This window comes from Nelusetta ayraudi, unplaced genomic scaffold, assembly GCF_046127955.1.
Source record: "Nelusetta ayraudi isolate G7.1 ecotype Tasmania unplaced genomic scaffold, CSIRO-AGI_Nayr_v1 ptg000002l, whole genome shotgun sequence".
Taxonomy (NCBI): Eukaryota; Metazoa; Chordata; class Actinopteri; order Tetraodontiformes; family Monacanthidae; genus Nelusetta; species Nelusetta ayraudi.
Window position 1 is genome coordinate 2305135 of NW_027466052.1, and position 68375 is coordinate 2373509.

A 68375-nucleotide genomic window follows, 5' to 3' on the forward strand; every position below is an offset into this window, starting at 1 on the left:
TTGTTAGGTCAAATCAAAACTTTGTGATTGTGACTGTTGAACATGCTAGGAGGTTCCCTCTTTCTTTCCGCTGATGACAAACGATATACAGCAAATGACCAGTTGTTTATTGTAGAAGTCTTTCAAATTACGATTCCATGCGGAGGAGAAATTTCACATCCGTCGGGATGTGACAATCAGAAGACCTTTTAACCTTTGACTGAGGGCCCAAAACCAGGAGTGCACGGATGCAGAATGAAATGGAATAGACAGAATTCTGTGTCACAGCTGATGAAACCAGCTTGTGAGAAACTATTAACACAAACGGATTCATTGTCACCCCCACCTCTCACGCCCCTCCCTCTCCTCCGTCATCCATTCCAGATTTGATGTTTCTGCACTGGATCTGGCTTTGCACTGGTACTGGGAGCACAGGAGTGACTGGTGTAATTCACTTTTCCGTATCACGTCCAACATCTTGCAGCAGCAACTACTGGAGCAGCCTGGACCGTTCAGTTAATCACCTCAAAACATTCTTTCAAAAAAATAGCAGAACTCGCACGAAGCTGTCGTTCCTTGAAAGACTCTCAGCAGAAGAACTGTTTGGCATTACTTCCCTGTCTGGTGCTGAATTCGGTGGAAACATGGGCAGTGTGAACAGGAACTAGACCATCTCAACTTCCAAGAAGATGACATGGCGGAAGTTAGGAGGAGTATAAAGTCAACTCCGGCTCAGCACTCCAGCACAGAGCAGCTCCACAGACTCCAGACAGGGCCGACCAACCAGAAAGCAGCACAGACACCATGAGGACCCTGTTCAGCATCGCACTCGTCGCTCTCATCTACTTCATGCATGTCCACTCTGACGGTCAGCCTCAATTCTCTGTGGTGTATTTTTGTGTCGCTCCTCATGTCAGATGTTAAGTTTGTGTCTCTCGATGTGTGTGTGTCCACAGATCACTTGGCGGTGCACTCTCTGCACCAGGTGTGCTGTCCCAGCTCCACCCAGCATCGCATCAGGGATGAACAGGTGACGAACGTGGCCCGCAGCAACTGCCGCCACAGAGCAATCATGTAAGTATCCCGACAAAAGGAACAGGCAAAAAAGAAGGATTGAAGGATGAAGGAAGAGAAATTCTGCCATTTTTTTCACTGTTGACGTTAGAAAACAACATGGAGACACAGCAGTGGTTCTGCACTGACAAAATCAGTGGTAAACTTTTAGCTTCTGGTCTCTGATGAACAGAGGTGGGAGGTAACAGAAGCACAAATACACTGCTACTGTACTGATGTAGATTTTTCTGGGATCTGTACTAAACTTGAGTATTTCTTTTTCTGACAGCTTGTCACTTCTACTCCCTACATTTGTACTTACACGTTTGTACTTTCAATTCCTTACATTGGAGAAAAAAATGCTGGTTACTTTTGTGTTTCAAATTGTTTCAAAGATACAAATTCTGTTCAAAGTAATTCACTCATTATTTTGGACTTGCTACTGGACTTCATTTACTTGAAGTGCAGCTATTTGAACTCTGTTGTTGTGAATTTCAATAGAAAAGTTCATGATTTATAGGGGAAGATAATTTTAGAGTACCACGGCTTTGGAGTCACTGTTTAGTATGTTTTCAGGAGAGAAAAAATACATGTAGAAAATATCATTGTTGTGATATTGTTATTAAAAGCGTAAACATGAAAGTAATAATAAATTTAATGTTTCATTAATTACATTTTTACTTTTTTAAATGAGTACATTTCAGAACCTGTACTTTCTTACTTTTCCTTGAGTAAAAGAGTTGAATCAGTACTTTTACTTTTACCACAGTATTTCCATCTACACAAGTATCCGTACTTTCACTAAAGTACAGAATGTGAATACTTTTGCCACCTGTGCTGACAAACCAGCAGTCATTCTGAAACAGCTGCACCAGTTTGAGATGTTTTAAAGCTGCGTCATCAGATTGGGATGCAGTCAGTCAATGTTAGCAGTTACACACAGTTTCCCTTCATGTTGTATCTGTTTCTCTCCTCCTACAGAGTCAAGACTGTTTGTAACAAGAACATCTGCCTGGATGCCAGCTGGCCCTGGGCCGTGAACCTGCTGAACAGGTTCAGGAGAGCCGCGGCCAACACCAACACAAAGTCACGATTTGGCAGCAAGAAGTGCAAGAAGCCCAAGTGTCCAAAAGGTCCTCACTGTTAGACCTCACCAACCTCCAACCAATGATTGGACACGATCCTGACACTGTCAGCCAAGGAAACAGAAAGGCAGCAGTTATAAAGCTGTGATTTAGATAGATGGAGATAGATGAATGCTTTATTAATCTCCAAGAGGAATTTGCATTGAAGAGTCTGTACACTGCTGTTTTAATTGAATGATAACTGTATGTTTTTCCAAATCATTTGTTTTCCTTGGTCAAATTAAAACTTTGTGATTGTGACAGCTGAACATGATGTCTTTCTTTGGCATAGCTTTTAAAAGTGAGTTTCACATATTGCAACAATAAGGTTAGACATAACTTAGGAGCTCGAATTCTCTCCAACACTGAAAAATGTGACAACACAGTCTGAAAGTGTTGTGCATGTTTGCAAAAGCCCAAGAACTGAAAGCCCTTCCTGCCTCGTGAATTTGTTAAAAATAGATAACACGCTTCGCTAATAAGCGTCACTTCACCGAATGGCAAACAAATGAACTAAGCAAAATAGTTGATCTGGTAAAGGGAAGAAACGTGCTGAAGAGGAGGAAGAAGAAGAAAAAAAAAAGCCTCATCTCCAGTTTGCTGCAAAAAGGAACTAAGAGACGCGTTGTTTATGCTCAGAGGTTCCTTCTTTCTGTCCACTGATGACAAACGATAAACAGCAAACGACCAGTTGTTAAATGTAGAAGTCTTTCACAGCCCTTCATAGATACACTTATTCAAAGTGAGGAAAGCCAAGCTAACAGACTTTTGTTAAATGTAAAGAAGTTTTATTGACATTATGCATTGTGTACAATAAAACTCAAGGGTCAGAATTGAAAGTTTGTCCTGAGCTGCTGCAGCTGACTGCAGCAGCCCAGTGGAAACCCACAGCAACACAGGGAAAACATGTGAACTCCACACAAAAAGATTCAGGGCAGGCGGCCGGGATTCCACCCCAGGACCTTCTTGCTGTGGAAGCGCAAAACATAGAATAGAAGCTGTTACATTTGCCTGTCAGTAATTAATGATATGTCATATGGTTCATAAAGGGAAAGAAAAAGACAACTGTTAAAAAAGAGAAAAATTAAGATTTGATTGGAAATTGAAAAATGTGAACAGCATTTTAAAGCCATTTCCCCCCACAAAAAGAGAAAACAACTGTGTGCTTATTTTTAAGGCTGAAAGTGCCAATATGCTGTATTGTTTCATCACTAGATGTCAAATTATTGTGCTGCATGCCCAGCAAAAAAAAAACGTCTCCCTGCAGGTCATCAACAGGTAGCAGGCAGCTATTGTTAGCATCGAGCACTGTCCGTTTATGCCTCCACTTATTGAGTTATTGACACAGTATGGGTTAAACGAGGTGACTGATGGGTGTGTGGAGGCAGGGGGGGAAAAGACACTGACTAAACAGGAAGTCACTAGATCTCATGACAGCGTTTATCTTTCCTAAGTCTAATAAGGTGAACGTCACATACGGCTCCTTTAAGGTTCGGGCCACATCACAGGATGTTATTAATAGCAGTCCTAAAGAAACACGAAATCTCGTTGTGAACCCATAACATGAGAAGGGCGTGAGAAATGCACTTCGGCGTGTCAAACTGTCTTGCTTATTGCATTCATGTATTAAATTTCCTGCAAACAAGTGTCAGGGAACAAGTGTCAGTGTGCAGGGGGGTCATTGTGGCCAAAAGTGTTTGCTAATCACAATCTCATTCCTACCCATAAATCACATTCATTATAGTTAAATGTCTAACAGTGTAACATTGAAAAGTTATTGAGGGATTATGCACCTTTTTCTTACTGTGCATTTTAAAAAACTACAATTATGCAATCCAAATGAAATTTGATTTCATCCTTTTATGATGGTACGTGTCACCCTCTCTTGGACACAAATGACATTGCATTCCTTGAAAGAAAAAAAATCTCCACAGCGCATTGAAGAAGGATAATAATTACGTTTTGAAGCATTTGATTTCCTGGGAATGTGTCACAAGTCTTGAATTGATAGTGGGGCTGTCATCTAAAACATGATAAAATTAATTTCTGCCCTGGACTCCAGAAATTCAGACTCTGGATTCATGGCATCATAACCGAGTCCTTCTGGCTCCTGGACATCGTCAGTAAGCTGTGGATGGAAGCGTGGCCTGAGCCTCATTGTCCAACCTGTTGTCTCCTTCCTTGGACACGGACGAGAGCAGCTCAGACCAGCTCTCCTCCAAGTGGCCCGCCGTCACTGCCGCCGCCCCTTCGTCCCGCTCCTCCCTCCACAGCCGCTCGTACTCCTGCTTGAGCTCCTGGTAGGAGCGGGAGAAGGTGTGGAAGATGGAGGTGGCGGGAAACGCCATGATCAAGATGCCGCTTAGGATGCTGGTCAGCGCCACCATCTGACCGGCAATGCTGCGCGGCACCATGTCGCCGTAGCCCACGGTGGTCATGGAGATGATGGCCCACCAGTAGGAGGCCGGGATGCTGGCGAACCCGTGGTGTGGCAGCGCGCCGGCCTGCGGCGCCGCTAGCTCGTTCTCGGCCAGGTGGACCAGTGGCGAGAAGAGGGTGACGGCCACGCAGACGAAGAGCAGCAGCAGGCCGAACTCCCTCATGCTGCGCTGCATGGTCAGCCCCAGCGTCTGCAGGCCTAGCGAGTGGCGGGCCAGACGCATCACGTACAGGATGCGCAGGGCGCGCAGCAGCCGCAGGATCAGGCTCAGCTTGTCCAGGTAACCGCGGCCGGCGCCCATGATGACTTCGTCCTGCGCCTCGTCCCGGACGTCCACCACCAGCCCCACGTAGTACGGCAGGATGGCGATGGCGTCGATGATATTGAGAGGTCCCCGGGCGAAGGCCAGTTTGCTCTGGGCGTTAGCGAAGCGCAGAAGGAACTCCAGAGTGAACCAGGCCACGCAGATGGACTCCACCACAAACATGCTGTGGCACTTCTTGGAGCACTCGCCCTTCAAAGGACAAAGGAAGTGTCAGAGCTACTGAGTCTTTGTTTTTGTCAGAGAATAATGTGGACATTAATGTTATTTGATGACATTGTTGGTGTTGGCCCCTAGATGGCAACAGCTTTCTAGCCAGCACAGGAAGTGGGAGGCCATGGGTCACAAGTGAGGTGGGTTCAAGTGAGGTGCCACAGGTTTGTTGTTAGTTAATGAGTGGAAATGGAGCACAGGGGTGAAAGACACGCAGGTTCTAACGTGACGGTCACGTGAAAGTACGTGTCATTTTTGGGAGTATTTGAGTTTTTCTCTTTCTATTTTGTAATTGATTCCACCACCGATTCGTCCCCATCAATGCCATCAAGTTGCTCTCTGTTATTGACAAGAAGCAACTTCAACAAATGGGACGGATCAAAGGCAAGTTTTGTCTGGATCTTTTTTGATTACTGCTAATGGACACGTGTTAAAACTGCATATAACCCTGAGCTGCAGGTGACTGATATTTTGTGTTGATAGTCACCACAGAGGGGGTTGCATGAACATGTGCTCCTGAAAATGCAGTGTGTGAAACTGTGTCTACTACTGGTCAGGTCTTAAATTGCAACGCTCATTAGCTGACTCTCCCTCTCCCGAGCTTCACCACTGAACTATGTTGACCCTCGGAAGAATGTCATCAGCAACAAGTGTGTTGAGGTCTCCATCCAACTATGAAGTTCCTGCAGATACAACTACACCTACTTTGTCTGCCCAGTTAGTAACAAGTTAGTATTACAATGTCATGCCATCTTTGGACTATCACTCCTGAACTTGGTTGTGATTAACTTTGGAATATCTTTCACCAGAATAGGAATAGTTAGGCATAGCAACTGTAGCCATGGGGGCAGGATTTAGTGGCAATTACATGAATTGTACCTACAGGGTTATATAATTTATGTCTAATATACACAAAAGATTCCACTGCATTCCAATGACATTGAAATATGATAAGGCTCCACCTTAGCGTTCCCCCTGCCCTGCAATATATGTTATATCTGTTTCTGTTGATGCAATTAAGCTGCCAGATTAGCAATCAATGGTTCCCTTCGGGCTGAATCGAAACATGCTGTGAATCAGTAAAACCGTTGAGCGTTGACTGTCAATGTATTCTGCTGTCATTGAAAAGCTTTCTTTGTGTACATGACGATTGAATGACGATTATGTATCTTGAAAGTAAAGTGAGGACCTGTGGGAGGCAAGCTCACACACAGTGAGGATGTTGAAGCCAGCTTCTCTTTAATCAGCCATGTGCATCGGTCTTACACAACACAAGGTCGAGGGAGAGAAGCTCCCCGAATACACAGAAGAGCCAGTTTTTATCCTTGGTTGCAGAAAAGAGAAGCTTGGTACCTCTAGCCTTGAGTAGGAGGTCGGTGAAGTCAGAGAGAGAGAGAAAGAGACTCGAGTCTCGAGGCCTGCTTGGCACCTCCTTGCACCAAGGTCGCCAAGGCCAGAAAATAAGCAAGGTATTTTTCCATCAGGACCTAAAAAGGGGTTGTTTTTTTTTGTTTTGTTTTTGTTGTCTTTGAGTGATTGAAGACAATGATGGATGAACCTCCTTATTAGGACAGGGATGAATGGTGAAAGGGGGTAAAAGGGGGTGGGGGTGTCATACGGAGGCACTAAATGAGCCTCATAGTGCAGAGAGTTATTAATTGGCCTGGGTCGCTAAAACTGGAAAAACAAAAAAACTTTTAATTAAAAAGTTTGATTTCAATGTATCTATTCCGTCATTTGTCTTTTTTCACAAATGTGACTGTAATAGGCCAGCACAGCCAATTTGTACAGCCGCCCTTGTCCTTTGATAAAATGACAGCAGAAGGACTGAAGGTGAGGCAGCTTTCATTAGGTCTTAAATCAATACTTTTAATCTAGAGTTGTGTTGCCTTGTTGCCAAAGGAAATACAAGCAGAGAATAACTGAGTGACTTGTAAAATACGCAGTTCGTCATGGCCAAAAATACAGAGGACAACTTGAGTTTCTGACTTGGAAATCATTTCAATTACTTCTTTGGTTCCAGCGTCTAACTAAACGTCTAACTAAACGAAACTAAATGTTTCCGTAAATGTGACATGCATTTCAGCGGTGGTGTCAAGTGAATTAAGACTCTTATTGTAATAATGGCTCTCTTGCGTGACAGTGGCAAATGAGTGAAATGCAGTAGGTGTATTTACAGGCACACTCTAATTAGATTATCAATTAGAAATCAACTCGCATTTGATTGCCAAGACCACCTTAGTTCACCGGCACGCCTGGCAGAGGTTCTGTCTCTGGGCGACTCACCTTGGTATCTTCATCTCTGAGGTCAGGCATGGTGCTGATGCACAGGCTGATGACGGTGACCAGCACCATGATGACGGAGAGACAGGCAAACAGCTTCCCTGCCCATCCAGACTGGGGGTTCTCCACTACCTCTCGCAGCATCCAGGTCAGCCGGCGGTAGCCCTTCTCGGCCTGAGCGCTGCCTTTCTTCAGCTTCATCTTCTTCTGCCTCCACTCCTCCTCTTTGCGCTCCCGCTCCGCCACCTCCTCCACGCGGGTGATCATGCGGCGACGGCAGCAGCGCTCCATGTGAGCCGGGTCCACACCCCAGTAGTCCAGCTCATCATGCAACGAGACGGCGCACAGCTCCCGGAGGAGGCGCAGTTTGCCCGCCGCCAGGAAGTTGAGGATGACCCTGAATGCTGTCGGGTTCCGGTCGAAGAAGTACTCCCGGCATGTCTCGTCATAGTCGTCGCAGAGGCGCGCAATCTCCTCGGGACTAGTGCAGAAGCGTAGGCGGCCCAGACGGCTCTGTGGGAACTGTTCTAAGGTGCTCCAGGGGAAAGTGTAGCGGTTCCCGCCCACATTGACGAGAACCTGCAGGGTGTGATCGACCACGTACGAGGACTTGGAGCCACGAAGCAGCTGGGCCCGCTGGAAATAGGCACCCTTGACGGTCTCAGTCTCTGGGATCTCGGTGAAGAAGCGGTCGAGGCTGCTGTCGTCACTACTGACAGAGTAGGTGCCGAAGTCGTGGTTGGCATTGCTGATGATGGGCATCGTCCTCCGGAGTTAAGAGCTGCTAGAGACTGGAGGATGGACTTGATGAAGCTGTGAAAATTTAAAAAAAGACATTTTTTTTAAATGTCCGAAGTAGGAGGTACACAATAGCGGGTCGTCAGGTTAACGACTGCTATGAGGCCCTATTGGCCTTTTAAAACCTTGTTGGTAATCAACACCTATTGTTGAAAATCAACACCTTGCCAATAGTACCATCAGCCTGAGCCCCTCCCACAGCTTTGGGTGGTTAAATAACTGGGACTCTTCAACCGTTTTTTAGAACTGAAGAAGCCCCTTGGATGAGAGGCGTTTTGTCTTCAAGATCCCAAAACAAGTCCAGTTGCCCTAACTCAACCATTCTTCCTAAAAAAAGACATTCTGACCTTTTTTCTTTGTTCCCTAGGAAATGAATAATCTTGATTCAGATCCTGCTGGTCTCGGAGCACAGTTCATCGGGTGTACCACAGGGATGTGTCGTGGGCCTTCAGGTCTATTCTATCATTTGTGCCAATGGAAACCAAATCACAAATCTGGTTTGTAGTGTTGTGCTAATGGGCAGACAAGCAACTGATGACAAGGTTATGCTTTCATTATAGTATATATCACAGGTTGGAAGTAGCTAAGTACAATTACCGTGCTTAAGTTGATTTTTCATGTATCTCTACTTTATTATTATAGTATTTTTGGATGACTTTTTACTTTAACGCCCTAGATTTGTTCATAAATATCTGTACTTTCTACTGCTTAAATAGGAAATACATGCTGTTTTCTTTTGTGTTTGAAATATACAAATTCTGTTAATCGCAATTCAATTATTGTATTATAGTTGTTGCTTGACATGCAGCTATTTGAACGACACTCTTGTGTCATTCAATAGGAAAGTGGATGATATTTTGGAGGGAGATTATTTTGAGTGCCTTGGCTTTGGGGTCACTGTTAAGTTAAAATAAACATGTTGAAAATAACATTGTTTATTGTTATTAAAAGTGTCAACATCCAATTATTGTCCACTGGTCATGAATATTAATGACTATAATTTGGTTGTGTTGCAGTTAAAAAATTAAAAAATCAAAATTATCACAACTTTTTAATTTTCTCCAAATTAAATGTATCGTTTCATTAGTGGCAAAAACAAACATCATTTTTACTTTTTACTGAAGTACATTTCATGGACTGTACTTGTTGAGCAGTCACACTGAAACATCTACAGCTGCTTCTCTCTGGATCAAACAGTCATGATGTGCTGACACCAAGATAATAGTTTCCCATGCGTGTATTTGTTTGCTGTGTCGGACACCTTTGCTTTGCCCTGTCTTTGAAAATTAGACCGTAATGAGTGGGATTCACGGTTGGGTTTTGAATAAAGAAACTATCACTTTTACAATTATCCTTGTGAGTCTGCATTGTTTTCATCTGTGTAGCGTTTGCTTCCCATGTTCAGATGTGTATATCAAATGTACTTGTTTGTCTCTACTCAAAATCAGATTCTGGCAGACAATCACTTTTTGGCACGACAGCGGCCCGCTGCTCTGTATGTGTTGCTGTGATCTGAGAGCCTTGATTCACCATCAGCAGCTTACATAACTAGTCGATTCGCAGGGAGAAAACTCTGTACAGCAGCATCCTTTCACTTACAGCACTGGAGTTCTTGTCGGTCTGATATAAAACAAACCAAAAAGTGCCTGATCAACGGTGGTTAATGAAACAGTGGCATGAGCGGCCTCTACTCGCTTGCCCCGAACGCCTTCCCAGCAGCCCCGTGTACATTTCTAAAGGTTTACTAACAACACGGGGACAGGAGTGACGCTGCTGCTGGTGGATGGATGGCAGCGACATGACCCGCACAGCAACTGTTCAATTCACAACAGCAACGAATATGAGTGTTACAAGTCTCTCACAGCAGTGTCAGGACTTATTTTTATTTTTATTTTATTTTTTATTATTATTATTATTATTATTATTATTATTATTATTATTATTATTATTATTATTATGTGTTGACTACTTTTAAATACACTTTGATGGTAAAAGTTTCTCTTCCTCTTTCCCCGCAGCGGCAGAGAAACCTGTTGCTGCTCAGTCTCATCCCTCCTGTGTGAGGTGTGATGTGCGAGGTGGCTTTTCTCACCTGTCCGGACTCACTCAGGTGCTCGACGGTCCGCGGCGCCGCTGGCGGCGTCTCTCTGTCAGGTGGCCGTCATTCCGAGACGTCAGAGGGACTGATGCACTTTTACCTCGGTGTGAATCCTCTGGCAAGTCTTTGCGAGCCGCCACGCAGCATCGCCGGCGGCTCCCTGACGGCGGCTTCCGGACTCGAAGCTCGGCGCTGTGCGGTGTCGCTGCAGCCTGCAGGAGCGGTCGGAGCCGCTGTCTCCTCCTGAAAGCTGCTGCCGCTGAGCTCTCTCTCTCTCTCTCTCTCTCACTCTCTTTCTCTTTCTCTCTCTTTCTCTTTCTCTGACACGCTACAGCAGGAGAGCCCTCCTCCCATTTCTCCTCCTCCTCTTCCTCTTCCTCCTCTTTTTCATCGTCCTTACTCCCCCTCCCACCTCCACCTACACAGTAAAATAAATAAATAAATAAATAAAGAGAGAGAGAAACAGCGATGCCCCGATGCGTTCAGGATGCCTTGGATAAAAAGAGCAGAAGGACCTCTAACTGTCCCACCGAATTCCCATTTTCATTCCCTAAATGGTGTGAGGCCAAGTTAGAGCTGTTGCTTCACTAGTAAATAATCCCCAGAAAACAGTGCAGACGGTTTTAGCCCTCTGTTTACAGCCTACTGGTGTTTTGTTGCACCTTCCAAAATGTTAGGAAGGAGACAAACAACAGACAGTGTCCTCTGGGAAATTAAAATTCTAGTTGAATCAAAAATACAAAAACATAAAATACAGAAAAAACAGAATCAGAGGTGAAAGTATAAGTAGAAATAGTACAAGTATCAATATACATATATAGATATAGAGGTGGCCCCTTTGTGACACCAGAGAGGGCTCATTTCTAGAAGTGTTTCAGCGCACCCAAGTAGACAGAACAAAATTTAAGGATGGGCTTTCCTCTTTTGCTGGGGAGTGTTAATGTTTGTTACCATGAAATCTGCAAATCTAATTTATGAAACCTTTCCAGTGCAGCGACAGCGACTCTTGGTTCTGCAAACTAGATGCAGCAGCTGTGATGACCGTGTCCCAGCTCTGGTAACATGACCTCAGTAAAATAAATGTTTGATTCCTGCAGAGCGGGATTTATTTCCTGTTTGGATTCTCTCTGAACACACACAATCTCACCCACGTCCTTGAGAGGCTGTTTCTTCTGTGTGAGACGCAGTTCACGGCGAGGGCATTTGAGGTTGTTGTTTTTTTCCATCAGAACTTGGTTGGATATGATCATTTTATCATTGTTGCTGCTGTTGTTTCCTTTAGAGATGGTTAAACTACAGCAATAATACTATTTACTGACTGTGAATCAAGGCACGGTGAGTTGCAAAAGACGAACAAGTTTGCACCAGTAACATATAACCTTTTTGTGCCCATCAGAAAAAGGGCAAACTCTCGCTCATCCATCTTGAAAAAGCTCCAGCCTGAAGTGTTGCAGCTGTCTGTGAGTAGGAAGACATACAAGCTGGTTGATGCGTAGAAGCGACGGCGTCAAATCCAGAATCTGGCTTCATCTTTTGGCCAACCACCACAGGAACCCTTGCCTCGGACCAAGAACCAGGAGCCAGAACCTGCTTCCTTGCTCACTGCGTAGAGCTGCTGCAGCAGCAGTTACAACAAAACCACCCAAGAATTTACGTTTTTAGTATTTCTGGTGGACAAACGGCACCTGAAAGCCACGTCTTCTTGTCTGCATCCGCCGTCAGACGGCTCAGGGTCACAGTCAAATAATTTCTGTTTGAATAGTCAGATGCGCTCGCCTGCACATTAGGCAGTTTATCGATGCCTGTGGTGACAGGTCGGTGCTTCCTCGCCTTCCCTCGGCCCCTCCCCCGGCCCAACAGGCCGACATTAATCCAGTTGCTCTGCGACATGATGAGAGTGGATGCTGAATTGTAATAAAGCGACCTCTTGACCTGCCAGGCTGACGACAATCAGGGATTACATGATAATCCCGCAGCAGGTGGGGGTGGGGGTTTCAGCAGGGGGGAGGCGGGGGGGGGGGGGTTGCAGAGGCCATGCTGGGATGTGCCAAGCTCACGGGCTTCAATCAAGACTGGAACCGAAGGGTTGACACCTAAATAAAGGATTAGCCACAGTGGTAATTGGAAGAGCCAGTCTGAGATGTAGATGCTAAGGAGTAGAACAGAGAGTTGCTCTGACAGTGTGTGGTGTCTGACATTTACCTGCATCATTTCCAAACCATTTTGTTTATCGGACATTTTTCCAAAGAGTCCCGAGCAACTGTTGTCCCTCAGCTGTGGGCCAGTTCTGGTGGAACAGTTCTGGTGGCAGCATCCACTACATAAGACCTCCAGCAGGGGGCCGTCGTTTGCAACCAGCCTCTTCTCCTTCTGTGTGTGTGGTTTTTTAGAGAAGCTTCTTTCACTTTTTCCTTCCACCCTTTTTTAAATCCATAATGTGAGCTGACTGGTTAAAGGGAAAAAAAACAATTGTAGGTGCATGTCTGTTGAAGACTGGCAAGATGAACGAGACGGGTTCCAGAGTTGGAAGCTGTGCTGATCCCCAGCGGCTGTGCTCGAAGGAAAACAAGTGGAGCTTGCAACGTTTCAGTTCTCAAAGGAAAGGAAAGTTGCTGATTTAATATATTGCGGATGTCTTTTACGTTACGAAAAAAAACTTGAATTTCAGCTCACGATATAATGCTTGTTGATTTAAAGTTAAAAGTTTATTGTTTTGAGTAAAAGCAAGGACATACTTTAAGGGATTTGTGTTTGCCGCCCTCTCTCCGTTTACAGATCAGTCCGTTCAACATTCAGCATGCACGCTTTTTGGAGCAGCTGGCTGATGAACACCGCCAGCCTTTCATTTCGTTCTGTTTGGAAACCTTAAGCCTCTTTTGTAACTTCATTTCCTGGCGGTGGCGGTGGGGTTGGGGGTGGGGAGGTCACACAGTTGTGTCGGAATCTTTTCTGCAGGAGAAATTAAACCAAACTCCTGGGGAATTTCTCCTCCTTTTTTAATTTGGGCCTGGTCGCCCAGGGGACGTCCCTCGGCTGTGTCACAAATCACCCACTCCTTCCCTCCTCCCTATATAGGAAGCTCCATGTAGCCAACCATGTAGTGACTCAATAGCCAAATCCAATTAAAACTTTCAGAAGCGTCCTTTTTTACGTCATTGCGGTCGCATTATTAAAGCATCATGTCGGGAGGTGGTAATAAATACATAAATTAGTAGATATATACATTAATTGACACACATATATATGTATTTTTGTGCCAAGGCTAAGCGTCTTCCCATTTTCAAAAAAATAGTGCTCAGCTCCTCTTGCTTTTTTCTACCTTTGGGTCAGCGTGAGAGCAATGCATGATGGGATATACTCTCGGGTTAGTGACCTTCGGTTGTACACTACTTTTAGTGATGCCTTGTGGAAAGCATTGAGCGAACTATATAGTGAATACCGATGTTCATTCAGGAATCGGGCCTTGCTACAAAAAAAATATATAGTCAGTAGGGGGGCGATATTTAAAACACAGGTCCTGGTAAGGCGACTGACAGTTCGCCCTTAACTCATCACAAGCAGTCCGTCAATGAGCCCGCCACCCCCCAAATCCCAGCCGCACCAAGCCTCAGCCGCTCAGCGGTCTGTCATGAATACAACCCATCGACTTCACCTCGTTGGAAATTCAGGCTTTGTTCTCGCCCGTCTCCTGTTTCCTGTAATGGAACGAGGGAAGACAGGAAGTCTGCGCAGCGGCGGAGGAGGAACCCCTCGGCAGGGAATCAGATTAACGGGGCCAAGTGTCCTCTTACTGCGTTCTGACGTCACTCCCCTGAACGCACCACTCAGTTTACAGTCGTCTGCTTGTTGGATAAGATGAATTCTACTTTTGTGAGCTACGTCGTTTTTGTTTTGTTTTTTTTGGCTTTTGATTTAAACCTAATCTAAATTCACTTGAACTGCCATGTTATTTTCTACATTTGAATGGCAGATGCTGTATGTCTGGCTGCCAAAACAATCTAGAGGCAGCAGGCTGTGTAGCCGAGCGGCAAACACGGAGAACAAACAGGTGGATCAATGTGCCAAACGTGCATGTTTGCATGTTCTAATTCACATTTTTTCCAGAGCATCTGCTCATCTCCTCCATGTTTGCCTGTACTTGTGAGAATTATCATGAACAAGGGAACAATTGGTACTGAGGAGCTGGTCCAGACCAGGTAGCCGGTCTGGACCGGCTCTACATGTGAAGTCACGGAAAACTTTGTTATAGCATGGCAATAAAGTTAAACAGAATTGAAAGCTAAAAGTATTTTTTTTTAATTGCTCATGCTAATTGTGCAAAGCTGGTTGAACCTTGTGTGAGCCTGTTTTTCATTGACATCGGCAGTCTGACATCTGCTGACATCCACAAAAGTAGTGCAGTTTGTTGGCCGAGTGAAGTCAAACAAAACCATGAAATGTATTGAGGTTTTAAATGGAAGACAGACGGCATAAAAATTGTTGAAGAAGAAGCAACAATGCAATAAAACAAGCCAAAGGAAACAAGGGGCAGTTTTATGCTACGTGGCCCCTATTAGCTCCAAGCCAATAGGTGCGATGACTATCTGGCATGCAATGTCACGGGTCCAAGTGTGTGAACGTGAACCTGTATTGCTGACTGACCAAATGTTGAGGTTCAGTTGCTGTGGAGCTGTCTTTTTTTCTTTTTTCTTTTTTAATTCTTCCATTCCAATAAATTTACCTTGAAATTTTGAATTTGACATATAAAACTGCAAATGCAATTTGAAGTCCTGCCCTCACTCCCTAGTGCTGAATAAACAAAAAGCCACTGCCTAATTAAAGTTCAGAGGGAAGGCGTGTTTAATTAACACCTGATTGTGCTCCACAGCCAGAGGAGATTAAAGTCGAGCGAGTCAATCAGGGGCTGCTGCTGCCGAGGCCGCTGGCATATTGAAGAGCCTGATTGTTATCGGCGACTCTCAGCCGTGGGGCACCAGTCTGTAGACCATTTCTTCTTCTCTTTAAATCCACTTAAAGGAAGACAAGCTGTGTCCCTCCCCTCACCACACACCCTCACTGACTACAGTCGAGCTCTGAAAAGAAAAATCAATGGAGGAAGTTGTTGAGCAGGAAAATCTGCGTGAAGCACAACAAGACAAGGTGAAGAGCCGCTGATTGGAGCTAGGGAAAGAAAAAAAAATCAAAAGAAAGAGGTCAGAAAAGTGGAGTGGAAACAGTGGAGGAGGAGGAGAATCCAATCATTTCCCTGGAGTTCAACAAATGAGCTGTCCAACTGTGTGTGTGTGTGTGTGTGTGTGTGTGTGTGTGTGTGTGTGTGTGTGTGCGCGCATGTAAACATTTGCAGGATGGTTTTGCTTTAGGCTCTCAGTTTGTTTATGCAGAAATAACAGCAGCACTCAGTGTTGTTGCCCTCACAACACAACACAACACAACACAACACACACACACGCACGCACATTTGTCTTGGTGCACGTTTGTCAGTACAGGTTCTTTGTCATGCTTGTTGGCTTTGAACAATCGAAGCACTGCTATGTATTCAGGTCTCAGAACATGATGAAAACGTGGCCCTAACAAATTTATAATTATCAATGGACATGAAATGCAAAAAGTATTGAAATTCACGCTCAAACATTTAATCTGATGTGGGACCTGCCAAATTGTCCCAATATGTTAACTTTATGTTGGTCAATGTTAAAGTTGCTCCCACTGGAGACACAAATTCAAGATGCAAACACATACTAATACACACACACACACACACACACACACACACACACACACGTACGTACGCACACTGAACACATCACAAGACAGTGGATATGTAATGACATCACTCTCTGGCAGCTCTGTTGTGGGGATGAAACTGGACTCCAGCGTGTCTCATGTTGGTGCAACGTGAGGTCACTGAGCTTCCAGAAATAAAAGCAGGGGATTTAGGAGAAATATGAGAATTTCAGCGTTTAGAAAATAAAAATAGAGCAAAGCATTGGCCTGAAACTACTTCAAAAAAACCTTCATGTTGCCTTTTTCCTCCCTAAAATATAGCAGCAGACTAAAGCTATAAAAACAAACAAACAAAACCAAAACACTCAGGTTTGGATAGAAAATGAAAAAGACATTACTTCTATATATAGCAAGCACTGACTTCAAGAAGGAGATATTAAATATGACAAGAAATCACTCTTGCAAAATACTATTGTGATTTGCACAGATGAAGCTGCCTCTTGGCAGCAGGAGCAGTGAATTTGTGAGCGCTGGCATATTTTCATGATGCATATTAAACAGCTCACCAGCGATGATCTCTGCCGCTCACCCACTTACTCCCTCTTGTGTTCTCTTTCTATTTCTGTGTCAGCGGCTCAGGGTCAGGCAGCACTTCGAGATGCAAACGCCACTACCACGCTGCCCTCGCTGGCCAAGTCGGGTGATGGCGGCGGCCAGCAGTCGCTGCGGGCTGCTGTCACTCCAGTATCGTCTGGCGGCGCTTCTGGCCCGTTTCCTTCCTCCGTGCCGCTCGTTTGTCCACTCAGCACCCACACGCAGCTCTTTGGCCTCACTTCATGAAGCAGTTCCGAAAATAACTTTACAAGAGCATTTTTTTTTTTTTTAAAAGAAAAAGAAAAAACAACCTTGCAATCATGCGCATCATGTGACCAGGCTGCTCTTCATCTCACTGGTCTCAAAATTAACAAAATTGCTGGAATTTGAACAGCAGCAACGCTGATCTCCAGAAAAAATTTTGTTGTCTTTTTTATGTTTTCTGACTCTGATTGTTTGATGACCACGCTGCCAAGCTTGTGGAATTTGTTTTCAGTACAGCTTGGTACTGGTTCCAGCATTTAGACACAATATATTCATACATGCAGACAGAAACACATTCAGACAAACTCAAAGGCCATGCATAACCCCCCTCAATGTTGAGCGTTCAGGATGTTGATTGCGATTGGGATAAAACTCTTTTTGAAGCAGGTTGTTTTGGAGGCAATTTTGTTGACACTGCTGCTGTCTTTGTCCCATTACTCTGGTGCTGCTCAGCAGCTTTAATCTCCTTCTGGACTAATGTGTTTCACACTGCTGTCTGAAGTCTTTGCTGTTTATTGCTATTACTATTATTTATTTATTTTTTACTGTGTTGGCACTCTCGTCTCTTTCGTTAATATACTTTTTGTAAACATAAACAGTCTATTTGTATTGTGTGGAATTGATTTTCACCGTATTTTAATTGTCATAATCAGATGTTTTGTCATTTAAAACAAAGATTTTTAATAGGATTAATAGGATATTTACTTACAGTTGCAGTTACCCAATTTAACAAAACACAATCCTTTTGTTTGAGGATGATATAAAATGGCACCAGAGAGTCTTTTAGCCTTGTAGAAAGGGAGTTAAAACCTGTGATGGAAGCAGCTGATTCTGTTGACATATCTGTCTCTTAGGACGAGATATTTCACTTTCTGCTTGTTGGGAATATATATGGGTATATATACTGTACAAACATGTATAGACCTCTTGATGACATTGGTCCACTTTACATTAGTTCATTCTGATATTTTGTTAGCTTGTTTTCTTTTTGTTTGTGTTTATTGCAAAGTTTTCCATTGGTTAGAAATGTGAAATGGCGGCCAGAAGGACACTCACGTTAATCGCCGCGCTTCCTCCCAAGAGTACCCAAATGCAGACAAAATGGCGGACACGGGCACCGCCATTACTCCAATCCCTTAACTCAACACCGGAACTAAACGCCGGAAGTTAGTTGATCTTTTTTTTTTTATATATTTTTTTAATAATTGCGCAAAACAGTACAAACAAAAACAAAAAAAGTATTTTTACGGATTGCACGATAACAAATAATTGTAGAAGGCAGATAGATTCAGGGTCTTGATAGCTTTTATGTTACTATTATTTTCAAATAGTTTTACTGTACTGTTAGACATCGTTCTCAAATTTAAGAAAAAGGGTTTTAATACATTTTTTAAAAGAAAGGATAAAATCAGGTTCAATATAAGAGAAAATCAAATTACAGACATCTACTCAGCGAAGTTAAGTTAAAAGTAATTTAAAAGTAAATTTGTAGGCTACTATAAAACTCAGAATTTAGTTCAAAGCTCACAATCACTAAGTTATAACAGAAAATTAATAAAATGGGACTTTACACAACCAAATAAACAGAGCACTTTCTGATTAGGCTGCAGTTGCAACATGCACACACGGTCAAAACAGATGTCATACTTACTTTCACATTAGCATATGGTTACTATTCATTTATGTCAACAGCAAAAATAAAGGCACTGTAAATCCTTGGTATTGTGAAGTGTATCAGGAATGGGAAGCAATGTGAATATAAGGACCTGATCAAAGCCTTCAGTGACTGGAGTCACAAGAAATGTCCTACTGAAAAACCTCAAAGACCAAGGAAATAATATAGATTTCTTGTAGATCCAAGCCCCCCCTTCAGCCAGAGTACCAGTGGGGAAGACCTCAAGGTGGTGCCAAGACATAAAGATCTAAGTGTACCGCTGGATAATAATTTGAAGAGGTACCTAAACAGAGACACTCCATAAATAAGGGCAGAGCTGCCTCTTTTTCTTAAGGAAGCCAAGATCTCTTGACATCTGTAGAAAAATGCTGAAAATGTTTTGTTTGTGGTGGCATGTGTGTTGTTTTATGCTGCAGTCTGCTGGAGAGGGAAGGACAATTGTTTTAGGTTTCTGATGTGTTAATCTGCCTCTGCAACAAATTCAAGCACTGCACAGACACAGCTCATATACATAATGTTTTTTTAAAAAAAAAAAACATACAGAAAAGCAGCTTGGCAAAATGACTTCAGTCCTGCCGGTTGATTTTTTCATCCACCAGGGATCTCCAGGGACAAGCATTATGAGTAAAACAATGGCCCAGACATCACTGCAACAGAACAGGTAATTCCTGCTTCTGGAGAGGTCTGCATTATCCCATTTAGTAATTATATGCATGAAATGATTCTATTTAACCATTATCAGTTTTCTGTTCATTCTATTTTGTTACTAAAATGTAATAAAAAAAAAACAATGTCATGTCATACTGGAGATAATTATTTGACTAGAAGTTCTCACAATGCCTTTATTGAGATAATCAACAAAAAAAAAATCACCAGAAACAAACAAAAAATAGGTGGCCAGGCTTCCGTTGGCCGTTGTGGTGGTGGGTGGCTGTGGTGAGGAGGCTTAAAAGCTGCCACGAGCCAATGTTATTTCCGCATTCAGTCTTGTCATTCCTTCTTGCAGAAAGACTTCAATAAATATCTGAAACACAGAAAACGAAATTCTGAGTTTTATAGTTTTTACTTTTAAATTACTTTTAACTTAACTTCGCAGAGTAGATGTCTATAATTTGATTTTCTCTTATATTGAACCTGATTTTACCCTTTCTTTTAAAAGATGTATTAAAATCCTTTTTCTTAAATTTCAGAACAATGTCCAACCGTATATTAAAACTATTTGAAAATAATAGTAACATAAAAGCTATCAAGACCCTGAATCTATCTGCCTTCTACAATTATTTTTATCGTGAAAACTGTAAAAATACTTTTATGTATGCAACCCCCTGGCGATAGTTTTTGTTGCTATTGTTTTGTTTGTTTGTTTGTTTGTTTGTTTTTGTTTGTACTGTTTTGCGCAATTATCAAAAAATACATTAAAAAAAAATATCAACTAACTTCCGGCGTTGAGTTACGGTGTTGAGTTACGGGATTGGAGTAATGGCGGCGCCCGTGTCCGCAATTTTGTCTGCATTTGGGTGCCTCTCCCTCCTCCTGCCAACAGAAACACGTGACCTTAGAACGGTTTCCGAAACTCTCGCGATATTTGACGTTTATAAAAGCATTCGCGGTCGCTTTCTTCGGCCTTTCTTTCGCCCCTTTAGCGGTGAAGGTGCAACAGTAATCGGTCGTCCCGGCACCGGGTTCATCCGACACCCTCACCAACCACGCTGAGCTGAGCTCCACAGCGGCAACATGCCTCCCAAATTCGACCCCAACGAGGTTAAAGTTGGTATGTCTTGATCTTGACGTGGCTAACAATAGCGGTACTTTGTTCACAGCCAACATGGAGGCTGTCTGTGTCGAATGGCGCCGCGCCTGGCGGCCCGGCGACGGCGTAAAGACAACGGTAATAATGGGGCGCAATCGGCGACGAAGACGAGGGGAAAAAATAATGCTTTGGATTTATATGTCTGACTGGATGAGTTCGTCAGATTACGTACTGTTTTGGCAGGGTGCTGGCTCTGGTGGCCCACGTGGTTGGGTGAGCTAGCCGGCTAACAGCAGCTAGCTCATCCATCGGGATTTTGAATACTATGTTTTAATTCTGTTTTGTAGTGTTCTGTAAACATGGCTAGGCCTGTCACGTGTGTTTTATTTCTCCCACTCAAGTAGGTGATACTGAATTCAACGACGTAGGGCTTGAATAGAAGTGTACATGTGTGTTTATTGAATGGGTGCACCAAGTTCACAGAACATTGCAATTCACCATCTGGAAAACTCTACTAGTATAGTGGTATTCAAGGGAATGACGTTCACATTACTTTGCATTTGTCAAACTCTCGGTCATAGTTGCTTAACTTCGACCAACTACTGCAATTAAGTAACTGGTAACGGAATGGTGAACTCTTGATATTGAAGGAATTTGCCCAACAGACGGGATATAGAAGCATTAACCTGTTGTATATCAGTTTAAGAGCACACGGTCCAGCCTGGACAGGGAGTAGTGCAATTCCAGGCCAGCTGGGGGTGCTGTGTCAACGTGTTGGCACAATTTCTGCAGTTAAGCCTCTGGTGGGGATGTGAAGGATGGGTATAAAAAAAAAAAGCTACGAAATGAAAACTGTCGTGATGATTGAAGTTGGTCACATTGTCTAAACATTTTAAATGCTAGTCTTTGCCAGAACAATGTTAAACCTCTCACCATGAAACTGTTCAAGATCCTTTGGAGCTCCTGGGGTGAAATGTGTTTTTGAATCGGAATGACAAAGAATGCCTTTCATCGTAGGTTGTAAGTAGGAGACAAAGAGCACATGACCCTCTTAAAAGATGTTCTCGCTTGTCCTACAGTGTACATGAGGTGCACAGGAGGAGAGGTTGGCGCCACCTCCGCATTGGCCCCCAAGATCGGACCCCTTGGTCTGGTGAGTATGAGAACTGGTCCCTGCGCAGCCTCCCGCCACTACACCTGTCTGTTTAAGTGATTGAGTGTAATCCAGTGGAGGCTTAGAGGAAACCCGGCTTTAGGAAACAGGGCGGCCCAGACACGTGGGCATCTCTGTGCCGTAAAGTCTGGAACACAACCTACAGCAGAGACTCGTACAATTTGTCTTCATGATGCTACGACTCTTGAACAAGTGCCCTAGCTGAGGCATGGATTAGGCCAGGTGTCAGAGACACGACGGCATTGTAGGTTGTTGGAAGTTCAAAAAAAAAAAACTTTGTAGTGTAAGCTGAATTTTTATCTTTGCCTTTGTATTAAAATAAGGCATAAAATGTGGGAATGTCAACATAAACTTGAACGTTGTCAGATGCTCATGGTGTCATCAAGCCTCGGCTTTCTGTTTGAACCTGAGCTCACCCAAACATCCGTTTCTCTCTCCAGTCTCCCAAGAAAGTTGGTGACGACATCGCCAAGGCCACTGGCGACTGGAAGGGCCTGAGGATCACCGTGAAGCTGACAATCCAGAACAGACAGGCAGCTGTACGCGTCCAAGCGCCTCACGTGGTTTTGACTTCAGGTCTGATCCGAGATGGATGTTGACTCGATGCTGTGATTTCAGATTGAGGTTGTTCCCTCTGCGTCGGCGCTGATCATCAAAGCCCTGAAGGAGCCTCCTCGTGACAGGAAGAAGGTCAAGAACAGTAAGTGGCGTCGAGTGCAAACACTGATTTTGTCCTCTAAATGACGAGGCTGGCAAAGTGGAGCAAAAGTGCCTGAACTTTTCTTTTCATTTCAATGTTCCAGTCAAGCACAGCGGCAGCGTGACCTTTGATGAGATTGTGAACATCGCTCGCGCCATGAGGGCTCGCTCCATTGCCAGGGAGCTTTCAGGTGAGAAGTTTGTGGGATGACGAGCACAGCCTCCCGCCACTACGCCCGTCTGAGTGTGACAGAGTGTAATCCAGTGGAGGCTCAGAGGAAACCCGGCTTTAGGAAACAGGGCGGCCCTTACACGTGGGCATCTCTGTGCCGTAAAGTCTGGAACACTGTTTAATTCAGAGTAATAACAGCTAATTGTGTTCAAAATGTTCCTGAGCTGAGTTGAGCCTGGTTCTTTTGTCTCCTTCAGGAACCATCAAGGAGATCCTGGGAACTGCCCAGTCTGTTGGCTGCATGATCGATGGACGGCCCCCTCATGATGTCATTGATGACATCAACAGTGGCAAAGTGGAGTGTCCTTCTGAGTGAACAAATCTGAATAAATAAAGATGTTCACAAATACAAAAGCTGGTGTTGAGCTTGAGTGATTTGTTTTTTTTGTTTCTGAAAGTGTCTTGTGTATAGCAGGACATCTATAAAAGGAACCTCCTGAGATTTATAGACTCCTAAAGATCTCCGGTGAAATGTCTCCGCTGATTATGATAATGGAGCTCTCAGGCTTTCCAATGATACCTCCCTTGTCAAGTATTACTGTATCGATTTTGAAATAATCCACCTGAAAAATGAGAAATACAGTAATGTGAATGACAAAGTTGCCTACTTTGAAGTCGCCCCAAAGGGTCAAAAAATTTGAAATAATCCAGATATAATGATCCGCTGAATTTTATATGTTGAACAGTGTTGGAATAAACACAGCCAGCTAGTGGTCAAATAGCGGAATTTCTTTTTAAGGTGGAATCGAAACCTAAGAAATCACCGCGGCGAATGTGGTGCCAACTTCAGCGTCGTCACGGACGAAACCAACGCAGCCCACGGGAAAGCCATCGGCAACCTACTGCAGTGCGAGGCGGAATTATTTGAACGGTGTGAGGATCTTGAGAACAGGCACGGAAGGCAAAATCTAAGGTTGTATCAGGTACCTGAAGGAAGCGAGGGGAGAGGTATGATCGCCTTCATCAAAAAGTTACTGCCGACGGTGCTGACTAGTTTGCCGTTAACCGAAGCCGACATCAAGATTGACCGGGCGCATAGAGCACTCGTGCCAAAACCGAAAGAAAACGACCCGCCTCGCTCCATCGTGATTAAATTCGCGGACTACACAGTGAAGGAACAGATCTTGCAGCATGCCTGGAGACAGCGCGCAGTGAAGATGGGTGAGAAGCAGATCTACTTTGATAACGACTACTCGCCGGAGCTACAGAAGAAACGCGCTCAGGTCAGATACGTTGTGAAGCAGCTCAAGGAGAAAAACGTGAAAGCAAAGTGCATGTACCCAGCCCGACTGAGGATGATGGTGGGATCGGAGGAAAACACTTTCCATACGGTGAGGGACGCAGCGCAGGTGCTTAAGGACCTCAACATCCAGGTCCGAGTCGACGAAAGGGATAAAGTAGAACGTGTGCTGGCCAGCCACAGATGGGAGAGACGGGCTACCAACCGAGGGGGACGGAATGTCAGCATGTTTACAGAGGACGACTGCAGGTCTTTCTTCCCTTGAAAAGACTGGGAATACTGGGTTAAAAGAAAAAAGAAAAAAAATAAGTAATTTTTTTTCATGTTAATTAGATTAATGAGCATCCGCCAATAAGTTACTGGTATGTGGTTAAAGTTCAATGGTCTTATAACCTCCAATTATAATGGTGTTGTTGGGCTATATATATATATATATATGTGTGTGTGTGTGTGTGTGTGTGTGTATATATATACATATATATATATATACATATATATATATATATATATATATATATATATATATATATATATATATATATATATATATATACATATATATATATATATGTATATATATATATATATATATATATATATATATATATATATATATGTGTGTGTGTGTGTGTGTGTATATATAAAGCAAGAAAATTGGAAAAAGTAATTGAATTGGATAATATTTTACAGAAAGTCAAGAAATATAATGTTCAAAAAAATAGCAGTGTTGACATCTTTCTTTACAAACTCAACGAAGTACTGTATAAACTAAGAAATGCTTGAAGATTCAACTTTCCTGAGAATAACAAACTAATATTCAGTGGCATCACCACGGTTTCTGATGACTGCTTCAAATCTGTGGTACATGGAGTCGACCAACTTCTGGCACCGGTCAACAGGTATAGCAGTGCCGAGTTCAATTAGTGAGGTCATTGATTTTGTGAAAAAAAAAACAGGTGTTAAACATGTGGCCCTTATTTAAGGCTCAAGGTAACTGACTTTGCATATGCTGGCTGTGCATTTGTCCTTGAAAAACAGAGAAAATGGGTCGTTCAAGACACTGTTCTGAAGAAGAGCGTTCTTTGATTAAGGAATTAATAAAAGAGGGGGAAACCTATAAAGAAGTGCAGAAAATCATAGGCTGTTAGGCTAAAATGATATCAAACACTTTAAAATGGCAGCCAAAACCAGAAAGACGAGGAAGAAAAAGAAAAACGACTGTTCGAATGGATCGGAGAATAACCAAAAGGGCAAAGGCTCAGCCAATGATCAGCTCCAGGAGGATCAAAGAAGATCTAACATTGCCTGTGAGTGCTGTGACAATCAGACGACATCTATGTGAAGCCAAGCTACCAGCAAGAAGCCCCCGCAAAGTCCCATTGTTAAAATAAAAAAAAGACGTGCTGAAGCGGTTACAACGCATTGACTGGCCCAAAAAGAAATGGCGTAATATTTTGTGGACTGATGAGAGTAAGACGGTTCTTTTTGGATCCAAGGGCCACAGACAGTTTGTCAGACGTCCTGCAAACACTGAATTCAAGCCACAGTACACAGTGAAGACAGTGAAGCATGGTGGTGCGAGCATCATGGTATGATGGTCCTATTCATTGCATACCAGGGATCATGGATCAGTTTGAGTACATCAGAATACTGCAAGTTGCAGTATGCTGAAGAGGAAATGCCCTTCAAATGGGTGTTTCAACAAGACAACGACCCCAAACACACCAGTGAGCGAGCAAAATCCTGGTTCCAGACAAACAGAATTGAAGTAATGGAGTGGCCAGCACAATCCCCTGCACCTTAATCCCATCCAAAATGTATGTGGGCTGACATAAAAAAGAAAATGCTGTTCATGAGGCAAAACCAAGAAATGCAGAGGAATTGTGGGACGTGGTACAATTGTCCTGGGCTGCAATACCTGTTGACCGGTGCCAGAAGTTGGTCGACTCCATGTACCACAGATTTGAAGCAGTCATCAGAAACCGTGGTGATGCCACTGAATATTAGTTTGTTATTCTCAGGAAAGTTGAATCTTCAAGCATTTCTTAGTTTATACAGTACTTCGTTGAGTTTGTAAAGAAAGATGTCAACACTGCTATTTTTTTGAACATTATATTTCTTGACTTTCTGTAAAATATTATCAAATTCAATTAATTTTTTACAATTTTCTTGCTTTGAAATAGAATGTGCAGTGTCCTCAATGCATTTGTGTTCATTAAATACAATTTATTTGAGGAAATCTGAAGTTTACTCACCTTTTTAAACCTTTTTAAACACATTTTTAAACATACTGCTATTATTATGAACACAACTGTATATACATATATATGTATATATATATATATATATGTATATACATACAGTATACACATGTCCGTGTGTGTATATTATGACTTATACATATCTGTATTTATTTTAAAAATAAAATAAAATACTGATGTAAGTTTATATTTCTCTTTTTTCTATTTTTATTTATTTACAATTTGCTGAGTACAGATTGTACCAATTGCATAGTATTTGGTCGTTTTGGTAAGTGGCATCGGCTGCAACTGACTCATGAGTGATTTGCACGCAGCCACTGTAAGGCCGGATCAGTTAACCCGACGGAGAGGGTCTGCCGCACGAGGTGACTTTATCCCAGAGGGCTTCCGCCACCCTCTGCCCAGTTCTACACGGGGACTGGCCGCCTTTGGAGTTAGGCCAGTTGAGGACTTGGTAGCCAGTTTGTTGTGTTTGATTTCTGATGTTCCTTTTTTTGAAAATGTACATAGTTTCTGTTCTGTTTTATGTTACAACCTTGACAACTCATAGGGTTTTTACAACAAGTGATGGTGCACTTGACAGGTTTAAGTTGACTACAGAGCACCACGACAGTAAGGATTAAAGTAAGTGGAATATGGACGGTCTGAATGTAGTAAGCTATAATATAAAGGGTCTGGGAAATCCAATTAAAAGGAAGAATATACTTAACCAACTTAAAGCTCTACAATGTTCAGCTGCAATGTTACAGGAGACGCATCTCTCTGAAGCAGAACATCTAAAATTAAAGAGAGACTGGGTGGAACAAATATACAGTGCATCTCATGGAGGGGGGAGGAAAAGGGGTGTTGCCATCCTATTTAGAAGGAATGTGTTCTTCAGTTGTGAAAAAGTATTAAAAGACAAGGAAGGTCGATATATCATGGTGATAGGTACGATTGGAGATATAACCCATAACGTTGTCGGATCATAGTCCCATTATGTTGAAAATAAACCTAGGTCAAGAAAAGCAATTCAGATACTGGAGACTTAATGTCTCAATATTGAATGACCCCCTTATCCAACAAGAACTCCGTGGCCGGTTTAAAGAATAAATTGATATAAATGACAATGGAGATGTTACTCCATTTTATGGGATGGTTCCAAAGCTGTTGTAAGGGTACATATCATTCAAATTACTTCGAGAATTAAAAAACAAAGGGAAGCCAGGAGACTTGAATTAGAGACTGAAATTATCAGGCTTGAGAAAGAACACAAAATATCAAGAAACGGGAGTACATTTGAATTATTAAAACAGGAGAGACAAAAACTAGATGATTTACTCACATATAAAGCAGAGGGAATGCTGAGATTTACGAAACGGAAATATTATGAAATGGGGAATAAAGCAAGCAGGTTACTGGCTTTTCAGTTACGGAAAGCTCAATCTAACCGTGTGGTACCTAAAATTAAACACCCAGACACAAATAGATTTACCTCCCAACCAAAAGAAGTAGCTGAGGCTTTTGCTGCATTTTATAAAAAAATTATATGAAGGTCAAGAATTAACAGGGAAGGAGAAAAAAAATCACAAAACTCCTAGACTCGATCCAATTGAATAGATTATTACAGGATGAGGCCGAGTTGCTGTCTTCCCCCATAACAACACAGGAAATAATAGATAGTATTAGTAAACTAAAGAATGGTAAATCCCCGGGTGTCGATGGATACCCTGGGGACTATTATAAAATCAAATGCAAAAAGTATTGAAATTCACACTCAAACATTTAATCTGATGTGGGACCTGCCAAACTGTCCCAATATGTTAACTTTATGTTGGTCAATGTTAAAGTTGCTCCCACTGGAGACACAAATTCAAGATGCAAACACATACTAATACACAAACACACACACACACACGTACGTACGCACACTGAACACATCACAAGACAGTGGATATGTAATGACATCACTCTCTGGCAGCATGAAACTGGACTCCAGCATGTCTCATGTTGGTGCAACGTGAGGTCACTGAGCTTCCAGAAATAAAAGCAGGGGATTTAGGAGAAATATGAGAATTTCAGCGTTTAGAAAATAAAAATAGAGCAAAGCATTGGACTGAAACTACTTCAAAAAAACCTTCATGTTGCCTTTTTCCTCCCTAAAATATAGCAGCAGACTAAAGCTATAAAAAAAAACAAAAAAACAAACAAAACCAAAACACTCAGGTTTGGATAGAAAATGAAAAAGACATTACTTCTATATATAGCAAGCACTGACTTCAAGAAGGAGATATTAAATATGACAAGAAATCACTCTTGCAAAATACTATTGTGATTTGCACAGATGAAGCTGCCTCTTGGCAGCAGGAGCAGTGAATTTGTGAGCGCTGGCATATTTTCATGATGCATATTAAACAGCTCACCAGCGATGATCTCTGCCGCTCACCCACTTACTCCCTCTTGTGTTCTCTTTCTATTTCTGTGTCAGCGGCTCAGGGTCAGGCAGCACTTCGAGATGCAAACGCCACTACCACGCTGCCCTCGCAGGCCAAGTCGGGTGATGGCGGCGGCCAGCAGTCGCTGCGGGCTGCTGTCACTCCAGTATCGTCTGGCGGCGCTTCTGGCCCGTTTCCTTCCTCCGTGCCGCTCGTTTGTCCACTCAGCACCCACACGCAGCTCTTTGGCCTCACTTCATGAAGCAGTTCCGAAAATAACTTTACAAGAGCATTTTTTTTTTTAAAAAAAAAAAGAAAAAGAAAAAAAAACCTTGCAATCATGCGCATCATGTGACCAGGCTGCTCTTCATCTCACTGGTATCAAAATTAACAAAATTGCTGGAATTTGAACAGCAGCAACGCTGATCTCCAGAAAAAATTTTGTTGTCTTTTTTATGTTTTCTGACTCTGATTGTTTGATGACCACGCTGCCAAGCTTGTGGAATTTGTTTTCAGTACAGCTTGGTACTGGTTCCAGCATTTAGACACAATATATTCATACTTGCAGACAGAAACACATTCAGACAAACTCAAAGGCCATGCATAACCCCCCTCAATGTTGAGCGTTCAGGATGTTGATTGCAATTGGGATAAAACTGTTTTTGAAGCAGGTTGTTTTGGAGGCAATTTTGTTGACACTGCTGCTGTCTTTGTCCCATTACTCTGGTGCTGCTCAGCAGCTTTAATCTCATTCTGGACTAATGTGTTTCACACTGCTGTCTGAAGTCTTTGCTGTTTATTGCTATTACTATTATTTATTTATTTTTTACTGTGTTGGCACTCTCGCCTCTTTCGTTAATATACTTTTTGTAAACATAAATGGTGTATTTGCATTGTGTGAATATAAGTGTACATATGTGTGTATTGAATGGGTGCACCAAGTTCACAGAACATTGCAATTCACCATCTGGAAAGCCCTACTAGTATAGTGGTATTCAAGGGAATGACGTTCACATTATTTTGTTTGTCAAAGCAACGGTTTTTACTCTCAGTCATAGTTGCCTAACTTCGACCAACTACTGCAATTAAGTAACTGTTAACGGAATGGTGAACTCTTGATATTGAAAGAGTTTGCCCAACAGACGGGATTTAGAAGCATTAATCGGAATGACAAAGAATGCCTTTCATCGTAGGTTGTAAGTAGGAGACAAAGAGCACATGACCCTCTTAAAAGATGTTCTCGCTTGTCCTACAGTGTACATGAGGTGCACAGGAGGAGAGGTTGGCGCCACCTCCGCGTTGGCCCCCAAGATCGGACCCCTTGGTCTGGTGAGTATGAGAACTGGTCCCTGCGCAGCCTCCCGCCACTACACCTGTCTGTTTAAGTGATTGAGTGTAATCCAGTGGAGGCTCAGAGGAAACCCGGCTTTAGGAAACAGGGCGGCCCAGACACGTGGGCATCTCTGTGCCGTAAAGTCTGGAACAAAACCTACAGCAGAGACTCGTACAATTTGTCTTCATGATGCTACGACTCTTGAACAAGTGCCCTAGCTAAGGCATGGATTAGGCCAGGTGTCAGAGACACGATGGCACTGTAGGTTGTTGGAAGTTATAAAAAAAAAAAACTTTGTAGTGTAAGCTGAATTTTTATCTTTGCCTTTGTATTAAAATAAGGCATAAAATGTGGGAATGTCAACATAAACTTGAACGTTGTCAGATGCTCATGGTGTCATCAAGCCTCGGCTTTCTGTTTGAACCTGAGCTCACCCAAACATCCGTTTCTCTCTCCAGTCTCCCAAGAAAGTTGGTGACGACATCGCCAAGGCCACTGGCGACTGGAAGGGCCTGAGGATCACCGTGAAGCTGACAATCCAGAACAGACAGGCAGCTGTACGCGTCCAAGCGCCTCACGTGGTTTTGACTTCAGGTCTGATCCGAGATGGATGTTGACTCGATGCTGTGATTTCAGATTGAGGTTGTTCCCTCTGCGTCGGCGCTGATCATCAAAGCCCTGAAGGAGCCTCCTCGTGACAGGAAGAAGGTCAAGAACAGTAAGTGGCGTCGAGTGCAAACACTGATTTTGTCCTCTAAATGACGAGGCTGGCAAAGTGGAGCAAAAGTGCCTGAACTTTTCTTTTCATTTCAATGTTCCAGTCAAGCACAGCGGCAGCGTGACCTTTGATGAGATTGTGAACATCGCTCGCGCCATGAGGGCTCGCTCCATTGCCAGGGAGCTTTCAGGTGAGAAGTTTGTGGGATGACGAGCACAGCCTCCCGCCACTACGCCCGTCTGAGTGTGACAGAGTGTAATCCAGTGGAGGCTCAGAGGAAACCCGGCTTTAGGAAACAGGGCGGCCCTTACACGTGGGCATCTCTGTGCCGTAAAGTCTGGAACACTGTTTAATTCAGAGTAATAACAGCTAATTGTGTTCAAAATGTGGAAAATGTTCCTGAGCTGAGTTAAGCCTGGTTCTTTTGTCTCCTTCAGGAACCATCAAGGAGATCCTGGGAACTGCCCAGTCTGTTGGCTGCATGATCGATGGACGGCCCCCTCATGATGTCATTGATGACATCAACAGTGGCAAAGTGGAGTGTCCTTCCGAGTGAACAAATGTAAATTAATAAAGATGTTCACGAATACAAAAGCTGGTGTTGCACTTGAGTGATTTGTATTTTTGTTTCTGAAAGTGTCTTGTGTATAGCAGGACATCTATAAAAGTAACTTCCTGAGATTTATAGACTCCTAAAGATCTTTTAAAGAGTAAAGGCTTGGGAAAACTTGCATCCATCACCTTGGTAGGGAAGCTTCACATAACTGGCTGTCCCTGTGAATCTCTTTCTAGCAAGTAGAAGGCAGGCGAGTCTATTCTGGACAGTTTTACCTAATAGAAAATGGCTCTGATCTGTGATATTTTGAAATAGTTGAAGTGAAGGATGACATGCAGATGTGCCTTGAAATGACACTGAAAAGGCAAACGGAACAGTAGTCAGGATTCAAACTTGACTTTCAGGGACCCAAATACATCTGACTGGTTTGAAAATAGTTCGCAACTCAATACTTTTTGATCTTTTAATACAAAAAATTGCAAAAGAAATGTGAAGCACTATTTTTACAAAAATACAGACAGTTAAAAATGCTCTTTCCTCTTCTTGCTCTGATTCCAGTAACTGTTTCTTTACAGTAATCCACAGTGTTCCAATTTTCTGACGAGTCAAATTCCTACACACTAAAATTGGATTCAAAAAGTTTTCTGACTCCATGTTGTGATCTGAGGACCATTCACTTTGCAATAAAAAAAAAAAAATCATTCAATCAATCAAAGTTGCATAATGGCAGGTTGGTTTTCATCAAAATGTTTTCAACAAGATGTGCCATTCACTAGAAAACTTTATTTACTAAACTGTATTTATTCACGAGAGATTTATGGTAAAATCCTGTTGAGCAAATTTCATTGTGCTTCTCTTGTGGTCAAGATGCAAAAACATGGCAGCTCATCCAGAATGTCCCCTCAACGCTCAGCAGCTGGCTGTAAACAGTGATGGAGCCTCTGATGGAACAGAGTCCCTGTGAACGTGTCATCAGTTCTCCACCTCATCCTCTTCCACGTCGTTCTCAGCCTCTGGCTCCTCCTCCATGCGCTCCTCCTCCTCCTCCTCTTCCTCCTCTCTGCTCTTATCGTTCTCAGCGCTGCCAATTTTTTTCTCTTTATCTTTGCGTTTCTGCTCGGATACCTCCTTCTTCCCTTTTTGGCCCTTCTTGTACACTGCCAAGTAATACAAAACCACATTTACTTAAGCAATATTTCCATTCAGATTTAAGGAAGTCTACATTTTAGCTAAACAAGTTTAGTTTTGAAATTCATGTTAATGTATCCAATAGGGTTAAATAATCTACTGACCATCCAAAGCTTCTTTCAGAGGCTCCAGGAATTGTTCAAACTCCATCTCTTCCATTGCTGCCAAGACATCTCCAGCGTTCAGAGTTTTCCTTTTGGCTTTCATTGCAAAGTTATTTGCACTGCAGTGGGAAAAAAATAAGTTTTTTTTAAGAGTGGTCAAATTGAGTGGCTGACTCAGATAACGATTTGCCATTTATTTTTTGTTTTGTGAATCAAGGTCTTAATTCTTACCAGGAAGTTGCATACAGCACAAACACACTAGCGGCCTGGGAGATGGCTCTGCGGGCTTCCTTTGACACATTCACCCCGTCTGGGAGCTGTCAGGAAAACAAACGGTGTTAGTACCTCTGTAGCCTTTTTGTTTCGGCAACAGTGGGCTGACGAAGGTGAAGGAGGGCTTAATGACACTTATAGTGAAGTAACATGTTTTGGCTTGCTGTTTCTGTACGTTACATTCCATGTAAGCACAAAACAATTGCCTGGGTTTTGGTTTTGAAATGGCCGCGATTGCTGTAGTGTTTGGTTAGTTCATACGTAAACTTTGCTTAACCAAAACCGGTCAAATATATATATTTTTTAAACAGCTTTAAATTCCTTGGTCAAAACTATTTAATGGCGTTCCATCTCAGTAAGTTCTTCCAAATGTTCCCACTGTGCAGAATAATGGCCTTGTGCTACTACAGATGCGTGGCTTACTTCTGACAATGTGTTTTAAGGAATGAACAACTATTCGGTTCCTCCCCCCCGTTTAAACTTAGTCTAAACTTTAATAAGTAAATAAAACATCTTCCAAAGCGTCGTCGCGACAACCTTATCTCGCGATACTTTGGCGCAATAACCTTAGCCCCTTCAATAGCTCGTAGTAAGTATGTAGACCAATTAAAGAAACAGATAATACCAAGTTAAAAATCTGGTGAAACACACATAATTGTGCGCCATTATGTTTTATTCTATGTTAGTTAGAAAAATCGGAAATTCTATCTACCATTGTACAATACAGTATTTTTTAAGGATTTTCCAGCCCCCGTTATTCACTTTCAGTACTCACCGCCTCTTTAATAATGCGAGTGATAACCGCATTGGGCAAGTTCAGGTCTTCCGGTCTCTCTGCCATCGTCAACCGCCGCTCACCGACTCCCGACCGCGGGGTAAACGCTTCGGAGCACCCGCGAACGCCTGGAGGAGCACGGGGTGGTGCTAGTCCGCTGTTAGCGTCGGCTTTGCACCGCGGGAGCAGCTAGCCGAGGTTTCCCGCTGCCGGCACGAGATGTTGCGCTACAAGACTTTCTATTGGGTCTAATCGATGTAGTTGTGCGCCGGTCGATAAGCGACCGAATCTTCCAGAAGCGTGGTCGCGTTACGTTTCCCCCCCACAAGAACTATTTGTTTTGGGACGTTTCCCGCGATGAGTCCAAGCACGAGCCCTCCTCTGTCAACTTTCAACTCTGACCCCAGACGCCGACGTGACGTCACGGTAACTTAGCGTGAACCAATATATGGCGGTGCGCCGCCTGTTTTCCAGTGGCCACTCGAGGTACTGCAGCAAAAACAACAACAACAACAACAACAAAAATCCCATTGGGCCCTGAATGCATTTTCCTATCGACCACAATATAAAAAGAAATGCCTCTAAACCAGTCGTGGAGTATTCATCTGTATTGTCTGCTGTGTCTCGGCTTGTTTCTCGGCCTGATGTATCATGGGAGTTACAGTGGCATGGTTTAAAGTGTGCATGCTCTATACACCCTCTAACTCTTGAAGTCAAAAACTTTTTAGCGTATGCGCTGGGAGAGCATCTACCTTGAAATGAATGGGCCACTATATTGGAGTCAGGGGGGCCTGTTGTGGCTGCATTGTAACTGGGCACCAACTCAGCGTAGGTGGAGTCGTCATGGCAAGTTGGGCCCAAAGTCCTCTGACTGTAGTTATGCCCTCCATGTTCCCAGACTCACATGTTCTACTTTTTTGGTTTTTGATTATTTTTTGACGATAAGCTTCAGTAAAGCCCAGAGTTCATTGGTAATTACGTTGACTCATATCAAAACAATTGTCTCTGTCGTGTCTGCGGACAATGAGAGAAGAATGGAATATGACAGAATAATAAATTAGTGCATGCGCATTTGTCTGGAGTGTGATGAATATCCAAATTAGGTGGACGTCCATCTTGGCTGCACTTTGATCACAGACCAGGGCAAAGGAGGTCAGGGTCTGCTGGCGGAACAGGTATGCCGGTAGTGTCCAAGGTAGATGGCCTCATAACATATGTGGGAGGAGAAGCTGCCTACACAGTGAAGCACTCTTTGGAGAGCTCCGAGCTGCTGATAAAGGCAGATTTCTACAGCCTGCAGTCTGTGGGCAGTGCTCCAGGATCCAGTTCTCCTCGATCTGTCCAGTTTTTCACTTCTCACCCTTATCTTTCCCCCAACGGCAAATTCTGAGTGATTGTGGCACTTGCAACCGTTTACATTAACTGAGTTCCAGACAGCCTGCTGCATTGAAATTGTAAATAATTTAAACAACAGATGGAACAAAAATAAGTAAAACCTCAACACTTGCATGAATAAATATTGTCTACTGTATTTTGGTATCACAATATAATATTTTTGTGGGATGTGTGTGATGACACTAATTTAGAAGAACTACACATCTTCATTCAATATATTGTTATTTAATCTTGAAATCTGATGTTGTATGAGTGAGGGCATGGGGAGAAAAGCATGCAAATGCAAAACATTATGAGAATATAGTCAATTCAAAGATTGCAAGAAAGAATTCAACCTTCAACATTAGGAAGGAAAGACTGATGATTGCAGCAGTGAAAACTTTTGGGACAACAGTTGACAAACATCAATGGAGAAGAAGACGAGATCTCTTGAGGTTTGTCGTAAATCAAACGCTTCTGTAATAAACACTGCCATTTTAGAAGCAGAACGTGTTCACTCCCAGGAGTGTGAACGTATAGTGCATTATTTACCTCTGTATTTCTTAATTTATGTAGTTCCTTTTCACCCTCCCTCTCCCCCACACTCCTCCACTGATCAAAGCAGGTGACTTGGCCCTCCAGAGGCGGGGTCTGCGCCAGGTTTCTTCCCTCTAGAAAGTTTTTCCTGCTGCTGTGGCTTCATGCTGCTATTTTTCTCTTTAACTATACAAAGCGATAAAATGTCTTTATTGTTTATCATTTGCCAGAATCCATTAAAAAAAGCAGAGGGGAATTCTGACTTCAGGTCAGTTGCAAACTTGCAAAATCTTACTTTTGAGCTCCAATGGAATTCGGGATAACACAACAAAATGTCCTGTGCAGGCAAATTCAGATTGGCTTTTCTTCATTTTTCTGACGCTCCACCTGCTAAGAAGCACAACGGGCTTTCACCAATGTTTTTTGTCTCTTCTTTCATATATACATACTTTAGGCAGCCCGCAGCATCTTAGATCCATTGAGAGCTGATTTAATGATTGGACACATTATGGAAATTTGCTCTGCGGCAGGTGGGCGTTGCACTGATGTTTATTTTGTTACTGTTCTCTGGACATCATAGAAACAGCAGACAGCAAATGAGGCAAGGGTTTGCGTGTGGCTGGAAAATGTGGACAGAAAAACAGTTAAAAGGACAGTTCACCTGTAATTTATGACATTCTATCTCCATTCTGTGTTCTTATACATCTTTTCAGTACAGTGTTTATAGCTGCTTATTTATACAGATATGCCTTGTTTCAGTAGTGGCCCAGTGTGTGGCCAGTGCCATCCACATTGGCTGCCTGCACATCCATGTTTAAGCAAAACACATAAATATTATTTTTTAAATAATTAAAACCTTTAAAAATTTATCAATATTTATATTAAGCACACAATTGATTAATTTATTCAATTGATTGCTATGATTGTTTGATTTGTCAAGTGATTAAAATTGAAGTTCCAGAACAAGTTAGATGAAGCCTCCGCAAGATATTAGAGGCTTTGCAAAGCTCCACCCTTACGTGGTCAGTTTTCAGTGCTATGTTAAGGGGAGAGCTTGCTCCAGTTCCAGTGTTGCCAACTTAGCGACTTTGTCGCTATATTTAGCAAGTTTTTAGATCCTTCTGGCAACTCTTTTTCCAAAAAAGAGAGTCACTCGCAAAACACATAAAGCTTTGCCTGGAGAAAAAGCGCGTCAACATCCTCCGTGCCTAAAGCACCCGCAGGCTGGCCGATCCTTGTGCAGAGGTCCCTCTGCAGCTGCATGTAGATATTTATGAGCAGGGGATAGACACACTACGATGTCCCGACTGGACATAAATTACGCAGGTGCAAAGCTGCTGCTGGCTTACAATAACGAAACTTCAGAAAACTAAACTGAAGCTAAAACACAAATAATAATAATAATAATAATAATAATAATAATAATAATAATAATAATAATAATAATAATAAACACTAAAAATTCCAGGTTGAAAAGCTGTGAATATGTGTGAAAGAAGCAGAAATTAAAGTAGCAAGGCATAGAAACAGTAACCAGGGGGGTGGGACTTAGCAAAAGGTGAATTGTAAAGTGAAATTATAGGTTTTATAATTCCAGTCGGTACAGTGTTTCTACTCAAAATCTGCAATAGATAGATAGAGAGAACATGGCTGTGCAAGATGAGGACAACCTGCAAGCCGGACGCTTCCATATGTATATATGAGGGAACCGTTGTAACCATAGGAGAACAAAACTACTTTTGTATTACAGTGACTACGCTTTCACTCGCAAACATATTTATGGGTGATATATTTGGCAAAAAGCCAGACTTTACACACAGCACCTTTATGTCCTTTCCCTTCTGGAAAAACATGGCACATCCAATTTTGTACTGGCTCGAAATAAAAAAATTTTGCCAGGGCAAGTGTCTGCTTTTCGGTGCGGACATAAACTGAACTGAATAAATATTAAATCATTAAATCATTAAGGAGAAGTACCATCGTGCCAATCAGCAGCCATTTAAACAACTTTCTGTATCCTATATGTGGAACTATAAGCTAAGAGTTTAAGTAATGGTAGTCTATCAACTGCAAAACTGTGGTAATTGTGGTAAAGGTTTTTGTTGTAATATCCACAGACGCAACCCAAGTTAACAGGTGATTAGTGAACCTGTGTGTGTGTGTGTGTGTGTGTGTGTGCGCGCGCGCCCTGTCACTGGAATCCGACAAGCTTAGAAAGGTTTGTTTATGCGGCGCTACTTTTGTGTACATCCGACAATCACTAGCATCAACTAACGTGACGGCATCTCCGCGTCGTCGTCTTCCCAAAACGAAAACAAAGTCGAGGACAAAGTTTGCTCCAGGAGCAACCGCTAGACTTTCACACCGAAACGCTCCGGTGCAGTTTAGCCGTTTCAGTCCCGAGAGCCGACACCGTCTGCGTATTTTTTCCGGGGGAACTACTTTATGTGGGATGGCTGTGCTGCGCCGCCTTTCTCTCCCTGTGGCCTGTTGCGAGGACGCCATCTTGAATTTTAATGTTAATTTTTGAAAAAAAAAAAAAAAAAAAAAAAAAAGGAAAAAAAAAGAAGTGTTTCCTGTGATATTTTCGTTGAGGGTTTCGTGCCAAATTTGTAGTAGTTTGCCGGAGTTGCGTTGATTACTTCGTGGTTTTTCGCCCCCATATAAATTCAATCCGTGATCAATCGGCTTTTGGTTTTGTTTCTGTGCTCGCCAAGGGACATTTAACGCTCCGAACGCGTGAAAATACTCTCGGCTTTACTGCTATCGAAGTGTTCGCTGTTATGATAAACACTGTCACCTGGACCGAGGCACCGTCTGTTGGCACGACCGAATGGGAAGCGTAGGTCGTGTGTACGGCCGTGCTGACGTTTCATTCGAATCTAAATCGCGGATTTATCGTCGGATTCTGGCTAAATGGCTTCCATATCAAACAACTCGAGCTAGCACAGCCTATGCTAGCGAGCGTTAGCGGCTGTGGTCCAATGGTTTGCAGGTAAGTAGCATCACGCAAGCTAGTGACTCACCACCTTCATTGTGCCTGTTATTTTCTTATTGTTGAAAGATGAACATTTCATGTGCATATACGCCGACATTTTATAGCATTGTGGTAAAACGTAACAAGATAATCGTGCTCACATTGGCTGCTAAGCCTGTTAGCATGCAACTTCACCTCAACTGACTGCTCAGCTAGCACGTTCAGGAAAGCACAGCTAACAAGAATGGTTAAGTGTTTTCAATTTGGACTGCTTAAAATGGTATTGGCCCTTCGGAATGTTATCATCATGCGTTAAATTAACCTGAAACACGTGTCATTCGCCAAACATTTGATGCCTTCGTGCATTTGTTGCCGCTTCAAGCAAGTGTTTGTACAATTGCCACCAGTTTAAATATCCAGAACACTGGCGCCGGTCCCTTCCTTTTTATCTTGTGAAATGAGACTTTGATGCGGGTGTTTCGCGGCTCACTGGGCCGGTACTGACACGGCTCGCCGGGAGTTGGCCGTGGCGTTTTGCCGGTGTCTGAGGTTCGTTAGCCGCCTTGTCCGACCCCCTCCCTAGTAGCGTCGGCCGGATCGTGGTTAGCCTCACTTGTGGGTGGAGAGACGACAGTTAGCAAACAATACGAGTCGTAATGACGCCTCTGACACGGTCCTGGCCCTCGCGTTTGGAATGGCCTTCCGGTTTTCCGCTGCACCGCCGTGGGCTTTAGGTTCTGATTGTCGTTGACGTAGCTTACGACAGCTGCAGCTTTTGTGATAAAACTGCATAGCATCCAATGCATTTGGTACAAACACGACGGAGCTCCCAAGCGGCGAAGACAACACCCCGCTTGCACAAATACAATTCATAAACGCGTCTGTGTAGTTGGGTAGTGGGATGTAAACCCGACTTTCTGTGTGTTTTAAATATATCATAGAATCCATAGCCATTAATTCTCAGTATTCGTAATGATAACACAGCCGATGGGGTTGTTGTTACACTTGACCGTCAGCCAGGGCGTTACCCGAGGTTAACGCTAGATGGAGTCAGAGGATTCTTTTCAATTGGCATCCCCAGCGCTGTCTTATTCCTCATAACGCAACATTCATCCCCGTCCTCAGTGTCTTTGCTAGAGTTTGACTATCCACACGCACATACAAACAAATATATACCATAGGTCTCCAAACCTGAATTGTGTGCTTGTGCATCTGTCAATGACTTTTTTTGTTTAGTTGAAAATTTGTTTTGGTATTCATGGTATCCGTGAATTTTTTAAAGGTAATAATTAGGAATACACGGGCAATGGTTGATTGTTTTCCATTTCAGTCGGAAGCAGCATTTATCAAAAGTTGCAGTTTGTTAGTTGGTGTTGCTGCCTCAGTGAAGATGGGAACACTGCCCTCTTCAGTCTGTTGATGGAAGATAAATGTCTTGGCTCTCCACATACTAATATATTGTCGGTTGGTTCTCCCTCAGGTTTCCAACTTTAGACCCCAGTCTTACTCACTCAAGAGTGTTTCTTCATCTCGGAGACTAAATGCAACTGGACCAGTGTGCTTGTGGGCATGAAGTGGCTGGGCGAATCCAAGAACATGGTATTAAATGGCAGACGACACGGGAACAAGTTGACCGGGGAGACACCTGTGAGCCAGAGTCAGACTCGCTCTCAGCACTCGCAGAGGGTGTCGCTGCGCCACAACAAGAACCGAAACCGAAGATGTAGCCGCAGTGAGTCCAGCGCGTAGTCAGTTTATGTTGTGTGTTTGTATGTTGGTTTCTTGTGGGGACGCACAAGCCACATTCTTTCACAACCAATCTGATCCCGATACCTGATTTTTTAACTCTACCAATACCAATAGTCTTCCAGTACCAGAGGTCTACTTTAGTATTCTTATCATTATTGATTTTACACGAGACTCTAATATAAACTCCTCTCTAGAGGCAAGTACACATGTATGTCCCGAAAGACAACTTGAGATAAGCATAGGTCAGAAAAGCAAGAAGAAATCGTGTCAACAGGAATAATCACATTCTGAACACAAATATGGAACTGAAAGGATTTCATATTGATTGTCAACATTTATTTGATTCTTACTACTAGTGCAATATACACTGTCAGAATCCAAAAGTAGCTGTGCTATTATTCTGAACGGCAACGATCCAAATCAAGTAGACGCTATGTAGGAAAACTGTTTTCAAGTGTCAAATATGAAATAAGGTGGAAACTTCGACACTGCCCCTCTACAGTGGGCTGCCTCATGACCAGCACAAAGTAAGGACACTGGCCCTTCTAGCATCAACAAATAAAGGTTTTCAGATGTCACATTTGAAACGAAAGAAATGTGCAATACGTGTAAACATTCACACCATCAAGAAAACAATGTGCATTTAATCCGTGCAAATTCAGTACATTCTGACCGCTCGTATCGTCTGTCTGTCCCCCGCAGCTAAAAACTCCGTGTGCACTTTTGACGTGGTGCTATTTGAAGTGTTCGGTAGCATTAGTAGTACTGTACGTTGCGACGGAGCTCACCCTTCTTGGAATAACGTGTTGACGTAGATTCGAGGGTAAAGTATCCCCGCGCAGGAGATGCGTTGTGTAGGAAAAGTTGGCTTGAAGGCGCAGTGTCGCCAAAATGCCGGCCTGCTAGCTGGCTGCAACCTGGATTGGAAAATTTCCCAGGTTGATTGGAGGTTTTCCTGACCCGTGAATTACGTCAGATTCTGGATTGGATCAGCCCTAGTCCTGGTTGCATGCACTAACGTCTGTCTGCGTTTTACTGGTGCCAGGGTTTAATGCAGCCAATCTGGAGGCAGAGAGACGCTATGTGCCCTCCTCTGGAATGACTGCAAAGGAGTTGTGTGAGAATGACGACCTGACCACCAGCCTCATCCTGGACCCATACCTGGGGTTTCAGACTCACAAAATGAACACCAGGTTGGTATTAAAACGGTTATGCTGTCCATATCGTCTGTACACAATCAGCTTAGTCTTTCTTTATATTTCACATTTTTTCATAATTGTTGCCTCATTTGACTGTCTCCCACAGGTTTCGTCCAATAAAGGGAAGACAGGAGGAGCTGAAGGAGCTCATAGAGCGTTTCAAGAAACACGACAACTTGGAGAAAGCTTTCAGAGCTTTGATATCTGGCGACTGGGCCAGGAATCTGTTTCTACACAAGACAAAGGCCCAAGAAAAGCTCTTCAAGCAGCATGTGAGTGGTTTTGTTCTGTTTTCTTCGACCCCATTTCTCCTTCTGCCGCATCACATTCCACTGAAAGCCTACCTTCCATCTGCGCAGGTGTTTGTCTATCTGCGGATGTTTGCCACCGACAGCGGCTTCGAGATTCTCCCCTGCAATCGTTACTCTTCAGAGCAAAATGGAGCTAAAATCGTGGCAACTAAGGAATGGTGAGGACACAGCGCCGCCTATTGTAGCCGAGCCTTCAGCCACTAAATGCATTGGAGCAGTTTCTGGTTTAACTTCTTCCGCGACGTCGTGTCTGAACTGCCGAAGCGCGTTGTTGTGCAGCACGCAGCAAACCCATTGCTTGTATCTTGTTGCACAGGAAAAGAAATGACAAGATTGAGTACCTGGTGGGCTGCATCGCCGAGCTGTCCGAAAGTGAAGAGAACATGCTGCTGCGGCACGGAGAGAACGACTTCAGCGTCATGTACTCTACTCGCAAAAATTGCGCGCAGCTCTGGCTTGGGCCGGCCGCCTTCATCAATCACGGTACCAGTCGGCGATTTCTACAACTGCACTCACTGTCACGAGTTTCAATTGGTTTTAATTTTACTGACTTCATTTTTTATCACACATTTGGTTTCAGATTGTCGACCAAACTGCAAGGTAGGTCTCTTAGAAAGAGAAAAACACCCCACTTTGTGTTTAGAGTGCAAGATGAGCAAGTAAGCGCGTTTGTTGTGTGTGTGTGTGTGTGTAGTTTGTGTCGACAGGACGAGATACGGCGTGTGTAAAGGTGCTGAGGGACATTGAACCCGGGGAAGAAATCTCCTGCTACTACGGAGACGGTTTCTTCGGGGAAAACAATGAGTTTTGTGAATGCTACACATGCGAACGGTAGGGTGCACACACCGGACAGCCGCACCAACGAAAGACACGAGATCCCGCGCTGTGTTTCTGAGGGTTGTCTTGTTTTTTTGTGTTCTGAATGTGCAGACGAGGCACCGGCGCGTTCAAATCCAAGGCCGGACTCCCGGCCGAGGTGCCGGTGATCAACAGCAAGTACGGGTTACGTGAGACGGACAAGCGTCTCAACAGGTTAAAGAAGATGGGCGAAGGGAACCAGGGCTCTGACAGCCACTCAGTAGGCTCCCACACCGACGTCGACTCTCAGGAAATGCCAAAAACACATCAATGTAAGAGTCCTTCTAATATCCAGCCGTGTGTCACAAACGCTGCAGGAGTCACCAGCGTTTTTCATCCAGCTGTGCAGACGTGCAGAGACTCTAACAGGGTGTGTCCCAGTTCACCTCGGTGGCGCTGCTCATCTGGCGCAAACACTGACGAAAGTCCCCCATTTTGGGTTGCTTCCACATTATGCGGCCCATAGAGCACTCGTTGTCGGTTCTAGGGATGTACCGAACACATTTTTCTGGTCCCGATCCGATCCCGATTTTTTTTTTTTCTTTCCCCCGATGCAATCTTTTTTCTTACCTTGAATAAACTGAATCCATTGGATTCAGACTTTTCCCTTGGTGCAGTGCAAAATAAATGGGATTGTTTGCGTCAATGATCAATCCATGCTTTGCTTTTCGTCAGTTTTATTTTACAAATTGAAGAACAGTGAGCAAACTATATAAAACTTAACAATTAAATAAAAAATAATTGTGTGAAACTGCTTATAAAGTAAGTGCATTCATTTTTTAAAGTGCATTCGGAGCTTGGTGATGACTTCACTCTTTGCTCAGTAAATACAATGTAGACTTTGCAAAGGTAATGTAAGCCTCATTGAATCAGTAACTTAAGTTACAGTGAACAACTGATACAAATTAAACTTGTAAACATGTAGTAGCTAAAGTTTAACACTCTGCTCAGTAAAAAAAAAAAAAAGCAGATCGGCCGATCACCGATCTATTAAAATATGCTAAATCGGCATGCCGGATCGGATAGGGACATCCTCTAGTCGTTGCCCATTTTTGCATTGTGGCCTATGGGGGAAAATGCTTTTTTTGAGCCACGTGGGACTTTTGGCTGCAGTCCATCAAGTGGCCACTAGAAAAGTCCGATATCCAGTTCATATCACACATCGATGGTTTAGTATCAGAGCTACCAGTGTAACGGACCGGCAGAGTCAAGAGAGTCTCACAGTTATCGTAACAAATGAGCAGACTTGACTTTTGGTTTTGGTTGACAAAGGAAATCCATGATGCACGCATGTCACTCTGTCTGTCTGTTACATGTTTGTTTTTTTATTATTATAAAGTTAAAGGGTTTAAATGTTTCGTTCAGTATGTTTTGGAAAACAGAACTCCAAGTGGTGAACGACGTCAGGTCAGGTCAGTGTCTGATTCAGTGCAAATACTTAACACGCTGCATTTTGCCTCTTTCCAACCAGCTGCCAGAAAAAGAACATCATCGTCATCTGGTCTGAAGTTTAAAAACAGGACTCAATCCAGACAGACTTTGTCACGAGCCCTCTCTACCTCATGTTCCAAACAAGGTCGCGTAAACAATAACAGGGTACCAAAGAGACTAAAATCCCAATCCAAGCCTTCACTAAGTAAAGTCCAGTTGCGGAGTTGCCGGAGGGCGACGGAGCCCAAGGCCTTGTCCAAGAGCGACGCCTGCCAGCTGGGCCTCAGGGACCCGAAGGCGCCGCCGTACAAGAGCGTCGCCATCAAGAAGGAGAAAGACGGGCGGGAGGCGGGGCAGCCGGCGGCCGGCCAGCGAGGCTGCGTCACGCGGCACGCCGCCCAGGGGAACGGCGGCATCGCGCACGCGCCGAGCGGCGACGGCAGCCGCAGTCCCACCTACAGAACTCGCAGGTCCACTCGGACCCTGGTCAAGGCCCAGGAGACGGCGGTCAGCGTCAAGCTGGAGCCCGTGGCCGCTGACCATCTGAGCCCCATTCCCGGCAGGACGCTCATCAAGACGGAGCCGGCCAACATGGACGAGTACCTCCGGCCTGCGGGGGCGCTGCAGCAGCAGCAGCAGCAGCTGCAGCAGCATCAGCAGCAGCAGCAGCAGCAGCCGCCGCCGCCGGCCCTGGACGCGGGCTACGGCCGGAGGGGCTCGTGCGCCCGGCGGAAGCGGCTGCTCGGAGGCGAGCAACGGACGATCAAGCGCGAGGAGTCGTACGGCGAACAGTTCGCCCCGGCGCCGAGCTACGCCGCCACCGCCGCCGCCGCCGACTGCGGCAACATGGTGCTGAGCTTCGCCGAGCGACACCGGGACTACGCCGGCAAGGCCCTCCGCAGGGACAAGGTCAAGAGCGGCTGCCGCTCGCAAGACAAGGCCAAGAAGAAGCGACGCATCACGCAGTACGACGCCCAGCTCATCCTGGAGAACAACACGGGGATCCCCAAACTGACGCTCCGCCGGCGGAGGGACAGCAGCAGCAGCAAGGCCAACGACGGCGGCGACCCCGTCGGCTCGTCGGCCGTCAACTCGGCCTCCTCCAGCAAGATCAGCATCAAGTTCAGCAAGGACCACGACAAGGACAACGGCAGCTCGTACATCGCCAAGCTCAACAACGGCTTCGCGCCCGTCGTCCACAGCAACGCCACCAAGCTGAAGATCCAGCTGAAGAGGGAGGAGGACGTGCGGCGGGCGGCCCACCCCCGCGCGGACAAGGTGGCCTTCGGCGAGGACGTGGCCGCCGAGCTGGAGGCCAGGAATGGCGGCCACCGCGGCCAGAAGGTCCTGGCGGAGCCTTCCTCCGGCGAGGACGACGAGGAGGACGACGACGAGGAGGAGGACGACGAAGAGGACGAGGAGGAGGAGGAGGAGGACGACGACGACGACGAAGACGAGGACGACTACTTTGACAACGAGTTTGAGGACGACTTCATTCCACTTCCGCCAGCGAAGCGCCTGCGACTCATCGTGGGCAAAGACTCCATAGACATCGATATCTCCTCCAGGAGGAGGGAGGACCAGTCGCTGAGGCTCAACGCATGAGCGGAGGAACTCATCGCTCCCACTTCCTGTAAATAAAGACGACTCGCTGATCAACTGTCCTGTTGATGTAATAGAAATAAAAAACAAAACAAAACAAAAAAAAACAACTCACACAACACAAAAACAAAAATGGCAGAAATGAAGAATGTGGGTGAACCTGACTTGAAGGCGCTGTTGACCTAAAACAAACCTCTGTTTTTCACTTCATCCTCACTACTAAAATTTGTATGACAGTTTTGTAGTTTCTCCGTCACACTTTGCACACCATGACAAGAAGACAAAATGCAAGAATTGATCAGCCCGATTTTATTGGAATTGTTTTTTTGTTTTGTTTATTGTTTTTTTGCCCCCCCCCCCCTTTTTTTTTTTTTTTTTTTTTTTTTATGTTTATGCAGCAGCAGAACGTGAGTTTTGTTCTAGATTCAACTCTCCCTGAGAGCGGATGCACTTGTCACCTCCAGAACGGACATGGATCTTGTAGAAAGTGTACAGTCTGCGGACTCTCCAGGCCATCTCATGGGCAGGATTTCATTCTTGAGTTTTGCTTTATAAATGTTTTTTTTCGTTGCTGTTGTTTTCTGTTTTTTTTTTTTTTTTTCTCCCTCCCTGTTGCAGTTTGCCTCGGTCGATCCAGCGGCTTCGCGACTGCCGTTGCCGCATTTTCGTTCGGGTGCCATGTTGTCATTATAGCAGGAGTTTTTACATGCAACTTCAGTCACGCATTGAACGGCAGCTCAGGGTGAGAAGTTGGTCCAATTTTTTAATATATATATATATATATATTAAAGGAAATTCCAATTTTGACTCATTCCAGAAGTTGCATCGTCAGTTGATCCTAAATCTTACTGCAACAGTGAACATACTGTCTCTTGCTTTTTATCTTTCACTCTCACACGTTCCAAAAAAAAAAAAAAAAAAAACTCATTGAAAGGATTTACATCCTGCCCAACAGGGGCGCCCGAGGCTACAAAGAAGAGTTTTGGTTGCTGAACAGGATGTGGTGGAGTTTAAGCTCCGCCACAGTTAGAAACACGCTGTGTTCTGTCTTGTTTGTGGAGTTGTTTTGAAGAGAAAGCCAAGCGGTGCATTGAGAGCTGCTGCGTAATGGCGACATGGCACAAAGCTAACCGCTCGTTTCATCCGGGACGCGGCCGAGAGCGCAAACGCAGTGTCGCCACCAGGGGGCAGCCTGGAGCTCGTGTACAGAAGTTTTGACAGGAAGTTGCTTCCTGAGTGTAGAATCATGTCTGACTTTTTCAACGGTGCTATGTTTCTTTCTTCACTGTGTGCGTGCGTGCGTGCGTGCGTGCGTGCGTGTCAAGAGGCCCGACTTGTGTGAAGACGTACTTTGATTTGTCGCTTTGTCTCCGTCTCTCTCACACACACGCACGCACGCACGCACGCATGCACTTCCAGTCCACTTTCACTTAAGTCTATCCAACAGCATTAGGTGCCTTAACAAACAAGCTTTTGGACACATTTAGACCAAAATGTGTTTGACGACTAATCATCGGAAAGTGAAAACGCTAAAGCCATCAGCCCTTCCATCCTCCACCCTCCACCCACTCTGAAAAAAACAAATAAAGTAAAATAAAAAAATTAAAAAAACAATAAAAAAAAAAATCACCGCCCAGTAGGTTTTTAGTTTTCCTCCTGTGTGTGGCGGGCGGAGGTGAACGGACGGTCTGCAGGCAGGTGAGCCGGGACTCTTCACCGTTGCTCGCCCACCCGGCTCTGTGTTGATATGTACTGTTGACATCACCAGCAGCCCTGTGGGACGTCTCTCCATCCTGCACTGTCCAGTGTTCCAGGTGTGCCGTCTGTCCGTCTGTGTGCTCTGTGTCCAGTAGACAGCTGATCCACATCCGCACTTCATTGGAGAAGGTGTATAAAACTAAAGAAACAAAAAAGAAAGGAACAACGAAAAGGGCGAAAAGTAATGTGAATAGCTTGCGGACATTTTAGCCTGGGTAGTGGGGATCGTGTAAAGAGAATTAAAGATGGACATTGTGTATATTGTCCGATATGTAAATCGTGAACACATCTTGTACTTATTTAACAGTTTTGAATACTTGAAAACTATATAAAGTTTCTTTGTGACTCTTGTTTGTGGAGACTTTGTTGAATCTCGCAGGCGCTCTGTGCTGCAGAGGAGCTGCCTGCCGTCCCGCCAGGGTCCCACGGGAAAGATTTTTCCTGTGATTTCATTCAAAAAGTCAAGCTTTTATTCACCGAACATGCCGTTGGAGGAGGCCCTATCAGGCTGTCACCATCACCGCAGGCCAATCAGTCTTTCCCTGCTTGTGGAGCCACTTGGTGAAAGCTCAAGGCTTCCTATTGGTGGTGTTGGTGAGTGTGGTGAGGGATCCAGTTGTGATCAAACTGACCACACTGCAGCGTCAACTCTAGCAGACGTCGCTTACAAACAGGCAGTGGCTGTAGGCACAGCCGAAAGCCTGGCTGTGGCTCCGCCTCTCTCTCTCCCCCAGTGCAAGCCGATTGGTCCAGTCGTACTGTGACCGGCTGACGATGATTCAGATCCTAACCTTTTCAAGATGAAAATCCAGAACAAGTCGGACTTCTAGGTGCATCAAAGTGCCACTCACAGACCAAAACTGCCCCCAGCTGAAACGCTGGCAAGTTGAGAAGTGAAAGTTGTGAGTTGCGATCCGACTCAAACGCCATTGAGAAGCCGCATAAAGTAGCCATGGTGCCAGCCTGTCTGACAGACCAAGAGGCTTTCAGTCAGAACAAATCTGCCTTCCCGACAGGTTGCGAGTCCTGTAGAACCAGACCAGGGTGGCCGGGCTACGACGTCATGGCGTGGAGAGAAGAAATGCCGATTGTGAGTCAGAGCTCGCGCAGTGTCGCGACCCCCCCGCCGACTGTTCTTAACAGCATCCTCGGTCCACGGGCAGAGCGAGTCTGACAGACGTCTCTGTTGAGTCGCAGCACGAGACAATCGCACAGCTCGGACGACGTGGTGACGGACGAGGCTCTGAATGATGCCATGGCTCCACGGGCCGAGATGAGTGTGTGCTGGGCCGTGTGGAGCAAGCATTGTGTCGCCCTGACTGACCTCATCAGTCAGCACGCAGCTGCTGCCACCGCAGACCGCTGTCCACACACACGTTACACACTGAGCCGCTCCCAGTGTGTTGGCGAGCACAGATTTCGGCATGACGATGCCTGTCACCCGGCAGCTTCAGCATCGTCACTGTGGGAATTAGGGATGTTAACAATTGATTATCGATTAAGAATTTAATTGATTAAATTACACTGTTTTTTTTTTATTGAATGGCATTGTGTACACCTGTACACCTACATCAAGTTACTTTTAAACTTAAAAAAAAAATATTTTTTTAAATGTGACCCATTAAATGCGGGTTCCGTTCAGGTCACAGAACACTGGACCAGCTCCGCACTCTCTGCTGGGTGCTCGAGGGTTCATGGGAATTTGCCCCACCAGTCCACATGTGGTTTGTGGATGCGGAGAAGGCGTTCGACCGTGTCCCTCGACGCGTCTTGTGGGGGGGGGGGGGGCTCCAGGAGTATGGGGTCCAGGGCCTTCTGTTAAGGGCCGTTTGGTCCCTTAATGATCGGAGCAGGAGTCTGGTTCGCATTGCCGGCAGTAAGTCCGACTTGTTCCCAGCACATGTTGGACTCTGGCAGGGCTGCCCCTTTGTCACCGGTTCTGTTCATTATTTTCATGGACAGAATTTCTAGACACAGCCAGGGGCGGAGGGGGTGGAGAGGTCTTGCCTCAGGTGGAGGAGTTCAAGTATCTCGGGGTCTTGTTCACGAGTGAGGGGAAGATGGAGCGTGAGATCGAGAGGCGGATTGGTGCAACGTCTGCAGTGATGCGGCCGCTGTACCGATCTGTAGTGGTGAAGAAGGAGCTAAGCCGAAAGGCGAAAGTCTCAATGCCTCCTGGAGGCCCCTGGGAGGTGTTCCGGGCATGTCCCACTGGGAGGAGGCCCAGAGGAAGACCCAGGACACGCTAGAGGGACTACGTATCTCAGCTGGCCTCGGGGTCCCGCCGGAGGAGACTGGGGCCAGGGAAATCTGGCCATCTCTGCTGAGACTGTTGCCCCCGCAACCCAACTCCAGATGAAGGTCGAAGATGGATGGATGGATGGGACCCATTAGAAGTCAACTTAAAGTCAGAGGATAAATGTTTCGGGTGTTTTTTCTGTTCTCTATTGTTGGTCACATTGGACCCTTGTTGTTGCTTACACATTCTTCATTCTAAAATTTAGATTCTCAGGAAAAATTGCCACTTATCAATTAATCGTTAATCGATCGATAAGGTCAATCAACTTACGATTAATGAATTAACTGATAATTTGCATCCCTAGTGGGAATACACCCAAATCAAATTGTTATAAAATCAAACTCTTGGTTATCACAGTGGGCCAGTGTGTGTGAATGTGTATTCTTCAATTTTTTGTTTTTTGTTTTTTGTCTACAGTAACTACTTTTACTACAAACTTTCTCTGTATCACAATCCAAAGAACAAATCCACCTTTAATATAATAATCCATCCATCCATTTTCAATACCCGCTTCCTCCTGCACTCAGGGTTGTGGGGGTCTGCTGTAGCCTCTCCCAGCTGTCATAGAGCGAAGGCAGGGCAACACCCTCACAAGTGGCCAGTTCAATGCAGGGTCACATAGACACAAACAAACATATATATCATCATCATAACATTCTTATCAGGACTTTAAAACCTGTTTTAACTGCTTGACTGACTGATTCTTCTGGACAAGCTGCTCCCCCTGTAACTCTGTACGGCTGATGGATTTAACAGCCGTCTTCTTATGTCTGTTCACCTATCATACTAAGCTTAGATGGCATGGAAGTAATGCATGTTTGTCACCCCCCCCCCCCCCCCCCCCCCATTTATATTTCCGTCACAATACGTTGAAGAGGCTCAACAAAGACCACTCAAAAATGAGAATATCACAGTATTTCCTCCCCGGAAATGCCGTTGCAGAGGGTGTCAGCGTCCCGCCGCCCTCTGGGTGGCGCAGCGGGCTCTGCGCGGACGGCATTGGGTGTTCATCGCTGCAGTGTGCTTTTCATATCTGCCACACGGTGGCAATCTTTGCCCTCACCCTTCCCCCGGACTGAGGCGACTTGAGCCAACTGTCCCTCACTTGCGTACTGCTTCGCTTCGCTTCAGTTCGCTTCGCTCGCGTTCTCCGCTTTGTTCAGTTAGTCAGCCAGCTAGTCTGCCAGCCAGCCAGTCAGTCAGTCGGTCAGTTTGACAGTAGCAGTAAACAGCAACACTTCTCTACCTCCTTCGCTGACTCCGGAAAAAACAAAGGTAAGTGAAAGAAAAGTCGTGCTGTTCAGGCGGCGTGTTCGCCTCGAGGTTCGGGGAGTTTCTGGCGGTTTCAGTTCGAAAGACTGGCTGCTTGACGAGGAGAACCGGAGCCGGTGGTGAAACTCAGTTGGTGAATCAGAACCGCAAAGACCACGGAGTGCAGGGAAACTTAGTTGACTTTTTAGACTTTTTAATTTAATTCATTTTATTATTTTTTTTTTTTTAATTTCATTGTGTGTTGCCTTCAATGATAACAAAATGACTGAAACGTTCTGTTTGGTTAGAACAGGCGTCGTGTGTGTGTGTGTGTGTGTGTGTGTGTGTGTGTGAGTGTGAGTGAGTGAGACTTTGATCACGGAACGGTCCGACATCATTTCCGTTGTTTTCGCTTTCTGTCCCCTTTGAAATGTTTCCATGATGGATCGTGGCTGTGATCACGCTGCGACGCCGCCTCCTCGTGGTTGTCGTTGTTGTTCATGCTATTTTTATCACGACCGCACCGGAGTTTCCAAGGAAATGTCCTAAACGAGCCGCGTTCCTGTTGTGAGAGATTATCGAACACGTCGGCCAGTCGGTGTAATTCAGTGTGTGGATGGCCTCTGCTTTGGGTCAGGGGCTTCTCACACACACTTCTGTACTTTGCACAGGCAGGTCTGAATAAGCTATTCAAAAGCCGTACTCTTTTTTTTTTTTTTGAAAGAAGAAAGAAAAATACATGTTTCAACACTTCATATGCTCCCTGCTAAAGAAATCTCTGAGCACCGGTATTCTGCTACGTATAATGGAAAGAAGGATGCTGACCACGGTAGTCACGTTACATCTTATCTATCTGTTTTCCCCCTTTTCTGTCTGTCCTTTTTGCACCAGCATATTGCTGTATCAATATGCTGTGTGAAACTGAGGAATGTCATGAAGAAAATTGACATTAGCATGAATTTATTGTAATTTAATTTCAGTTCCTTCCCCTGGCCCGTTGTGGCGGATTATGGCTCGGTCCAAAAATTTCTAGCTGTTGTAGTCATTCGTTTTCTGTAAAAAATAAAAAAATAAAATGCTGAGGAGCGGCACTTCAGTTGAGATAGTTGTTGCTCCGATTTGTTTGCTGTGGCAGCTAATTGCGCTCGCGTTGGACTGTCCAAAAATAAGGTTGTGTGAAATGACTTACACATCTACAAACCGCATAGATGCCAACACACAATTTGAAATGTCAAAGATTTCCATACTCTTCGACAGCAAGCCTCGTTCCTCTTTTAGAGATGCTGAGCATGAACGCACAGCTTGATACCAATGCACATCAAAACATCCTTAATTCTGTATTCATTTTCATGAAATTTGTTTTGTCCTCAACCTTGAAATTCCAACGCTGAAGGGGTTCACTGATGGGAGTCAAACTCAGTCTGTTACAAATTTAATCAGAAACTGGGGGTATGCACGATCTCGACATGTGGTTTTTGTTTATGTAGTGTAGGTGTAGACGTAGCTACTAGCTAGCTGTCAAAAATGTTTTAGGTGGGAAGACGTCTGCCAATGTTGACATTTTTTGACAGCACATAAGGAGACGTTGGCTAACCGTGGGAGTTGATGGTAAATGGAGGCAGATGTTAGCAAGATCATCTGCAGCTGCTCTCAGCTCACTTTTTAAAGTGGTTGCTGCTGTAAATTAATTAAAGTTTCAGCAAAAATGCATTTCTCATGCTGGTGTTTTGTTAGTGTACGTCCTCGCCTTCGCCCTCGGTTTGGTGATGTTGTAGGAACTGACTGACTGCTCAGCTGTCGACGTTGCAAACTTGGTGGAACTCTGAGCTTCTCGGAAGAACAAACTTCAGACCTCTGGAGTTCTAAATGAGAAAGTTTTGGGATTTGGCGGTGGCTTCGGTTAATAAAAGGAGATGCCAAAACATCTGTAAACAATCTGACAGGAGAGAAAAATTAAAGTTGACGCCAAGTGTTTCTAGGCTGGTTTATTGAAGCAAAACACAGATCCAGAGTATCTTCGGGGTACAGTAATTGGTGGGATTCTGAGGTCAGGCTGTTCAAATGTCACATTGTTGGTTTGGTTCAGCTCAGTTGTCAAAACTACTTTTAGAACGGCAAAGGAAAATAAGGGGAAAATACTTTTCTCCCTTTTTTTTGTTCACTTTAATCAGCCCAGATTTCAAACACGGACGTTTGACAGTTTGTGATTTCAGCCCCCACCTCCATCACTAGCTGACCCATATATTAAATCTAAAGGCGAGAAAATCGATGCTGTTGCAGTGTTTTGCCGAACGGGTCGACGGGCCGCTCCTCTTTGCCAGCCCTCTGGCCTCTTTTTCCTCCGGGGTCGCCGCTGCGCTAAACGAGGACCAGTCTGCGTTGCAGATGGGAATGTGGGTCAGCGGCGAACACGGTGGCATCGCCGCCCGCTCAATACTCCAGCCTCCCCTCCTCCCCGCCAAGCCTCGCAGCTCTTCTGCGGTCTCGGTGTGACCTCAAGGGCCTTCCCGGTGGAGCCAAAAGGCAGATATGCGTCCTGTCGAGGGGCAGCACGTTGTGCTGGCGCTAGCAGCTGCTAGCAGTTAAGAGTTTTGGATGGAGCAGGAATGTTCTCAGAAAGTTTGGCTGTATTCTGGGGTGGAGGGGACGTAGTCCTGACATTCCTCCTGGTTCATTCGCCACGCTCGCTCGTGGCTACAGAATCGCATTTTGCTCCCGTGCGCTTAGAGTGGAGGTGCAAAACTGCCCCCCTGCCAAAAATAAATTAATGAATTAACAAATATAAATAACTGGAGATGCACCAATACCAACACCCGACACTGGTATCACTATCGATACCGGGGTTAAATAGTGTAAGAGTACCTGTAAAATACATGCCGATACCTCGACACCATTACCAGTTGTACGTGTATTTATATGACAATTTTGTTGAATTGTGTACACCAGTGAAACTTGTGACAGTCTCCCTGTTCTAGAAAAACGCATTGAGGGATGTTGTTCAAATCTCAGTCTGTGGGAAATTAAATAAAATTCAAAGTAATTCTATAATGTCGAATGGCCTTATCAAGTACTCGGCGTCAGTGAGTGCTGAAATGTACTTGCACTCTCATTGTTGTGTAAAAAAAGTGGTATTGGTTCTTCCCTGTTAAAAACAATAGAAGTGTTATCCCTGGCGTTAGCATTGTGGCGACGACTAGCATACTGGCTGGCGGTTCTTGCAGCATGAATGATGAGGTGATATATTTCCTTGTTTATTATAAAGCTGCTGGTTTGCCAGAGGCGTCTTTTCTAGATTGTGTGGAACATTTCAAAGCTTTAATAAATAATAAAGTTTTGCAGCAAAGACCAGCAGTCCATGTTGAGCAACCGAGTAGCGTCAAACATCTGCGGAAAGGTGCAGTAAATATCGACTGGTGCCTCGGGCAGAAACTCACCTGGCAAGTCCAGAACCGGTTCACCCAGTCGGGAGGAGTCGGCCTGCAGCCAGCCGACGCCTGTAAGCAACCAAAAAAAAATAGAACTGCAGTTAGTTGGTGCGTTTTTCTTTTCCTCAGGAGGAAGTGAGAGGAAACGAGGTGAAGTGAAAGAGAGGGAGAGGTAGCGGGACAGACACACAGACACACGGTCAACAACTGTCCGCGTGTCGGGTTTCGTCTCTTTGTTGCTACAGAGAAAACGCAGTGGAATCAGCGTCTCTGTGGATCAGGTGGCGGGAAGAAGTGGGGGCGTTGCCACACCGCCAAGACGCTTCCCATGACAAACTTTTTAAGCTTCTTATGTGGCAGCAACAGAGAAACACAGCTCATGCTGCTGTTTGCCACGGCTGAATGTTGAGGGTTTTTTTGTGCCCCACCCCTTCTCCCCTTTTTGTTTGTTTGTTTTTTTAAAGGTCCAGTATGTTAAATTTGGCCTGATTTATGAATTTTTGTTTTGGTAAAAGCTAAACATACTGGCCAAAAAAGTGTAGTGCTCGCCGTGCAATTAAAGTAATTTGGTTTTCCTACCTTTTTAGAATGGTTCTCATACATATATGTATATATATGTATGTGTGTATATATATATGTATGTGAATATGAATATATACATGTTGCAAGGGTCTTGCTTCTCGTTACCTGCCATCTTGCACCGCCATTTTTAAGGAAGCCCGCCTGACAGTGTATGAAACGGACTGTCGCGTGGGCTACCTTAAAAACTTTACACACCGGACCTATCAATGAAGCTCTGCTAAATGTTATGCTAAGCTAAGGGCTGGAGCTTCAGAGACACTATATGTCCTGTTCGAGACACAGAGCCCGCCCCCTGTTTGTCTTGATAATGGTCACCAACCTCTGTTGTGAGCGTGAACACACACAGACGCTCGGTTGATAAATCAGCCGTGACGCCAGTGTCCTCTCGCTGCTCTAGTTGTCCGTCACCACTGCCCTGATGTGGAATTTAGATCTCAGGCCACAAACAGCCACCGAGCTGATCGTGTCGACAGGGCGAGGCCACAGAAACTGTACTGTTGTTGTTGTTGTCATCGTTGATGTGTATGGGTCAATACTGCAAAGGAAACAAAGCACCACTTAAAGGTCCAGTGTGTAATATGTGGCTTGATTTATTATTTATATATCGGTAAAAACTTAACTTACTGTCCTTAAATACATTAATAAAAGTGTATACTCGCAGTACAATGAAAGTCTTTTGGTTTTCCTACCCCATGCCATAAGAATATATGTAGTTATTATAGGGTCTTGCTCCCAGCTAGCTGCCATCTTGCACCAACACATTTAACTTTAACCTTTTTAACCAACAAAAAAGAAGGTGGACAAGGTATCCATGTTTGTGTTGGCCACCGATTTAAAAGGGGGAGGGGCCCTCCGCATCTCACGATCAAATGAGATGCCTTCATACGGCGGGTTCTCTGTGGAAAGCCAAAGTATCGCTGCACATTTCGATGAGTCCCGTCAGACAACGGCGACACTTGGACGTAAACGCACCGACTGTTTCCAGGCTGGCGGCAGCTTCCTGTTCCCATTGCTGCTGGAGGAAAGCTGACAGGCAGTGGAACCGAAAGGCAGACTGTTATGCCCCAGCCTAGGGAGCTGCTACAGGCTAGTGGACTGCTTAAAAGAAGAACTCAAGGCACGACCAATAGCATGAACAAACATGGAGCACTGTGACAAACACCAGGTCTTCAACAATCTGCACATGGCCTCCAGTTGAGAGCGAGGAGAAGAACAAAGGGACTGATGAGTCGTGATCCTCCTCCTTATATAGCGGCACCAGTCAATCACTCACCACCTGGGTCAGGGGAAGAAGAGGCACACGGGGTCGATTGTGCCACCTAGAGCCCAAGAGGCCACCTTGCAGACAGGAAAAACAGAACTGACAATTAAAAAATAAAGAATATATAGAATACACGCAAAGACACAAGACTCAAGTTTTTTTGTTTTTCATTTTTCTTGATGGATTCTCACGTCACATGACCTCACGTTTAGCTGCTTATGAACAAAAAGATGTCGGAAGAGATTAGTGGGGATTATCTGGACGGGAGGCCAGAGTGGCATCCAGCTGAACAAATGAAAGTGAAAGAAGTCCATTCTTGGGTTGTCGCTGTGCGTGCACGCGCGCACACACCCCGACACACTGACTCAACCAGTTTTATCATCAGATTGACGGGCAGCTGCCGCTCTCATTTCAGACGACGTCTAACGACAACTGAAATCGCTTCTCCTGTCTGAAACTTCCAGAACCCCTCAGCTTGATGCCAGAAGTCTTTCCTCCAGAGCTGCTCTGCGGGGGGGCAGCACAGGCCAGGGGCTGACAGGATTATTGCATTGCAATAACTCAAAATGATTGTGTTTTGAGTCGCATTACGACAGGAGCAGTCGAAGGCAACTGACAAACGGCAAAAAACAGGAAACATGCAAACAGATGCCTTCAGTCCCCCTCAAGAAAACAAAAAATAACAAAAACCTGACATACTGCAGCAGACTGACTGTCATGAAATGGTCAAATGATGGTTCATTTGACACTATTGATCGTGTGAAGGGTCAAATTATCGCGGCAATACCATAATTATGGCAACACTGACCGACGCCCGGCCAAACAGAGGAAACTAGAATTAGAAGAAGAGCAAAGAACGGGGAGGAGACGCCGATTGTTGGATGACGTGAAGAAGCCATTGGGATGAGAGCCACCAAAAACTGGTCCGATCCGATCTGGTCCAGTCCAGTCTGATCGTCTTTAACTCTGTCTTCAAGATGTTCAAGTGAATCCTGCAACAAATTCTTCTCTGGCCTGTGTGTGTGTGTGTGTGTGTGTGTGTGTGTGTGTGTGTGTGTGTGTGTGTGTGTGTGTGTGTGTGTGTGTGTGTGTGTGTGTGTGTGTGTGTGTGTGTGTGTGTGTGTGTGTGGACTGGGGCCCTATGACCTCAGATATGACAGACAACCCAGTTTTCAGATCTGGCGTGAAGTGGGTCAGAACCGGTGGCGCTTTGCGTTGCATCCAAAAATTGATGTTGGAAAAAAAATGAATCGTTCAAATGGTCACGTGAGTGCGGCCGCCACCGCCACGCATCTCCAGTCCATTTTCAAGGACATTTTGATCTGCTGCGCACGATCATCAAATTCCAACATTTTTGATTTTAAATTTCTTTTTAATTAAGATTTTACAGTGGGGATTGTTTGTCAGAATCCCAAACGCTGGGACGTTCGTCGCGGTTTCTTTCATATTTGCCTCTCGGTGGAAGCAGGTTTTTGTTGGTTTGGTTTGTCATCGTCTGCCTTCAGTTCTGACAGTGTGATAACCTCCATATGGCTGCCCAGCTCTGGTCGGGCCGGCGGGCGTCCTCCGTCACTGTTGTCCCGCCCACTGAAGCTGCCATGGGCAGGCCAGTAAGAGTAACCCAGTTCCAGTCAATGTGGGTTGGAGTCACGCTACAGGGCTGCACTGCCAGGGGGCATCAGTGAGCTCGGCCTTCTTGTTTCACCCAGATTTCCATTGATTGAAATTACGATTCTTTTTTTCTCCTCTACTCTCAACTTCCAAATGGATGTTTTTGTTTTGCTTTCCTCATAATAATAGTAATAATAAATTGTTATTATTTAAAAATCAAATTTAAAAACAACACTTTTTGTATTCGTTGCTTGAGCTGTCAAATTATTATATTTCAAATCGAGAATAATCTGTGATTAATCGTAATTAATCACGTTTTTGAAACGCCACCACGATGAAAGTCAAGGCAAGACGGTCCACAGGGAGCCTTTGAATTTTTTCGCGGGCAGTTCCAGCTGCACAGATGTCTCCGGCTCGTCCGCGTCACGTCAAGTGGCCGTGTCGGATAATCTCGAATAATCCCAGATTACTTGGCGAAAGACGTGATCATGAACGCCACACGATCGGGCCGGTCGCATAAGCCTCAGAGGTCAGAGGTCGCTCGGCGTTTGTCACCTCCGCCTTCGCGCAGGCTGCCTTCCGGCCCCCGGGAACTGCCCTTCACCTGTTTGTGTCGCTCTGTGTGTGTCTGCAGGTGCGGCATCATGGGAAAAGGCTGCGTGACGGCGACCAAGTACTTCCTGTTCCTCCTCAACCTCATCTTCTTTGTGAGTGTCTGCACTTCCTCCACCTCCAAAACAACTTTAACACTTTTTTTTCTTTTTACGTCAAGCAATCAACTGGTGATCAAACTGGTCACTCGTTCACTCGTTCACTCATTTCACCCTTTGTCACTCTGACTCGGGCAACGTTCATGAAGCGCAATCACTGTTGAACTCAGCCGTCACGTTATTCAGTGCCATCATGTGCAGCTGAAGGAACGACAGCAGGCTGAAGAGGACGAGTCTTGATGAACCAGCGGATTGTGGCTGTGGTGCTGCGCCTCTCTCTCTCTCTCACTCTCACTCTCTCACTCTCTCTCTGTCTCTCTCTCACTCTCTCTCTCTCTCTGTCCCTCTCTTACTCTCTGTCCCTCTCCCTCTCTCTCTCTCTCTCTCTCTCTAACTCTCTCTCCCCCTCTCACTCTCTCTGTCCCTCTCTCTCTCACTCTCTGACTCTCTGACTCTCTCTCCCTCTCTAACTCTCTCTCCCTCTCTAACTATCTCTCTCTATCCCTCTCTCTGTCTCTCACTCTCTCTGTCCCTCTCTCACTCTCTCTCCCTCCTCAGCTTTTCACTTCATTTTCACTTTGATTGATTCTCCCCCCCCCCCCCCAAGTGCTGTAAGATTTGCAGCTGGGTCGTCAAGCAGAGCTGCTGCAGCTGGCACGTGCCTCTCCGAAAGAACGCAACACAACACAACAAGACACGACACGATGCAACACAACACCACGGCTAAAGAGCATCTCTAATGTGTGTGTGTGTTCCCTGCTCCAGCTGTGTGGCGGCGTCATCATGGGTTTTGGACTGTGGCTCCTCCTGGACACTCAGAGTTTCATCGTGGTCCTCAGTAAGCACCTGCTTTATTTATTCTGTTATTTTCAATGTATTATTAAATTTTTTTTACTGTTGGTTGGAAAAAAGGTTTCCTGCCACCGCCTGCTGCCCATCTGAACAAACCAGCTTGCAAAATTCCCAAACTTTTCCTTTGGTTAGATTGTTTTATTGTGCTTTTTTTTTTGCATAACTTGAGCACTCACAGTCTTAATGCTAAGCTAAGCTAACACACACACACACACACACACACACACACACACACACACATACACGCACACACACACACACACACACACACACACACACGCACACAGTGATGTGCTGAACAATCCGCCATCATTGATCTCTTCTTGAACTCTGCCAGGATAACAGCGTGCCCAGTGTCTGCCGGACTCTGTGTGTGTGTGTGTGTGTGTGTGTGTGTGTGTGTGTGTGTGTGTGTGTGTGTGTGTGTGTGTGTGTGTGTGTGTGTGTGTGTGTGTGTGTGTGTGTGTGTGTCACTGAGGACATCTGTCCCTCGCCCAGTCCCCCCTCCCCCCCCGCAGGTGTCCTCCCATCAGACACTGGGCTCTTTTTGTTTCGTCCAGCATCAACATGCATCACATCAGCCCAGCACGCTCGTTGCCTTACTCACCACGTGCGCGCGCGTGAACACACACACACACACACACACACACACAGATCACAGCGTCACCACAGGGTCCGCAAATGTCTGAGAGTGACGTCGACCTGCAGCCAAGCTCCAGCCCCCCCCCCCCCCCGCCCGCCAATATAGCAGCCCATTCGTTTCAATGTAGCACGCTCATTTTGCACCATGGTATTGAACTCCCATGATGCATCAGGACACATCAGCCAATCGGAACGAGCCGAGATGCGGCAGCACGTACGTCGCTGTAGCTAAACTATTTTCTGGTGATTTTCTAAAAGACCGTGTCTGTAAAATCTGCGATAGAAAGATTTGCTATGATCACCGTCGTCACTCCAGTCGTTTTAGAGGCGTCTCTTTTGGTGTGGGTTTTTTGGCTGCAGTACCTCAAGTGACCACTGGAAAAGGATCGCCGCAATGCTCCAGTTCAGTATCCAGTTCTTACGATACATCCAGGACTGCAGCAGCCCCACTTTATGGGGTGGGCGGGGCTCTTAATGGGGTGCGGCTTTGGTGCGAGTGTCGACCTTTGCTGCCCTGTGGGCGGAGTCTAGAGCCAGTCATCCAATCGGCAGCAGGGAATAGCCGTCGCTTCCTCTACTGGGGACATGTTGTCCATCTGTCATCAGAGAGCTGCGTCCACGCTGCTTCTCTCCAGCTGTGGCTGAGCAGGCAGTCACTTCCTGTATTCTTGGTTGCCTTCTTCTGTGTATATTTATTTCTCTCTCTCTCTCTCTCTCTCCCTCTCTCTCTCTCTCTCTCTCTCTCTCCGCCTCTCGCTCAGGCAACGCCACCGCCGTCAAGATCGCCTGCTACATCCTGATCGGAGTCGGAGCCTTCTCCATGCTGCTGGGTTTCGTCGGCTGCCTCGGCGCCATCTACGAGATCCGCTGCCTGCTGGGCCTGGTAGGAGCTCACCCACAATGCACCTCTGCCGCGCACCCTCGCCGTCGACGCGACGCGCCAGGCCAAACCGCGCAACCAGAACCAGAACCGCAGCAGACGGATGCTTCTTGAAACGGCTGCTCCGTCTTGTGGGGACTATTTTTAACGGTGGATGCGTTTGACACTCAGGCCACCTGCAGTAGGTGCAGCCTCAAAGGGACCCGATCACAGCCACTTCATAAATTCAGTCTGCTGCTCCACTTCCAACAGTAGTTAGAGGAGGGTTGTTTGCTTTGAGCTGTACAGGCCCCACCCACTCTGCCTCCCCTGGTGGTTAGAGCGCCACCTCTGGTGGTCAGTGGGAGATTAAATAGAACTGATGATTTGTTGTGACAGGAGTGGGAAAAAACAAGAAGGTCTCAAAAAGGCGGAGTGGAAACCTTGTCGGGGGCGTGGCCACCGAACTGGGAGGGCTAATCAATCAATCAATCAATCAATCAAGTTGTATTTGTAAAGCATTAAATCACAACCAAAGGCGTCTTGAAGGGTCTGGCCACAATCACACACACACACACACACACACACACACACACACACACACACACACACACACACACTCTCATCATGTGTTTCAGATGTTTGTTTGTGACTGTGCGACTCTTGTCGTCTCCCCTCAGTACTTCGCCTGCCTCCTGCTGATCCTCCTCGCTCAGATCACAGCCGGCGTCCTCATCTACTTCCAGAAGGAACCGGTGAGTGATGATGTCACTTCCTGCCCCGCAGATGGAATGCAGAGGTTTTTGTTTTTTGTTTTCAAATGGCAGAACACACCTGTAACGTAACCCCCACCACCACGTCACACTCAGACACACACACACACACACCTGAACAGGAAGCGATGTGCTGCCTTTACGCCCAGGATGTGTCACAACACGCCGTCATGTGTTCAGTATGTGCTGCCGCCGTGGAAAACCGACTGCAACCTGTAAACAAGTGTTGCCTGATGGCAGAGCAGTGGCACGCTGTAGCGCCACCTGCTGTCTGATCTGAGATCTGACCTAACACACGAGAAAATGTCACATCGCCCTCGTCTTCATCTTCACTTTGTGCTGATAAACAGAATGATGAAATGGAAATGTCGTGTGCACACGAGTTGTTTGGTTCAGTGAGCAACAAACTCTTCTGGCTCCTCACAATAAGTGCGCAAAGACCTGTGTTTTTTACAAGGTCACCTTTTCTTGTTTGTCTGTGACCGCATTGAGTATATAAAAGCGAGACGGTTCAAGCTCTAATTTCAGAACTATTGTTGGGGGTGGGGGGGGTTTCCTCTGAAGGTTCTGAAGAGAAATGTGTGTGAAAGGCGACCTGGAAGTGTGTTTGCTGCCAAAGTCTTTGACTGTCGGAGGCCAAACTAAAGATCTCTGCGTTTCTAATGAAGGCTTGGAGGGCTAAAGCCTCTGGAAGGGAAAATAAAAGATTTGGGATGTCAATACAGATTTCTTGCGTCTGCCGATTTGGATTCGTGCTACTGCTGGATTTTCGTCTGAGCTCGTCTGGGCTGACACAGCAGAAATTCTTTCTAGCTTTGCATTATTTGCCAGGAGTTCTGGGGGTTCAGCCACGAAAACCACACTGCAGCGTGTGAATTAGCATAGCATTGGGAGCTGTCTTGGAAGCATCAGCCCTAGAGTCCAGCAAGTTAGCGTAGCATTGGGAGCTAGCCTGGATGCATCGGCCCTAGAATCCAGCAAGTTAGCGTAGCATTGGGAGCTAGCCTGGATGCATCGGCCCTAGAATCCAGCAAGTTAGCGTAGCATTGGGAGCTAGCCTGGAAGCATCAGCTCTAGAATCCAGCAAGTTAGCGTAGCACAAGGATGATTTTGGTCCTTTTAAAATTTTCAAATGAGTCTGAATACATGAAGTTGTTTCATTGCAGTTGAAGGAGGAAATGGCTAAGATCATCACCAAAGTTCTGGACGACTACCCTGGGAGCAACTCCACCACGGAGCAGGCCTGGGACTTCATCCAGAGGAATGTAAGTGGGAGATCAGATCCAGGTTTCTCTTCTGTCGCTCCACCGTGCTGCCGCTGATCTCACAGGCTGAGGAATTTCATAAACACACAGTTCCACAACTTGTTGTGTGAAAATAAGCAGAACTTTTCACTGCAAAGACAAAGTGGAAAGAAACGGTGTTGTTATGACAAAAGACACGTTGATCATTACAAAATGCAAATGGTCAGGATGAGCAAAGTCTGACTTTTAATCTGATATTTTTTATCTTTGGCGTGAGGTTTCATCTGCAGATATAGAATGATGGTTGTTTCTCCATCAGCCACAAGGGGGCCTTACACATTTTTTTGCCGTTGTGTTAGAACTGATTCTTATTTGTTACAATTAAATTTTGGAGACCCAGTTGTGTGTGTGTGTGTGTGTGTGTGTGTGTGTGTGTGTGTGTGTGTGTGTGTGTGTGTGTGTGTGTGTGTGTGTGTGTGTGTGTGTGTGTGTGTGCGGTGCCTGCCGAGCAGATGCAGTGCTGCGGCTGGACCGACCGTCAGGACTGGAGCGGCAACATGGTGATCGTCAACAGCTCCCAGCTGCTCTTCCCCTGCTCCTGCCAGAACGTCTCGGCCACCTCGGGAAACTTCTCCGACAGCGGCTTCTGCGAGGCTCAGACCCCGGACTGGCCCGTCTACGATGTGGTGAGTTGTCGCAATTCCCTTCAGACTCTGCAGTCTTCAATCAAGACAAGTGTATAACTAAGTGGTTGTGTTGTGGGTGACCTGGGCAACAGAATCCTTCGTGACAGATTCCAATGTGTGTCTATATCGAGATACTTGTGTACTTCTGTACCACCTGCTTTGCAGTAGAGGGGACAGCTCATTGTGTTAACCTGCTGTTTGTGGTGCAGGGGACCAGGGTTTAATTCCTGGTTGAGATTTTTTTTTTCTTTTTTTTTTTTTCTTTTTCTTTTTACTCATCTATGCATGAATAAAGTACTGATGTACCTCTGGAGTCCAATGTGAAGACTGACTGTCATGTGGCATGTTGGCAAACTTCTCCTGAAGGTTTTTCCAGTGTGTTTTTCCCCCCAAGAGGTACTGGCAAACTTCCCTTTGCATTGCGTTGAACCAGGCAGTTTCGCCCAGGGGTGGGCAAATACTTTGACTGATGGGGCCACAATGGGCTGTAAAAATTGACAGAGGGGCCGGAACAGGAGGAGATGGATGGAGTGTTTTGGTGACTCACCTCATAGGAGAAAAAACATATTAATGCGATATGTAGAAAAATGTGCTTTAAAATCATAATCATCTTTTGTGAGATGACTCTTAAAGCACTGAAATAAATGGATGAAATACAGCTATTTTATGACTTACTTACAATTAATATAATTTCTTCAAGTTTGGCGGGCCAGATTATAAAGCTTAACGAGCCACTTATGGCCCCCAGGCCGTAGTTTGGCCACGCCTGGTATAGCTCATTGGATTTGACTGCTGTGTGTGTGTGTGTGTGTGTGTGTGTGTGTGTGTGTGTGTGTGTGTGTGTGTGTGTGTGTGTGTGTGTGTGTGTGTGTGTGTGTGTGTCCCTGCAGGGCTGTGCGGACAGTGTGGAGACCTGGTTCCTCACCAACATCGGCGTGGTGCTGGGGATCTGCGTGGGTGTGGCTGTCATCGAGGTAGGTCACCTGACAGGAAGTTGACCACATCGCAGCTAGTCAAGTTGTAGCCGCACACGGCAAACCCAGCTTAGCGGAAAGAGAGAAAAAAACGAAAACGAACCAAATGGGCTGCATTTCCACCAAGTACTTGGAGTCGTTAAACTGTACTGGTTTCGCCAGCAGGTGGCAGCAAAGGCAACGAGCCCAACTCTTACATAGCCGTAATTTTGTCTTTTTGTGTGTCGCTCAGCTGCTGGGGATGATTCTGTCCATCTGCCTGTGCAAGCACGTCCGTACGGAGGACTACACCAAAGTGCCCAAGTACTGACGTTGAGCCAGACGAGCTGCCGAAGCACAGAAGCACCACCCAGAGGAAGAGTTGTGTATTTTTTCTCCAACCTGTGTTCAGATGTAAAATAGTGCTTTATATTCCATTAGAGCTCTTGTGGCACCTGCCTCTTTTTTCTTGTTTGTTTTGTTTTTTGTATTTTTTTTTTTTTGGAGCACTTTAGATGCTACAGATGTTCGCAAGATGAGCAGAAACTCTAGAAAAATTGGATGCAAGTTCTTTTTTTTTTGTTTGTTTGTTTATTGTAGCTTCCCTAATAATATAAACAGAAATAATGTGGGGGCTGGAAACTGGTTGTTTCAACTTGAGCTGATGGTAAATGATGTCTTTTTTGGTTATAGTGTTTAATGCAGACAGCATTTTGATTTTTTTTTTCTATTTGTTTTCTATTTGTACAATAATTTTATTCCTTGTTTGTGTGACTTTGAATCTCAAAGCTTCTTCAGCAGCAGCTGGTCTCATTGAATTATTTTTTTCTTCTTCAGGGTAATAATAGAAATAATGTGGTACTAAAGAGTATCTTTTTTTTAATTCATATTTTATTTTTGTTAATAAAAAAAAAAAGTCCTGTTTACAACAATGCAGAAAATTAATATCTTTTTATTGGTGCACCAGCAGCTTCAGCTTCAGGTGTGTGTTTCCACCTGCACGGAGTGTTTGTGAAGCAGAATGTGTCTTTGACCTGCTTCTGAAACGTGATGACAAAATGTGAGAATCCCAACGGTACAAATTATTTTAGAGCCAAGGGGTGGGGAGAATTTTTATTTTTTAACCACCACGCAGTTGTGGTGTTTTTATAAAGTGCACAGCTGTCGTTGTGTTTTCCTGTTTTATGTACAGTCTGTGAGAAAGATACTGTGTTAACCTCGATAGTTGTTTGTTAGCCACATGGAGGCGCTACGTCGATAACCACTCAGACTGCTAGCTGCGAGCTGATTAGTTTCTACTTACGACAGTTCTTGTAGTTTGTTTTGCCAATAAACTGCTGAAAGTTGTGTGTTGTGACATTTATTCCCCAGTCAGCCTTGATTTTTTTTCCAGACTAAATCTCCCTGCTGTCATTTTTTTTTTTTATGTTTTAATTTCTTATTGCTCGAACAACAACGAAACATCATTCAGTGATGATGAATCGTGAAACGCCTCGACGTGAAACAAAGATGTTGTCGGTCCAGTAATGAGGAAAAAAAACAACAGCAGCAAAACTCAACTTCTCTTTCATGCCTTTTTTTCTACATTTTGTTTATCGAGACAAAAGCAAACAGTGGCACGACAGCCAATATTGATCTGAAGTCAATATTATTTAGGAAAGTCTACATTTTTGAGATAGCTTAATTTGGACTACATCAGAATTTTCAGAAATTGAATGAGGGACATTAAGGTGTGGTGTCCTACCACCCGGAAGTGGAATGATGGACTAATAATTAAGAATTTACAACAAAAATTAGTCTAAAGTCAAGAACTGTATAACAAACAAGTGACATTTTGTGGAGGACTTTTATTTTGAAGTATCACATAAATGTTGCCTTAAAATTAAACAGCACCATCAGAATATGAAAACCAGAGTCCATCAGGATAAAATGGCTCAAGGTGATGGAAGCCTGACTGTGGTGGAAGAGGTTGTGGGTTTGAATCATCATTGGCAACTTTGGCTTTTTAGGTCAATAAAAGAATGAAGACTCAGAAACAAACATGCACATCCTGTAGGGCAAATAGTTCAGGGTTAGGATTACCGGAGCCACAAATACAGTTATACAGTTGTTAGGAATGATAGGGGGTTGTAGTTCCTTTTTTCTTTCCTTCCCTTCTTTTCTGTATTTTTGTTTTGTGACTGGTTTCTGGGTGGGGATGAGGAGGTGTGGCTTAGTTGTGGGCGTGGTATGCCATGGAGGTGTACGCACCAGGGTTTATCAGTGGACGCAATCAGACTCAGGTGCAAGTAGCGCAACAACGCTGCCGAGCAAGACACTACGACCCACGCCACGACCACAGACTTTTCCCCTTAAACCCGTCCTGGATCCATTTTAATAAAAAAATAAAATAAAATCTGAACCTCGACCCCAGACGGAGCTCGCAGCGACTCACAGTCGCCCCGACCACCTCAGCCACCTTGGTGACCCCCTCACTCAGTTTTCTCCTGGTGAACCTGTCCTTTCTGTTTCTGTTCCCCCGTTTCCTTGGGGAGGGGGGTTCATCTTCTAGCACACTCCAGGTTAGGACTAGCTTTGTTTGCAATCCCTAGACCTGTCTAGTCCGTAACACAGTCAACAAGTGGCTTTCAAGAGTCCACGAGTGCATCAAGCCTCCACCATGATTGCGTTACGGCATCTGTCTTTGCGTGCCCACTTGTCACGCACACACACACACACACACACACACACAAGATGCTAAAATAGCCATCAGCTTGGACCTTCGCAAAAGAGCGAGTTGAGATTTGAAGATTTCTTTGTGGTCAGAGAGTAGGATTACTGTTGGACTACTGTTCCTCTCCCAAAAAGCCTATTCAGTGTGGAGTATTGAGGAGGGACTCTGTACCTTCCCTCTCCCAAGCTTGCCTATAAACTATGGTGGGCTACAAGCACAAACCTGGACACATCCACCTTCTTCTTTGGGGGTTATTTGAGGATGAGAGCGTTCACCCTAAATATAAATCATGCTGTCACACAGCTGGATTGTCCAGACCAGCTGCCTTAGAAATATGGCAGCTAACTGGGAGCAAGAAGACCATTTATTGTATATTCTTGTATACATACCATTCCAAAACCATTCTAAGGATAGGAAAACCAAATGACTTCTATTGTACCGAGTATACATTCTTATTTGTGTATTTAGGGGCTGTATGTTAAGCTTTTACCAATATAAAAATCATGAATTAAGCCAAATTTTACACACTGGACCTTTAAAGGAAAATCTGTTGCCATGCTGAAACTTTTTTTGCTAGAAGAACCTTTTTTTTTATTATTAAGAATGTAGCATTTTGCAGGGCCGGCGTTGCATTTTGTTTCAGTCTCTTTTTCTTTTTTTTTTTATCAGTCTCCATTAATGTTCATGTCACCATTCCTCACTCTCCATCCTTTGCTTTCGCACGTGTTATGACAGCCGCATCTAATTTTTTAATACATCCCCTTTGAAATGTAGGACCTGACGCGATGTGGCGAGAGCACTGACGACAGATTTGCGTCGCCATGTGAACTTTTTAAGTTGGTTTCTGGTTATACCAGAAGTGATTCTGCCTGTAATAGTATAGATTTAATTTCGCAGGTGTGAATCATGACGATGGGGAAATGAATCTTCAGATTGGACTCAATCTCGAGGAGGGGTAAATTTGCCAGTGGCGTCCTAGCGCCCCCTTTCAGCCTCAGGTGCAAAAAAGCAGTCAGTTCTTCAGACGTCAGAACAAATAAAAAAGAAAATAGACATTACGGAAAACTGTGCAAAATAAGGATTAAATCCCATTGTCACCCTTTAATTCATCAATTTCATAGCAGGACGGCCCTAACGCAAAGGTGCGGTTTGTGCTTTTCAAAAGAGAACAGAGGTAACAAATATAACAAGTTACTGGATTAAGTCCAATCCAGTTGTGTATCTAAAACGGTGGTCGGATAATCCCATTGGTGATCACCTTTGACAGCAAACTCTTTATTGCTGTTGTAACTACCACTGGCCAATCAGTAGGTCCGCTTCTTACTGACGTCATAACATTGTGACTATCATCATTGGTATGTTTTACGGAGTCGGCTACGCCCATGATCATCCAGTCTGTATTCCCCCTGGAGGCACAGTGCCTCTTACAGTTGA

At 44.8% G+C, this 68375-nt stretch overlaps 6 protein-coding genes, 1 long non-coding RNA gene and 4 other non-coding genes across 13 annotated transcripts in view; 9 read left to right on the forward strand and 2 right to left on the reverse strand.

The window, feature by feature from the left end:
• Positions 1–2928: 2928 nt before the first annotated feature.
• Positions 2929–10659, reverse strand: LOC142901407 (voltage-gated potassium channel regulatory subunit KCNG4-like). The gene is made up of 3 exons (XM_076045947.1): positions 10305–10659; positions 7418–8227; positions 2929–5110 (listed from the first exon to the last, which is right to left on the reverse strand). Exons 2-3 carry the CDS (start codon positions 8174–8176, stop codon positions 4277–4279), a joined length of 1593 nt encoding a protein of 530 aa, XP_075902062.1. The 5' UTR covers positions 8177–8227; positions 10305–10659; the 3' UTR covers positions 2929–4276.
• Positions 10660–20179: 9520 nt separating this feature from the next.
• Positions 20180–22776, forward strand: rpl12 (ribosomal protein L12). 2 transcript variants are annotated; one of them, XM_076046133.1, is made up of 6 exons: positions 20180–20338; positions 21397–21470; positions 21932–22030; positions 22110–22191; positions 22295–22381; positions 22620–22776. In XM_076046133.1, the coding sequence occupies exons 1-6, from the start codon at positions 20302–20304 to the stop codon at positions 22736–22738; spliced, it is 498 nt and encodes a 165-aa protein (XP_075902248.1). In that variant the 5' UTR covers positions 20180–20301; the 3' UTR covers positions 22739–22776. The 2 variants fall into 2 exon arrangements, with proteins under 2 accessions (XP_075902248.1, XP_075902175.1); XM_076046060.1 differs by having other exon boundaries at positions 20314–20455.
• On the forward strand, positions 21502–21629 carry LOC142887933 (small nucleolar RNA SNORA65). The gene has a single exon (XR_012926626.1). It is a non-coding gene; the product is annotated as a small nucleolar RNA SNORA65 (small nucleolar RNA).
• On the forward strand, positions 22414–22539 carry LOC142887939 (small nucleolar RNA SNORA65). The gene has a single exon (XR_012926628.1). It is a non-coding gene; the product is annotated as a small nucleolar RNA SNORA65 (small nucleolar RNA).
• Positions 22777–29515: 6739 nt separating the features above from the next.
• LOC142901629 (large ribosomal subunit protein uL11-like) lies at positions 29516–30982 on the forward strand. The gene is made up of 5 exons (XM_076046246.1): positions 29516–29666; positions 30129–30227; positions 30307–30388; positions 30492–30578; positions 30826–30982. The coding sequence occupies exons 1-5, from the start codon at positions 29556–29558 to the stop codon at positions 30942–30944; spliced, it is 498 nt and encodes a 165-aa protein (XP_075902361.1). The 5' UTR covers positions 29516–29555; the 3' UTR covers positions 30945–30982.
• On the forward strand, positions 29698–29825 carry LOC142887927 (small nucleolar RNA SNORA65). Its single transcript, XR_012926625.1, has one exon. It is a non-coding gene; the product is annotated as a small nucleolar RNA SNORA65 (small nucleolar RNA).
• LOC142887943 (small nucleolar RNA SNORA65) lies at positions 30611–30736 on the forward strand. Its single transcript, XR_012926630.1, has one exon. It is a non-coding gene; the product is annotated as a small nucleolar RNA SNORA65 (small nucleolar RNA).
• Positions 30983–31393: 411 nt separating the features above from the next.
• On the reverse strand, positions 31394–33696 carry pole3 (polymerase (DNA directed), epsilon 3 (p17 subunit)). The gene is made up of 4 exons (XM_076046361.1): positions 33285–33696; positions 32468–32553; positions 32237–32355; positions 31394–32101 (listed from the first exon to the last, which is right to left on the reverse strand). The coding sequence occupies exons 1-4, from the start codon at positions 33348–33350 to the stop codon at positions 31917–31919; spliced, it is 456 nt and encodes a 151-aa protein (XP_075902476.1). The 5' UTR covers positions 33351–33696; the 3' UTR covers positions 31394–31916.
• A 3996-nt stretch (positions 33697–37692) lies between these two features.
• Positions 37693–47431, forward strand: kmt5b (lysine methyltransferase 5B). Its single transcript, XM_076046493.1, has 10 exons — positions 37693–38190; positions 39653–39904; positions 40967–41114; positions 41227–41392; positions 41480–41589; positions 41748–41914; positions 42012–42031; positions 42126–42262; positions 42362–42561; positions 43761–47431. Exons 2-10 carry the CDS (start codon positions 39742–39744, stop codon positions 45323–45325), a joined length of 2676 nt encoding a protein of 891 aa, XP_075902608.1. The 5' UTR covers positions 37693–38190; positions 39653–39741; the 3' UTR covers positions 45326–47431.
• A 3036-nt stretch (positions 47432–50467) lies between these two features.
• Positions 50468–65575, forward strand: LOC142901857 (CD82 antigen-like). Of its 2 annotated transcripts, none has more exons than XM_076046679.1 (9): positions 50468–50654; positions 58144–58216; positions 58985–59057; positions 60475–60596; positions 61253–61327; positions 62512–62610; positions 63102–63275; positions 64166–64249; positions 64482–65575. In XM_076046679.1, exons 2-9 carry the CDS (start codon positions 58154–58156, stop codon positions 64557–64559), a joined length of 768 nt encoding a protein of 255 aa, XP_075902794.1. In that variant the 5' UTR covers positions 50468–50654; positions 58144–58153; the 3' UTR covers positions 64560–65575. The 2 variants fall into 2 exon arrangements, with proteins under 2 accessions (XP_075902794.1, XP_075902720.1); XM_076046605.1 differs by lacking the exon at positions 50468–50654 and adding an exon at positions 57413–57534.
• A 2783-nt stretch (positions 65576–68358) lies between these two features.
• The window catches only part of LOC142887690 (uncharacterized), a 2716-nt gene continuing 2699 nt past the window's right edge, over positions 68359–68375 (forward strand). Inside the window, exon 1 of the long non-coding RNA XR_012926579.1 lies at positions 68359–68375. This exon is cut by the window's right edge and continues 403 nt beyond it. This is a non-coding gene — a long non-coding RNA (uncharacterized LOC142887690).

What these genes read in the sequence shown, in the direction of transcription:
- LOC142901407 (XM_076045947.1), bottom strand. Translation starts at nt 8,176, where the DNA reads ATGCCCATCATCAGCAATGCCAACCACGACTTCGGCACCTACTCTGTC. An exon ending in TCAGAGATGAAGATACCAAG is followed by an intron (nt 5,111 to 7,417) that starts GTGAGTCGCCCA and finishes TGTCCTTTGAAG; the next exon opens with GGCGAGTGCTCCAAGAAGTG.
- rpl12 (XM_076046060.1), top strand. Translation starts at nt 20,413, where the DNA reads ATGGCGCCGCGCCTGGCGGCCCGGCGACGGCGTAAAGACAACG. An exon ending in GCGACGGCGTAAAGACAACG is followed by an intron (nt 20,456 to 21,396) that starts GTAATAATGGGG and finishes CTTGTCCTACAG; the next exon opens with TGTACATGAGGTGCACAGGA. An exon ending in TCCAGAACAGACAGGCAGCT is followed by an intron (nt 22,031 to 22,109) that starts GTACGCGTCCAA and finishes CTGTGATTTCAG; the next exon opens with ATTGAGGTTGTTCCCTCTGC.
- LOC142901629 (XM_076046246.1), top strand. Translation starts at nt 29,556, where the DNA reads ATGACCCTCTTAAAAGATGTTCTCGCTTGTCCTACAGTGTACATGAGG. An exon ending in CAGGAAGAAGGTCAAGAACA is followed by an intron (nt 30,389 to 30,491) that starts GTAAGTGGCGTC and finishes TCAATGTTCCAG; the next exon opens with TCAAGCACAGCGGCAGCGTG. An exon ending in CATTGCCAGGGAGCTTTCAG is followed by an intron (nt 30,579 to 30,825) that starts GTGAGAAGTTTG and finishes TGTCTCCTTCAG; the next exon opens with GAACCATCAAGGAGATCCTG.
- pole3 (XM_076046361.1), bottom strand. Translation starts at nt 33,350, where the DNA reads ATGGCAGAGAGACCGGAAGACCTGAACTTGCCCAATGCGGTTATCACT. An exon ending in CTCGCATTATTAAAGAGGCG is followed by an intron (nt 32,554 to 33,284) that starts GTGAGTACTGAA and finishes TTTTCCTGACAG; the next exon opens with CTCCCAGACGGGGTGAATGT. An exon ending in GTGCTGTATGCAACTTCCTG is followed by an intron (nt 32,356 to 32,467) that starts GTAAGAATTAAG and finishes TTCCCACTGCAG; the next exon opens with TGCAAATAACTTTGCAATGA.
- kmt5b (XM_076046493.1), top strand. Translation starts at nt 39,742, where the DNA reads ATGAAGTGGCTGGGCGAATCCAAGAACATGGTATTAAATGGCAGACGA. An exon ending in ATTGTCGACCAAACTGCAAG is followed by an intron (nt 42,032 to 42,125) that starts GTAGGTCTCTTA and finishes GTGTGTGTGTAG; the next exon opens with TTTGTGTCGACAGGACGAGA. An exon ending in GAATGCTACACATGCGAACG is followed by an intron (nt 42,263 to 42,361) that starts GTAGGGTGCACA and finishes CTGAATGTGCAG; the next exon opens with ACGAGGCACCGGCGCGTTCA.
- LOC142901857 (XM_076046605.1), top strand. Translation starts at nt 57,428, where the DNA reads ATGGCTGCCCAGCTCTGGTCGGGCCGGCGGGCGTCCTCCGTCACTGTT. An exon ending in GGGACTTCATCCAGAGGAAT is followed by an intron (nt 62,611 to 63,101) that starts GTAAGTGGGAGA and finishes CCTGCCGAGCAG; the next exon opens with ATGCAGTGCTGCGGCTGGAC. An exon ending in TGGGTGTGGCTGTCATCGAG is followed by an intron (nt 64,250 to 64,481) that starts GTAGGTCACCTG and finishes TGTGTCGCTCAG; the next exon opens with CTGCTGGGGATGATTCTGTC.